The following is a 72089-nucleotide window of genomic DNA, read 5'->3' on the forward strand; positions in this document are numbered from 1 at the left end:
TGAACCTCTGAAGTTGCAAGGTCGAAGTTGTGAAGCTGTGAATTTGTTAGGTTGAAGTTATTGAAGCTACATCAAGGTAAAATATGTGAATCTTATAGGTCAAACTTGTTGAAGCTACTAGGTGAAAGTTGCAAAAATTGTTGTTAGGGTTGAAGTTGTTGGAGAAGTTGTTGGAAGGTCAAAGTTTGTTGTTGGAAGTTGTGTAATGAAATATCATTAAGAAAGAAGGATGAATTTGTCTTGGAGGGTCTTGGCCAAGGTTCATAGGTCTTTGAATTCGTCAATTGAAGTTTTATAAGAAGAGAAGGGTCCTGGTGGGTTTCCCTCTTAGTTGGAGAGGTTTTGGCCCTGGGTAGGTACGTATATCTTGTGTCCTGTCGTCTCATTGTTCTTTATGACCTGGTAGTTTTTTTATGATAGAAAAAACTATTAATAATAATGGAAAGAAGAAGTTAGTCAAGTAAAGTAAAAATACATCACAAGAAGTTATCAAAGTAAGAGAAATCACTTACACTTGTCACCCCCTAGATTTCTCAAGATGGTATCAGAGCTAAGGTGACTACATCAAGGAAGGGAAACACGAAGAAGGATACTTTAGGGATGAAGTATAAAGAGATCATATTGGAAACATTAAGAGCATCAATCATCAAGAAGGACTAACCGTCTCATCATATTGAAAGGAAATAATTAATAGCATCAAAGAAGGCCTCAAAATCATAGCTCAACCAAAGAAGGGTTCCACACTTGAAGCATTATTGGGAATCTCACACATTCTACAATCATTATCACGAGGAAGGAAGAATGAAGCACTTTTGGGTCTATTTTTTTGGGATATATTCTCCACATGTGTGAAGTATTAATACACCCTTCTGCAACAACAAGTATTGAATTGCAACCACCATCGAGGATCAAGTTTTGTGCCAAGAAAGGTCTCCTTTGCAAGCCAAAATAACAAGAAAAAGATTCAAGTCAAGTGAAGTAGAAAGGAGGAAAAATATTCCATCTTCTAGGCACACGTGTGAACTAGGGTTATTGCAGAAAGGCTAAATTTGCAAAAATGCTACAACAAGCTGAAGTTCTAAAGAAGGGACAAAAATTTGAGGTTGTGAAACAATTTTAACTAGTGTTTCCTTGAAGGAAGAAAACCAAGAAAAAGTGTTGTCATCATCATCAAGGATTCAATGTGATATCCTTTTGATCCAAGGATCACTTTTGAATAAATACATCTTCACCAAGAATGCATATTCTATTATATACATCATCATAAACATCAAGAATGCATCAAGCTAAAGATTTCATCATATAGGAGTATCTTCACTTTATAAGTAAGTATTTTTATATCTATATTTGAATATATTAAAATGAATTCATATTGCAAGGAGAGAAACAAATTGGTTGGGTCGTCAAACTTTCTTACATGGAAGAAGAGGATAGATTTGATCCTCATAAGTCGTTGGCCATGTTAAGGGTTTAATTGTCGAACTGTCAAAAGAAGAAGCTCAAGCTCTACAAGATGAAGATATCAAACGAATAAGGAATAGCCTCATACTTTATGAGGGTGTTGGAAATAAGAGACCAACTCCAAGTGTTGGGAGAAATAATGTCTGACAAACAAATGACTACCATAGTGCTCAATGCACTACTAGAGGAATGGAGCAACTTCACATCAAGCATCTATGGGAAGAAGGAAGCTACTCCATTCAATGAAATATGGTTATTGTGAAAAATCGAAGAAACCACATTAAAGGCAAAAAATTGATGTAGGGTTAAGCGAGCAAGCGTAAGCATTTTTTTTCCATGGCTAGAAGAAAAGGGAAGCTTGTTCCTCGTAAAAAGAAGAAGAACGTGTTGAAGGTTCAATGCTATGGTTGTCATGAATATTAACACTACAAGAGATATTGTCCAAATCTCAAGAAGGACAACAAAAAATGAAAGAGAAGAATCCCATATCCCTGAAGAAGTGGAAGAAGCTAAAAAGAAGAAATCCAAGAAGGAGAAAGTAAAAGATCTCTACTATGATTGAGATAGTCTTCCTCACCTAGTTATTTTCAAGTTTCTTTTTCATGTTTTCTATTGCAAAGTATAACTATCATGGTAGGAATAATTATAAGCATGATAGGATGAATCACATTAGGAGATGGCATCATAGAAGTATATGATTGAAAGTAAGAGCTCGCGATATCAACATAAAGAAGCATGAAAGATATATGAAATAGAAATCTATGGTTGTCACCTATAGAAGGATGTAGCTCTTGGTAACCTCATTAGAAGCATAAGTAGTACTTATGGGAAAAATAAATTCATCTGGTATATTTTTCATCATACATCATTCAAAAGGGAGCAGTTGCAGGATGAGGATGATCAAGATCCTCCATTGGAATCTTCATCGGAAGGTTCGCCTAATGGAAGAAGAAAGTGTCTCACCGAGAATTCCACCTTGTATGGGATTCATGGAATGATGGTATGATGTCAAAAGAAGTGAAGCAGGTCAAGGTGATTGAATTTATTTTAATCAAGGAAGTTGTTGAATGAAATCTAGATGACCAAAAGGAATATATGAGGTATGTATGTTTGTATTTGATAAAATTGAGTCATGTCATATAGTTGCAGATAGCATGTGTAAATGCTCTACCTCATGAGCATGATCAAGAGAAAGGGGTCTCCTACTTTGGAAGGATGCATAAAGGCATGTTTCACATATTGACTAGAGGAAATCAACATAATAAGTTCTCATATGGAATATCAATTGGTTGACAAAAATGAAGGAAATGTGAATGGAAGTTCCTAAGAAGCAATATGTGAAGAAAGTAAGGAGAGATCGTGAAAGATGAAACTAATGTCATATAGAAAAGGAAATCAACATATGATAACTAGAATAATTGAATATGACATCTCCTTGGAAAAGGTATGAATACTTTGAAGAAGTCTGGAAAGGAAGACGACCCTTGACATTTAATATAATTTTGGAGATGTGTCAATATGAATGCAAGATGTTGATACAACAATCAGATGTCATGATGAAAGGCCATAACAAAGGTAATTTGATGTTCATTTTTTATTTTTGAACAATATATGGATGGGCTAATGTAGGGCTACCAAAGAAAGAGTTATAGATGTCATCTACAATTGATACTTATTTGGTGGGATGATAATATCCTGAAGAAAACATGATGTGGAGAAGGTAATTGTATGAAGGAAAGCTAGATATGGATTAGTGAATAATTTTCTGATGAAATAAAGGATGACATGACTAACATGATTCATGAATGAAAGTGATGGATGGACGATGTCCTGCGAATAAATTCCAAAAGATAAAGGCTCCATAAAAAAGAATAAATTCATGACATAAAAAGAGGGAGTCCTACAAGCAGTTGGTTGTGCCATGATCTCCACCTAGAGAGTTGTTGGAATAAATTCCTTGGTTAAGAGGGAGCTTGGTCAAGTCCCTGGTTAATAGGGATCTTGGGTACATTCCTTTTATAGGAATGGGTACATTTATTCATTGGAATGGGTATATCCTCCCTGATTGACAGGGAGAGATAAACAGATCATTCTTTTCTCCACTTGGGAAGAAAGAATGGAGGATTGGGTAAGCATCTGGCATCTGATACTCTTTGATCTTGTGGAGAGATAGATTTGTTATTCAATGCCTTTCTATGTGACAATGTTGGATGATATGATTCTATACATATGCGTTACCAATCCAACTCTTCTTATGAGAACTATTCAAATTGACAAATGTTAAAGTACCTTGTATGGATTATGAATACCTACCTAATTAAGAGGGAGTGGTCAAATATGTAACTAGGTTCAATTTTCATAAGGGAAATGTAATCATGATTTTATTTATTTAATTAAAAGAGAAAAATAAATTTATTATTTTTGTCCTTGAGGCATGGGTTTCATGCTTAGGGGAAATTTATTTTTAGGTCAAGCACCCATTGAGTGATTCTAGGTTTGTCATAAAGTAAATTGAGTAATTGACATGTATTGAAGGCCCATTTGGGCATATTACATATTGTAAAGAAAATTTTATTGAGGAAAAATGGAGTCAAAAGACCCTCCAATACCTCGTCATGGCACAAAGATCAAATTGGCCTACATGAAGGGACAAGTCGGCCTCAAGATAGCAATTTGTACCCCTCACAAGCCTATAAACAAGAAGGAATTCAACCTCATTTACACACTCACTCAAGAAAGTCTGATATCCTCAAGATAGAACCTCGAAAAGAACGAATAAGAAGAAGAAGATCAAGATCGATGTTTTTGGGCCTCTCTCTCTCTCTTTCGTTAAGGTTTCTACAGTTTCTGGTCTAGATGAAATTCGAAAGCTACATCAAAGTTGTTAAGTTGCAAAGTAGAAATGATGAAGATGCAAGGTTGAAGCTGTGAATTTGTGAAGATTTTAAGTCAAAGTTATTGAAGTTGCATCAAGGTCAAAGTTTTGAAGCTGTTAGGTCAAAGTTGTTGAAGTTTCTAGGTCGAAGTTGCAGAAATTGTTGTTGGGGTAGAATTTGTTGGAGAAGTTGCTAGAAGGTCGAAATCTATTGCTAGAAGTTGTGTAAAGAAAGCTCATCAAGAAGGAAGGATGACTTGGCCTTAGAGGGTGTTGGTCAAGGGTCATAGGTCTTGGAATTCATCAACGAAATTTCTATAAGAAGAGAAGGATTCTAGTGGGTTTTCCTCTCAATTGGAGAGGTTTTGGCCCTGACTAATCGCCTATATATTGTGTCCTATTGTCTCATTGTTATTTATAAATTGGTATTTGTTTGATGATATAAAACACTAATAATAATAAAGGAAAGAAGAATTTAATCAAGTAAAGTAGAAATACATCACAAGTAGTTATCAAAGTAAGAGAAATCACCTACACTTGTTTCCTCCTATATTTCTCAACAAACTAGGGAGAGGGACCTTGACTCATCGAGCAAGTGGTAATGGATGTCTTAATGGGAACTTTGGGTGAATACCATGAAGTCCTAGTGACAAAAGCCAAGGGGACGTTATGATGTAAGGACAAATAAAATGCTAAAGGATAGAGGAAAAGGTTGAAGAAAAATAGTAACAAAGAGAAAGAAAATACCTAGTGCAGTGTTGCAAAGTGTAAGCTAACCAATATCTACTGCTACTCTAATCCAAGAAAAATCATCCTATAAATGAAAAATGAATCCTAGCCTAAAGGTTATCTATGCCTCAAACAAGTCCTAGTACTATGTTTCTGATGGCTTTCCAAACAACCTTTTACTTGTGGGATCTCAACTCTGCAAGCAGAGAAGTTGAGGGGAAGGTAGGGTAAAGGAATGGTTTTTGCTCACAACCACCACCTATAGGGTCTTTATCCTAATAATGGTCACTAAGTTACCTCTGTCCAATAAGGGAAAGTGAATATTCAGCTTTTGGGTAGTCATTGAAGGACCCAGATTCCCTACCAAGTGTTTGGTATCCTAAAGGGGAATCGCTAATATCCTTGACCTGAGCTTAACCCCCTCTTAAATAGGTTTCTACCTGAATTCAATTTTAGTTGTTGGATTGTGGAGTATTTTAATCTCCCTAATATGTAAACTTATGTGTCTCAATGTAAGTGATCGATGGGTGTTATTAATATGCATATCCCACCACCCTAACCTAACTAATAGATTCTTTGGCCCTAGTGCCCAAGTGGGCTTAAATCTATGTGCATTGTTAAGTTATTAGTGTGAATGTTTAAGAGTCTTGGCTTGGAGTTTTTGACCAAGCACTTGTTTGCTTAGGGTGTGTTATGTGTGTGTAAAATTGTGTTTCAATGGGTTACTTAAAGCATGTTTTAGATGTGATGTTTTGCTGGAAAATAAAGCATGAAACTGTAAACTATACTAAAAAATGAACAACAAGAAAAAAATTGAACTGGACATGCTATTTCCCACCAAAGAGGCTATGAAGACATCACAAAATACTATGAAAAGATAAACAACACAAAGGAAAAAAATGACCAAGAGACCTAAAACCAAGTGGGGCTAGGGTATAAGTTCAATGCTACTAGATTGATGTAGCAAACACCTTTGATAAGACTATCTAAATGGTGGAAAAGAACAACAAATAAATTGGATATAAGGGGACACCTAGAAAGACCCTAGAGAAATGGTGCAACACAAGGTTCAAAGGGAATCCAAAGTAATGCTACTAAGGCTTAAAAGGATTGAAAATAAATGGTTTAATATATAGTAAAAATAGTGGATATAGGATCTAAACACTAGACTACCCAACTCAGCAAACCCTTTATAAAGTGGCAGAGGAGTAATTCAAACCCAAAGGGGGTTTTTTCTTTCCTCCTAAAGAGGAGCAAACCAAGATTATCAAGGCCTAATATATTGGAGAATAACAATGGAAAAACCACCCAAACAGGTAACCAGAATCCAGACTTAGAAAGAGAACCAAAAAAAATTGCAAAAGGAAGACAAAGTGGATAACATAGAAAATTACTTGTTTCTTGTGTTATAACATAGGTTATGGCCTAAATCCTGCATTGGTCCAACGTAATAAATCCATAGAAAAGTGTGTTATGCTCCTGAGACTCTTGCTCTACAGATCTATAATGGAAATTGTCATCTACTACTTTGTTGGTATCTGTGACTTTCAAAAAAGAAGCGAAAGCACGGAAACACAAATATCTTTCCAAAAACCACTATAGATCTAAAATAGAAGGAAGGAAGCTATAAAAATCACCAAGGATTTGATTTAGCAAGGTGGAGTCCATTTTTTAGTATGGAAATTTCTGGAAGGTGTACCAAAAGTCTCCCCTTTAGCTACTGGTGATAGATAGCCCTAACAACAAAAAGAAAAGTGAAAGAAAGAGATATTTTGTAGTCTTCAGCTCACAACTTCAAATATACAAAAAATTAGTAAAGTAAACCCCTACAAAAAAGTGATCACAAAAATTGAAGTACAAGATAAAAACTAAAGAAATGTACCCAATGAAATGGCTAAATTTTTTATTAATAATAAATAATACACCTAATGGAGCAATACTAGTGAGACTTTGGGCCTGTACATCCTCCTCCATGGGAGGTTCCTTTATGTTCCCTTCGTTGTTGCAAACTAGTTTCTCTCTCCTCCTTTGCTAGCTGGAAAAAATGAAGAGAAGATATGAAATCAAAAGTGGGAGTTCGAAAGACTTGAGATGATAATGACGACAATGAAATGGTCATGTATGTATAGTGAGGGAAAAACCTCTCTACTTATAATAAAATATTAGGATATATCTAGATATAGTCAAATAATAAAATATTATTAGACAAAATCAAGATCTAACCGTTAGGAGTGTTTTATTATATTTGAAAGAGGAAAAGATTAATGAAACAGTCAAAAAATATTTATTTAGTGAACTAACTCAAAAAATAATGATTAATTGAGTTAATTAAGAAAAATGGTTAAAGCAGTTAATAAATAAAAATGATTTCTTAATTTCTTTGAGATATGGTCAAAGTGAGAAATTATTTCTAGATAATGATTTAATAATTATTTCATAGGAGGAATGTGTGATGATTAAGGAATAATAAATAAATAAATAATGACTTTTTTAATTATTCATGTGTAATGTGGTGTTGATGGTGCTGGAAACCCGTCAACCAAGGGGGTCTCCCCAATGTGAAGTCCCAATTAGACCTCACACCATTTGGAATAGGAACCGCATCTAGAGTATTGGCATGATTGTCATGTATTCTTATAAAGTTTCCCTGGATTAAATGTCAGCAAGAGAGAGAAGTGTGTATGTGCCTTTGCGAAAAGTGAGTAAATGTGTCTAGTGAATGTTTGGTTAGAGGTGTATCAAGGTCCTTCCAGTATGGAGGGAGAAAAGGTGAGCCTCTAAGTGAAAGGTAATACTACCACCCTAGTAGAGGCACACACAAGTGAAAAGAAAATCTCCTAACATCAATCAGAATAGTCCACAAAGATGTGGTGATTGTACAAGTTACAACCATTACAACAAATTTTGAATTAGATAAGCATTAAAATAACCAAAATAGTTAACCTACTTTAGTATGGGTGTTGTGGGGAAAAATGCCTATGCAGGACGATCCTATCCACCTAAGGTGTGACAGTGCCTTAGCAACAAACAGATACAGCTATTCTGATTCCTTCCTTTATGAAATGTGAAAGAAGATAGATAAATGGACTTACCAGTGTCTTCCATTTGTCCCTCGATCCGGTCTCTCTTCTCTTTGGGAGTTCACAGCTACTTGCCTTCTCGCTCGCCCAGCTTCAACAGATTCATGCAAGATCACAAGAGAACAGCTACTTGCCTTCTTGCTTATTCAGCTCCACCGGGTTCCTGCAAGATCACAAGAGAACAGCTACTTGCGACAAGAGAAGAACACTACACAAAGACAGATATTCACATTCATAACTAGTTTAGGACTAGCATTTGCACCACATGTTGCAAAGGAAACGCCGTAAGGCAATGATATAAAAAACAATAGCATAGAAGAAAGAAGTCAAAATTTTATGCAAATGACATAAGAAACAACAGCATAGAAGAAAGAAGTCAAATTTTTATGCAATTTTGTTTCTTTACCGGTGTTTATTTGTTATCATCAACAAATGGCTAGATCATCTATTCATATTACCAAGTGCTTTCAGTTCATAAGGTTTATCCTAAGGTCCTTGATGGATGCCAAAACTGTCTTCTGACATTGCTTGATGAACATTTGACAAAGGATGAGAACAATGATGTAATTGAAATTCAAAGATTATGAATAAATAAGGAAGACCTTTATATAAGGGAAATTAACTCAATATGTTCATTTTAAAGATATGCTATCACCAATATTAATATTCATTAGGTTGGGGACAAATAGAAAATTAGCATTAGGTTTCTAACATCCAAATGGTCTCACCATTGTTTGAATTAAGCACTCCTAGTGATAAAAAGAGTGAAAATATGTTAAAAATTGGATTCTATGAGCTTCTAGAGGCCATTATGTTGTCAAAGATTGCCCGAGGTGAGAATTAATCAAGTGTCGGATACCCAAAAAACCAGCCATTGGATTTAGTAAACTACAAGTAAAGCCTGTTCAAGGTGTAAGATCGAATTTACCATAATGAGCATAGACAAACTAATTAGTGGACAGGTAGTCAAACAAACTATGTGCTTCTAAAGGCATTATGTCGTCAAATATTGCAGATGCCCCAACATGAGAATTAAACAGGTGGATGATACTAGAATTAGGTGGATGATACTAGAATTTGAATGTGTAACATCAAAGTTCCAAATGGCTAGTTTATAAAGAGAAAATTAGTAAGAAAGGAGCAGGGTAATCTTATATAATTTCATTGGCTTCACATTTGAACATTATGTTGTTCTGAACCATGATACCCTTAATTCATATATTAATTCAATGGAGTTGCCCTCTGTCAGGCTTGCCTGGGCATGTATTTATTTATGTGAGGTTGTGGCTAGTATCACAGTCACATGTCTCTGCCTTTCGTTTGCATGGATCTATGCTGGGCCCTGGCCGACCAGTAGTCTGCTCTACTTTCCATTGGTGCAACAGTGAGACAGAGCCTTGAACAAAAGTTCAGTCTGGTAACGTAATAGAAAAGGCATATGTTCTTGACTTAAAGGGATGACCGGCTGGTGATCTCATATGTCGTTTTCCCATTTTCTGAGCATTCACATCCACCACTTCTTTAAGTATCGCTTGTGTTACAAGCGAAAGTTAGATTGCTTCTCTGTGTTGAATGATCCACTCAGGAGATTAATTTGGGTGTTAGGATGTTTAGCCAGTTTATAATTGAAATCGTGTAGAAAATTAATGAGAATTTGAAATCACTATTTTATTTCTGAAACGAAAAAACGATTTAAACACATTAATTTTTTTCACCATATTCCGATGAGAACTGGGCCGTCGGGGCAAAATTGTAGTTTCAATAGATAATGCATCTCCTCAATCGCGTAGTCTAAACAAATCACAATTTTGCTCGAAAAAAAAATAGAAATTCTAATATGATTTTGAGAAAATTTCACAGAATTTTTTGAGAATCTCGGATACCACTGTCAAGCTTCAGGATTTTGGGGTGCCCTCCTCTGTTTTCAAAGTCTTAATTTATATTGGAGAAGGGAATGACCAATGTCTTTTTATTTGCATTTTTGTTATACACTAAAAGAACTACTAGTACCCTTTTATCCACAATTTCTCTATACAAGGAGCATAGATTTAAATTTCCCAAAAAAAAATAACCTGTTACAATTTTACAAAATGTTAAAAGACACAACAGCATGAATACAGGGTATGCCAGCTTCCTTTTAAAAGCTTTGCACATGAAATCGAGCTCGAAACCAGATCTGCATAATCTTATATAATGTGACCATGATCTTGCAACTGATGCATGAACTCCCTCTCCTGGGTAACAAATCTGGCTAAAGCAAACTTCCCAGCACTTTTATAGGCATCTATAACTGCCTTGAACATGAATTCGTTTGGCTGAAAACCCTTCTGTTTCATTTTGTAAAACATTCTCCTAACACCGTCTACCAACCCTAGCTTCCCATAGCTAATTGTCATACTTGCATAAGTAATTGTATCTGGTTCAAGACCTTTGGCTTGCATGATCATGAACATGTTGTAAGCTTCATTAATCCTCCCAGCACTACCAAGTGCATATATAACAGCATTGTAAGAAGACACATCAAAATCCAACCCAGAAGCTCTCAGTTCATCACAAGCTTCCAAAGCTTCAGCATGCATCCCCACTGCAGAAAAGATTGTCATTCTCAAGGCCTGAATACCATGTGGAAGCTATACAAGGAGCATAGATTTAAATTTCCCAAAAAAAAATAACCTGTTACAATTTTACAAAATGTTAAAAGACACAACAGCATGAATACAGGGTATGCCAGCTTCCTTTTAAAAGTTGTGCACAAGAAATCGAGCTCGAAACCAGATCTGCATAATCTTATATAATGTGACCATGATCTTGCAACTGATGCATGAACTCCCTCTCCTGGGTAACAAATCTGGCTAAAGCAAACTTCCCAGCACTTTTATAGGCATCTATAACTGCCTTGAACATGAATTCGTTTGGCTGAAAACCCTTATGTTTCATTTTGTAAAACATTCTCCTAACACCGTCTACCAACCCTAGCTTCCCATAGCTAATTGTCATACTTGCATAAGTAATTGTATCTGGTTCAAGACCTTTGGCTTGCATGATCATGAACATGTTGTAAGCTTCATTAATCCTCCCAGCACTACCAAGTGCATATATAACAACATTGTAAGAAGACACATCAAAATCCAACCCAGAAGCTCTCAGTTCATCACAAGCTTCCAAAGCTTCAGCATGCATCCCCACTGCAGAAAAGATTGTCATTCTCAAGGCCTGAATACCATGTGGAAGCTATACAAGGAGCATAGATTTAAATTTCCCAAAAAAAAAATAACCTGTTACAATTTTACAAAATGTTAAAAGACACAACAGCATGAATACAGGGTATGCCAGCTTCCTTTTAAAAGTTGTGCACATGAAATCGAGCTCGAAACCAGATCTGCATAATCTTATATAATGTGACCATGATCTTGCAACTGATGCATGAACTCCCTCTCCTGGGTAACAAATCTGGCTAAAGCAAACTTCCCAGCACTTTTATAGGCATCTATAACTGCCTTGAACATGAATTTGTTTGACTGTCTGTTTCATTTTGTAAAACATTCTCCTAACACCGTCTACCAACCCTAGCTTCCCATAGCTAATTGTCATACTTGCATAAGTAATTGTATCTGGTTCAAGACCTTTGGCTTGCATGATCATGAACATGTTGTAAGCTTCATTAATCCTCCCAGTACTACCAAGTGCATATATAACAGCATTGTAAGAAGACACATCAAAATCCAACCCAGAAGCTCTCAGTTCATCACAAGCTTCCAAAGCTTCAGCATGCATCCCCACTGCAGAAAAGATTGTCATTCTCAAGGCCTGAATACCATGTGGAAGCCCACTTTTACGTGCAACATCGAGCTGCTCTACTGTATCCCTTGGAATGCCTCCTCTCTTCAGAAGAATGCCCAGTGTTTTGTATGTATTCTCATTGGGTGAAGCCTTTAGTTTTAACATTTGATGAAAAACTTCAGCAGCCTCTCTCAATCTTCCATCTGCAATGAACAGGCTAATGACGCTATTAAAAGAAAGAACGTTAGTAAGAAATCCCGATTCTAACATTTCCTTTGCAATTTCAGTGGCTTCATTAAGCCTTCCATTCTTTTTGTATAAGGACAACATCATGGAAAAAGAAAATTCATTTGCCTGTTGCTTTTCCTTCAAGACTTTGAATACTTCTTGTGCTTCAGTCACCATATCAGTGCGAGCATAAAGGTCAAGCATACAGCCTGATAAAAAGGCATCTGGTTCAACACCCAATTTCTGTATGCGTTTGTACGTTTCTTGTGCTTCCTTCAAAAAACCACGTTTACTATAAACCTTAATCAAAGAACTATACACCACAGAGTTCCCTGCAAAACCAGCGTTTTGCATTATTTGAAAGTAACGTACAGCTTCTTCCACACATCCAGCTTCAGCAAATGCATTTATCAAGGCACCATAAACAAAAACATCTAGCTCCACACCTGCGTTAACCATCTTTTCAAACATCTTCTCTGCCTCTGCAGCTCGACCCAATCTTCCATAGGCGGCAATAACAGCACAAAATGATGAACCCTGGAGGTTGGGAGTGGATCATAAGCTCCCGGAAGAAACTTGGAAACTGAGGAGGCCAGGCTATAATGACACTGGGTAGCAGACCCCGCAATTACAAAGGAAAAGAACATACAGTAGGTAATGTTAAACGTATGTAACTGGTAAACAAGCTGCAATTATTAAACGGAGATCAGGTTGGCCGATACCACATATCCAAATCGAAGATTTATAACTCTTTATAACGTAGACAACTCCTTGAAATATGTAAACGATATAACATACGGGCAAACACGAGTAAGCAAGGAATTGAGTATACATCACATTATTTTCTGAAGATATAACCGAAGACGCAAACCCCGAACTGGGTATACATATTTAGCAAAGATTCAAAAACAAATTTAAGCAAATGGTGCCGTCGACTGCTGGCCATGGTAGCCATATCAAACCGCAGAATAATTAACCGGCACAGCTCTATAAACCTTCATCGTCACAAAAGAGAATAACAGGAAACTACATAATTTCAGAGCAGAATAAGCTCTGGGTAATATCTGAAATGATAATCACATTGTCATAGCAAAATTTATTTACATTTGGGAAAAAACCCATTAAAAGCTCTAACCCTCTTCTAAATTGAGCTTTTTGGCTACGAAACAGGCATCCCATAGATGCAGAGAGCCATAGCCACGCTTTAAGTTTCCCCTCCAACCAGGGCAAGTTCTTACCCATAACTGGAAACTCCGCCACTGTAGACACGTCGCCCTACCAAGCAGGTTGAGCCAGCTCCGGGTCCCAACGTCCTGCGTTGCATTTCAAATACAGGAAAACTGATTAGGGTATCTGATAGGGCTTGAACGCCTACAGTCACGAAGAACAAGGAAATAAGAGCAGAACAAGGAAATAAGAGCAGAGAACCAGCTGAAAGATAAAACCAAAGCTTTTACCTGTAAACATTTCTGATCCACCGCCAGACCATCAAACAGGACCCAAACAGAGTTACCGACCACCGAAACAGCACTGCGGAAAATGGCCGCATCAGAGCAACCTTCGCGGGTGGAATGCAAAACAAATGAAGTCATTCTCTCCACAGTTGGAGATGAGGAAACTCTGGCAAAAGCTCCACCGTTGGGTCGCATTGGAGCCACGCTTTAAATTTCCCCTCAAACTATGGCAAGTTCTTACCCGTAAGGAAACTCCGCCACTGTAGACACGTCGCCCTACCAAGCAGGTTGAGCCAGCTCGGGGTCCCAACGTCCTGCGTTGCATTTCAAATACAGGAAAACTGATTAGGGTATCTGATAGGGCTTGAACGCCTACAGTCACGAAGAACAAAGAAATAAGAGCGGAGAACCAGCTGAAAGATAAAACTAAAGCTTTTTACCTGTAAACATTTCTGATCTACCGCCAGACCATCAAACAGGACCCAAACAGAGTTACCGACCACCGAAACAGCACTGCGGAAAATGGCCGCATCAGAGCAAACTTCGCGGGTGGAATGCAAAACAAATGAAGTCATTCTCTCCACAGTTGGAGGATCTGAATCTGGCATCTTCGTTCATAATCCAGTCCGTCCTCTGTCTGTAAGGGGATTTTCCTTCATAAAACGCGGGAAATTTCTTCTGATCGATGCAGGATTTCTCTTCCGATGGAGGAAATTTGAAGCCCTGAAGATCCATTGAAAACTTTGCCTGCAAAACCCTCACTGGAGATAAAAGCTCATCAAGCTCCAAGCTCCTAGAGTCGGATGCCCAGAGACGCTGCCTGCTCAGGGAGATTTGAAGCAGCGAAAAAAACTGTGCGGCGATTTGAAGCAGCGAGAAAAACTGTGCCGAAAAAATATAAAAAACTAACCTAAACTACATCCAACGGTCTGGAACGTTTCAATCGTCTAACATCTAATCTGATGGCTCAAACAAGGACACGGTGGCAATTGGGGGAGTTGATTTCAGAGAGAAACGCCTTACGGCGTAAAAATGTGTATCACAAAAAAATTAATTATTTCATTATTTAATCAATTTATCTAATAAAAAGACTCAAAATTCATTACAACCCTAAATTCTAAAATAAATTTGGACTTACCTCTCAATGTTACCTCAAACCCCAAATTCTCAGATAAGATTAATTTGTTTCTCAATCCCCAAATTCTCAGATAGGATTAATTTGTTTTTCAATTCTTCTTCAAACTTTCGATAAAAAAACTCAATTATATGGAATAGTGCTAGAAAAAGGGAATAATGTTAGGAAGAGGTAAAACTAATAATTCATGTGCCTCAAAAGGTTAGTGTGAAATAAACATGCTTATTTTGATTCATTAACTTTGAGGTAAATAATACTTATTTGTTTTGATTCATTAACTCTGAGATGAATATTTCTGAAAATTACTCCAATGCAATTCTTTCCCGTACTTCCCTTTGAAAATACCTAATAAAATATATCGGGTACTTTTTATAACGTCTAAAAGTTTAAATTATTTTACCACAAAATCAACCCTGGTATCGAGTTATATGGTGGTGATAACCAGATGAACAGGGGTTTTTCAAAATATATCTTTGGATCCAAGATACTGTTCCAGCGCTTACTGGCATTTATACATGTAAGGGGGAGTGGATTTGGAGTTGATAAAGTGAGTACCCTTTCCGTTTACAAGAACGGATCTACGAGCGCTGAGAGGATTGAAAATTTTTATTTGAGCCATCCTTCTTGATGACCATCAAATGAGGGTGGAGCCGAGTAGGGCAAATCGATTTCACTGCGTGTATAACGAACATGATCATAGATGGCCGTATGGTATACATTACCAATCAAATGAACTCTGAGATGTTGGACGCCAGTGTTTTTTTATGTTTGTACACGACACTTCCAACCGGGTATGAGTTTTTCTCCACTTTTTAAACATTTCCAAGTTCGGAGTTCCCTGGTGCATAGAAACCAATGAAAGCAATTCAATTAAAACTCCATACAAGACTTCCGCACAGTATTTATTACAACACCCACCTCAACAACAAATTTTACTCCACAAGTGCAGTAAGTGAAACCCTATCTAAAAATGAATCCCAAGTGGACATGGGCAACATTCCAGATTCAGAATTCATTCAAAATGTCTTCAAAGTGGTTATGGAGGGGACATGGAACTGTTTGTCCAAAGCCCAAATCGCCTCCAGGCTAAATCCCTGCATTATGAGCGAGATCCTTCTGCAGATTGGCAGGCATGATGGAAACCTGGCATGGAGATTCTTCAAGTGGGTTGCCTACTTGCCACACTACCAGCACGCCACCCGCCCTTACTGGACCATAATCCATATTCTCACTAAGAGCAATAAGTTCAAAACTGCTCAGTCATTGTTACAATCCATTTCCCATAAAGGTTTCCTACCTTCTCCAGTAGTCTTAGATGTTATGATAAATGATTATAGCAATTTGGGCACCAATTCTGCAGTTCTGAGTATGCTGATCAATTCATATGCGCAATCCGGAATGACCCAAGATGCAATCCAAGTATTTTATCAGTTGGGTTCTTATGGAATCAACCCCACCGTACACTCTTGTAATATCCTTCTAAACAGTCTAGTCAAGGCCAAATTGCCAACTATGGCCTGGAAAATCTATAGGGAAATGTTGTGTAGAGGGATCGAGGCTGATTCTCGGACTTTCAATGTCATGATCCATGCCTGCTGCAAACAAGGTGATCTGCAAAATGCCGAAGAACTTGTAAATCAGATGAAGAAGCATGGATTCAATCCAGATTTGTTCACATATAATAGTCTTATTTCCCTTCTTTCCAAGAAAGGAATGCATTATGAAGCTTTAAGCATCCAAGACACGATGTTAGAGAAGGGCATTCAACCCGATATTGTAACATATAACACTCTAATACACGGGTTTTGCAAAGAGGGCAGATTGAGGGATGCATTGAAGATTTTGAACGAAATGGGTGATCTGGTTCCAAATAATGTAACATATACTACCCTGATTGATGGTTATTGCAGAGAAAATAATCTGACTGAGGCTTTCAGACTGCGGGATGAAATGATAAGGAAAGGGCTGGTGCCAGGAACGGTGACATACAATGTCCTCCTCCATAAGCTCTGCGAGGAAGGGAAATTGGAAGAAGCAAATGATCTCTTGAATGAAATGGCGGAAAAGGGTCTTGAACCTGATCACTTTACATGCAATACCTTGATCAATTCGCAGTGCAAGAGAGGTAACATGGCTGATGCCTGGAAACTTCGCAACAAGATGTTACAAACCGGGCTAGTTTTTGATGTGTATACTTACAAGGCTCTTATTCATGGCTTTTGCAAGTCTGGGAAAATAGATGAAGCAAAGGATGTCCTGTTTGAAATGATTATTGCAGGTTTGTAATTTCCAACAAGATTTTATAATTAAAGAATTTTACTTCCTCTTATAATCCTGATTTTTACCCGCAACTATAGGTCTGGGTTTTTTTCATGTACAGTGACCAACTTCACCAATAGGATTTGTTATGGTATCAGAGCCAAGTTGTAGATCCTAACTCACTAATCTGTAGACAGAATTCTATTGAAAGCCAGCTAGCCTTTGAAAGGTCACTCTGTTGATCATTGGACCGAGTAGATAAAAGCTTTCATTAGTCTATTTCTGTTATAGATTAAATATGGCCAATCTGTTGCGATCATTCTCATCCATAGACAGAAAAGTCATTACTGAAGTCTCGTCACGGTCGACTGAGTCCGAGTCTGTTGAAAACGAAAATCATGAATTAGTTGAAGACCCTGAACATTGGACTCCTCCTGCTCTAAATTCTACTGATATCTATAAGCTACCTATGACTTTCCTGTTCAAGAAGAAAAACTTTCTGAAAGAGGTAGAAATCACTATTAAGATATCTGGACCTTCTGTGCAAATCCTTGCTTTGAATTTATTCTCTGATGATGAAATTAAGAAATTTCGGCAGTATGTAAAAGATGGAAAGTATTTCTATCTTCATTTTGGGGGGATAAGGATTGGATTAGCTCCACTGTTTCGTCATGGAATTAATACTCCCTGTATTGCTGAACTGTTTGATACCCGTCATCAAAATTATGAACATGCTAGGATTGGTACTATTCAAGGAAACCTTGCTACTGGTTGTCAATATGGAACCATTTATCCTGACTATGTTATTAGTCTGAATGATGTCCATCTGAAAGATTGTTGGAAATTATTGTCTGGTGTCCAAGGGTTAACCATGGCTGAAGAAAGTGAATACCTGTCTATAATTGGACAAGCTTCTTTTCAATTGACTAATACAGCACATCCTAAACTTAAACAGCCTGTCTTAAAGGATTGTGTTACAGTTGGTTTGTCTAATGCTCAAGTTGAAGGTGTTCTATATGATCCTACTGAGTTACCTGGAAACTGGTATTTCCAATACAAGTCAATAGTTGATACTAAACAACCTCAATCCAAATTGAAAAGAGTAACTATTGATAATGGACAAGTCAAGTTGATTCCTCCAAGACCAGTAATTCCTCGACCTGTCTCTAAGCCAAAGAGATATGTGTTTCCTATGATTCCAAATGAAGTTCCTTCAAGTAGTCAAGTTCCTGCTACTATTCCCGAAGAAGAAAGTTTAGGTGAACCTTCTCTGTCACCTAATGAGTTGTATATACCTGAGTATAAACCATTTCTACCCACTGTAAATAAAATGCATCGTATGCGTACTTCTTTTGCTCCTGTTGAAGAATGGCAATATGCCAATCATAGATTTGTTAAAGGTGGCAAATGGCCTCCTCGAACAAAGTTCTGTACTACTTCCTCCTCTTCTAGACAGCCACCAACCCGAGCAGATTGTGCTCCTTTGATAGAACACAATTCTCAGAATACAAATGATCTAGATCAAACTTATCAGATTGGGAATTATCTAACTACTTGGTGCGCACATGCTGAAGAAGTCTTAGATGATTTGGGTTCTCAAAGTGATTTGATTTTAGCCAATCTTAAACTTCTTCATGATGAACAGTCCGCTGAACAGCAGCGTAGAGAAGAGAAAGAGAAAAGAAGAAGACAGAAGAAGAAAAGAGAAGAACAGCCTCCAAAGTTTGTAAAAACAATGGAAATTCCACCTAAATGGGAAACCAGTGATTCCCATGAAGAAGCAGCAGATTTTGCTGAATCTAGTAATAGCCAATTAAGTACTAAAACTGCAATTCCAAAATTTTCCAGTTTGTATAAAAACAAAGGTGAATTGGCTACAATAGAAAATGCTGCAACTCTATTTCCATCGTTTATTATGCCATCCCTGCAGAAAGCAAATCTGCATAAAGACCCTAAATATCCTAGAGTTGAAGAAGATCTCTTTCATACTAATTCCTCTGGATATGTTTTAGATTTAGATAAGTCATCTAATCCAGCAGAATCTATCCGGATTTGGATAGGTGCACTATATCAAATGCAAGTTGTGTCAAAATTGGATAATTTTTCCATTTTCTTGCTGGCGGAGAAACGAATGGCCGGAATTGTTTGGGATTGGTGGATGGGCGCTTCTCAAGAATAAAGAAACAATGTGGCAGCTTTAGGCTTAGCCACTTTAGAAGTTCTCTTGTTAACTCAATTTGTTCCCGAGCCTCAAGATGAAAAGAAAACAATCATTACAGATTTAACCCGCATGCAATTAACAGATTTAAAAGATTTAGATCAGTTTGGATCTGAATTTATGGGTAAAATCTATAAAGCAAATCTTGTTAATGATCATACTCAGAAGATTGCTTTTCTTTCTAAATTACCGGGAAATATAGGGGATATGATAATGAAAGATATTGAAGTCCAAGGCAAAAAGATAGAACAAATCTATTGGATCGATCTCCTATTCAGAAGCCAAGAGAAAGTAAAATATTTGTGCTGGCAGAAACAGGTTCATGATATTTCTCCTAATTTGAATGTGTGTCGTTCTGTTTTACCCTGGACTCCTTTCCGGAAAAGGAAATCAAAAAGATATGGTAAATACAGACCTAAGAGAGTTATCAATCCTAAACGACCATTCCGTAAATTTAGGTATGTGAAAAAGAGGAAACAACAAAAGAAGGATAATGCTTGCTTTATCTGTAAGCAAGAAGGACACTTTGCACGCAAATGTCCCAAGAGTTCCTCTAACAAACTAAAAGCCTGTTTTGATATTGAAGAATTTGCAGATGACTGGTCAGTTGTTGATTCTGATGATGAAGTTTCAGATGTATATATTTTGACTGATGCTTCTCTTTCTGATACTGAGTCTCTGCCTGATATTAGTAATAAAATGAATCTTGCTTATCAAGATTCTGATTTTGATTCCGATGTTTATGAGGATCACTTAAGTGATGATAGTGATTCTGTTGTTTTTGAAGAAGATGATACAGAAGAGTATTCTGATACCTCTGTCACAACTACTACAACTGTTGACACCAAGAATTCTTTGCCAAACTTCTTATCCGTTAAACCTCAGTCCGTTCAGAATTCTTTATGTCCTTATCCGAAGACAGTTGCATCATCTTCCTCTCTCCTCCCTAAACCTAGTTCTGTTGATGAACAAGCCTTTATGAAAAAGATTGTCAGAACTAGTGATCTGTTGTATATTCCTGTTGAAGTTCAAGTACGTGGTGAATGGATTTCTGTTGATGCTTTTATTGATACCGGTGGCTCCAATAATCTTGCTAGACCGTCACTGTTTAAAGGATTATGGAAGCCCTTACAGAATATCCTTAGATCTGAAACCATTGGTGGTTCTGTTAATCTGACTCATTATGTTGATAACATTTCAATGAAACTTGGGGGGAATATAATTAAGATTTCAGCTATTCAGCATTATGATAACTCAGCAAGTTTATTTCTGGGAATGCCGTTCATTAATTCAGTGTTGCCTGTTACGATCAGTAATGATAAAATCATTTGTAACATCAAGAAGAAAGCAGTCTCAGTCCCCAGGTTAACTATGGCTAATTCTGAAGCCCGAAAAGATCAGAGTCAGAAAAAGGTAGGTTTAAAAAGGCAACCCAAATAGAGAAAAGAATCTCATGATTGGGAAGAAGTGTTAAAGATTTATGAAGCCAAAGCTCAACCTACCCAAAAGGCCAATAGGGATCCTAATTGGTCTCCTGAACAAATTCAGATATTTGAGGAATTGCTAAAATGTTGTTCTACTAATCCTCAAGCTTTTTGGACAACTCAGAGCCCGAAACAAGAAATTATCACTCTGCATGACAATGGAGTGACTGGCAAATTGATACCCTGTACTCCTGATGAAGAAAAAGAAATGCGCAAACAGATTCAAGAATTGCTAGATCTTAATTTGATTGAAGTAAGTGAATCTCATTATTCCTGTTCTGCATTTCTAGTTCGCAATCATTCTGAGATTGTTCGTGGTAAAGATAGGATGGTGATTAATTATAAGCCTTTAAATGCTATAACTAAGAGCTTTAATTATCCCATGCCTCGACAAGAAACAATCATGCAGAAAATTCATGGCAGTAAGATATTCATCAAATTTGATATGAAATCAGGATATTATCAGATTCAAATTGCAGAAGAAGATCGTCCAAAAACTGCATTTACATGTCCTGCCGGGTTCTTTCAATGGCGAGTTGTGCCATTTGGTCTCAAAAATGCTCCTGCATTCTTTCAGCGTCGAATGGATCATATTTTTGGTTCATACGATTTTATTGTTGTATATATTGATGATATCCTTGTATTTAGTCCAGATCTCGCCTCTCATTTGAAGCATCTCCAAATATTTCTTGACGAAGCCCGTAATCATGGTTTAGTCTTATCTGAGAAGAAAATGGTTTTATTTCAAGACAGTATTGATTTTCTCGGCATCACCGTTCGCCAAGGTAAAATTCAGATGCAGCCTCATGTTTTACAGAAATTATCTGAATTTCCTGATCAATTACAAGATAAGCCAATGATTCAGCGATTTTTGGGAATTCTCAATTATGTTCATAAATATATTCCCAATCTTTCTGAAAAGACTTCTCCTATTCGAGAATTTATTAATGGTGGTTGGTCTGATGAAGCTACTCAAGCGGTTCAATTATTGAAACAAGAAAGCCAAACATTACCTACTTTAAAACCGCCTGGTACTGGTTTTCTCATCTTACAGACTGATGCTTCCGACAATTTTTGGGCGGCTACTCTTTTTGAGAGAAGGCAAGAAGGAGAAAATGTTGAAGAAGTTCTATGTGCCTATGCTTCAGGTGAATTCTCTAAACATCAGAAAGGTTATTTTCCTGCTGAAAAAGAAACCCTTGCAATATTCAATGGAATTCAAAAGTTCGAAATTTATTTGGCACCTTCAAAATTCTTGATTCGAACTGACTCAATGAATGTCAAGTATTTCTTGAATGCCAAGATATCTCAGCAATTAGCTCGTGGGCGATTATTAGCATGGCAAATGTGGTTTCAGATGTATGAATTTGATGTTGAATGGATTCCTGGAAATTCTAATTATTTACCTGATGCCTTAACCAGAGAAATGAACAAGGTACATGTACATAGTGAAAGTCTTTTCACCATTGCAGGAACCAGTCCTGCTGATGATTCTTTTGAAACTTTTGTACAGCGTTTTAAGATTTTAGAATATTTGTTATCCGATGTCACTGATCAAATCAAGAAGATAATTGGTCTCCGACTAAGAAGAAATCAGTGGATACAAAGATGTCAAGCTTGGCAACATAAAAATGTTGGCGTTTTTCTAAATCTCAATGAAGAATTGGTAAAGGTTTATCCTCTACCAAATTTACAGGTTAAGCTCTATTTTCAACAGCTCGATGACACTTGGCTCAGTCATTATACTCCAGATATGATTCAAACTCTGAAAACTCTGAATTATTATCAGATTATTGGTGCAATTGAGTTTTCTATTTCTATGTATATTTCTTCTAAAATGTTAGAACTGGAGGAGGTAAATATGAATGGTCTTGTTGAACGCTTTTTGAAATCTCTCAAAATTCCAGATTTATTTGAAGAGATTGAAGCAGCATATCTCCAACAAAATACTGAAGCTTTTGTTAATACTGATTCTTTCCCTCAATTTGAGATGTTTCAGTCTTTTGCTGATTGGGAGATAAGAGATGGTAAGTGTCAGAAGAAACTCCAAGTCAGAGCTTCTCAATGTGTATTAAGGACCTTGCAGTATTTAAGAACATTTACAGAACCTTGGGATTATCAGAATATGGAATTCCGTAATGCTATTGAACCAAATCCTTTTTCACAGCTTTACGGAAAGGATAGTATTATGAAATCTACATTAGCTGAAGATCCAGATCAGATTAAAAAGATTTCATTATGGCTTCAAGATTTTCATTCGTTAAAACTACCGGAGAAACTATCACTGATAAAAACCCTCGAACTTCTGCAAGGAAAACAACGAGTATTTCGATTAATAGTTAATCAGAAGGTTGTTATTACTATTAATGTATATTCTTGTTCATGGTCCGAAGATGCGGTTTGCTTGATCAATCTACTTCTCTCTAATCGTGTCTGTTCTTCAATGGTGTTTGAAATAGGATGGCAAGAACAAGGAAATCTTAGTCATCAATGTAAATTATGGGTTCAATCGAGTATTGAACAATCTGTAAGTATGTTTCAGATTTTTAAATGGGAGTTATTAGATGGGGTTGAACTGGCTGTACAGTCTTTGCCAGATTTCAGAAATAGCAAGAAAGATAATTTCCTTGGAATTGAAATCGATCCCTTTGCATATGTGAACCGATGGAATAAAGATGATTATCTCTTTCCATCTAAAAGTTTAAAGAAGTCTGCAGATTCGATCAGATTTACTTATGACACAGGTCAGAGTTCACATGCTCCACAAAAAGAAGATTCCTCCATTACAATCCACGATCCAAAAGGAAAAGCTAAAGTGAATAGCGAAAAAGAAACCGTATATGTGGATATTTATCAAGATGCTCAAGAACAAAATGACCCTACCTGGGAAAAAGAATATCTATCATGGCTTACATCTTCCTGGAAAGATCCTCAAGATACTTTATCTCATTTATCGTACCATTGGGATAGAGTCAAGACTCCGTCAGATTCCGAGATGGGATATGATAGCGATAGAAGCCCGAAAGGTTCTTGGTAACGAATCTCTTTGTCAGCAATGTGACACTGTTGGTCACATGTTGTGACGAATCTTTGTACAAAAGAAAAAGTTGAGTAGACACCGTCAGTGGAATAAGATACTGACAAGACCCTCAATTATTTCTACTTTTATGTCATGCATTAGGTCAGCTAGATTCGTTTGTTAGGTTATTTAAGAGAGAACTCTCTCATAGTTTAGGCATCGTGAGTTGTGAGTGCTTAGTGAGTTTGTGAGTGTGTGTGTGTAATCAGAGCTCATATCTTTGAGTTTCTATGGTGTGTAATTTTACTTTGAATTAATACTGAAGCCTGCTGGGCCGCCAGTCTGAGGACTGTTTCTTTTAAGAGCATCGTGTGAGAGATAGTAAGGCACGTTTGAGAAGCGACAGGAGTTCGCAAAAGTCCGTGCAAATCTCTGGTTGATGTGTTGAAGAAATTTGCAGAAGGCGTTCGCTTCAGTTGTTCCAAGTAAGTTCCTAGACCATACATCGTTTTATGGCATCAGAGCCAAGTTGTAGATCCTAACTCACTAATCTGTAGACAGAATTCTATTGAAAGCCAGCTAGCCTTTGAAAGGTCACTCTGTTGATCATTGGACCGAGTAGATAAAAGCTTTCATTAGTCTATTTCTGTTATAGATTAAATATGGCCAATCTGTTGCGATCATTCTCATCCATAGACAGAAAAGTCATTACTGAAGTCTCGTCACGGTCGACTGAGTCCGAGTCTGTTGAAAACGAAAATCATGAAGAAGTTTAAGATTGGCTAAAATCAAATCACTTTGAGAACCCAAATCATCTAAGACTTCTTCAGCATGTGCGCACCAAGTAGTTAGATAATTCCCAATCTGATAAGTTTGATCTAGATCATTTGTATTCTGAGAATTGTGTTCTATCAAAGGAGCACAATCTGCTCGGTTTGGTGGCTGTCTAGAAGAGGAGGAAGTAGTACAGAACTTTGTTCGAGGAGGCCATTTGCCACCTTTAACAAATCTATGATTGGCATATTGCCATTCTTCAACAGGAGCAAAAGAAGTACGCATATGATGCATTTTATTTACAGTGGGTAGAAATGGTTTATACTCAGGTATATACAACTCATTAGGTGACAGAGAAGGTTCACCTAAACTTTCTTCTTCGGGAATAGTAGCAGGAACTTGACTACTTGAAGGAACTTCATTTGGAATCATAGGAAACACATATCTCTTTGGCTTAGAGACAGGTCGAGGAATTACTGGTCTTGGAGGAATCAACTTGACTTGTCCATTATCAATAGTTACTCTTTTCAATTTGGATTGAGGTTGTTTAGTATCAACTATTGACTTGTATTGGAAATACCAGTTTCCAGGTAACTCAGTAGGATCATATAGAACACCTTCAACTTGAGCATTAGACAAACCAACTGTAACACAATCCTTTAAGACAGGCTGTTTAAGTTTAGGATGTGCTGTATTAGTCAATTGAAAAGAAGCTTGTCCAATTATAGACAGGTATTCACTTTCTTCAGCCATGGTTAACCCTTGGACACCAGACAATAATTTCCAACAATCTTTCAGATGGACATCATTCAGATTAATAGCATAGTCAGGATAAATGGTTCCATATTGACAACCAGTAGCAAGGTTTCCTTGAATAGTACCAATCCTAGCATGTTCATAATTTTGATGACGGGTATCAAACAGTTCAGCAATACAGGGAGTATTAATTCCATGACGAAACAGTGGAGCTAATCCAATCCTTATCCCCCCAAAATGAAGATAGAAATACTTTCCATCTTTTACATACTGCCGAAATTTCTTAATTTCATCATCAGAGAATAAATTCAAAGCAAGGATTTGCACAGAAGGTCCAGATATCTTAATAGTGATTTCTACCTCTTTCAGAAAGTTTTTCTTCTTGAACAGGAAAGTCATAGGTAGCTTATAGATATCAGTAGAATTTAGAGCAGGAGGAGTCCAATGTTCAGGGTCTTTATGCCATCCCTGCAGAAAGCAAATCTGCATAAAGACCCTAAATATCCTAGAGTTGAAGAAGATCTCTTTCATACTAATTCCTCTGGATATGTTTTAGATTTAGATAAGTCATCTAATCCAGCAGAATCTATCCGGATTTGGATAGGTGCACTATATCAAATGCAAGTTGTGTCAAAATTGGATAATTTTTCCATTTTCTTGCTGGCGGAGAAACGAATGGCCGGAATTGTTTGGGATTGGTGGATGGGCGCTTCTCAAGAAGAAAGAAACAATGTGGCAGCTTTAGGCTTAGCCACTTTAGAAGTTCTCTTGTTAACTCAATTTGTTCCCGAGCCTCAAGATGAAAAGAAAACAATCATTACAGATTTAACCCGCATGCAATTAACAGATTTAAAAGATTTAGATCAGTTTGGATCTGAATTTATGGGTAAAATCTATAAAGCAAATCTTGTTAATGATCATACTCAGAAGATTGCTTTTCTTTCTAAATTACCGGGAAATATAGGGGATATGATAATGAAAGATATTGAAGTCCAAGGCAAAAAGATAGAACAAATCTATTGGATCGATCTCCTATTCAGAAGCCAAGAGAAAGTAAAATATTTGTGCTGGCAGAAACAGGTTCATGATATTTCTCCTAATTTGAATGTGTGTCGTTCTGTTTTACCCTGGACTCCTTTCCGGAAAAGGAAATAAAAAAGATATGGTAAATACAGACCTAAGAGAGTTATCAATCCTAAACGACCATTCCGTAAATTTAGGTATGTGAAAAAGAGGAAACAACAAAAGAAGGATAATGCTTGCTTTATCTGTAAGCAAGAAGGACACTTTGCACGCAAATGTCCCAAGAGTTCCTCTAACAAACTAAAAGCCTGTTTTGATATTGAAGAATTTGCAGATGACTGGTCAGTTGTTGATTCTGATGATGAAGTTTCAGATGTATATATTTTGACTGATGCTTCTCTTTCTGATACTGAGTCTCTGCCTGATATTAGTAATAAAATGAATCTTGCTTATCAAGATTCTGATTTTGATTCCGATGTTTATGAGGATCACTTAAGTGATGATAGTGATTCTGTTGTTTTTGAAGAAGATGATACAGAAGAGTATTCTGATACCTCTGTCACAACTACTACAACTGTTGACACCAAGAATTCTTTGCCAAACTTCTTATCCGTTAAACCTCAGTCCGTTCAGAATTCTTTATGTCCTTATCCGAAGACAGTTGCATCATCTTCCTCTCTCCTCCCTAAACCTAGTTCTGTTGATGAACAAGCCTTTATGAAAAAGATTGTCAGAACTAGTGATCTGTTGTATATTCCTGTTGAAGTTCAAGTACGTGGTGAATGGATTTCTGTTGATGCTTTTATTGATACCGGTGGCTCCAATAATCTTGCTAGACCGTCACTGTTTAAAGGATTATGGAAGCCCTTACAGAATATCCTTAGATCTGAAACCATTGGTGGTTCTGTTAATCTGACTCATTATGTTGATAACATTTCAATGAAACTTGGGGGGAATATAATTAAGATTTCAGCTATTCAGCATTATGATAACTCAGCAAGTTTATTTCTGGGAATGCCGTTCATTAATTCAGTGTTGCCTGTTACGATCAGTAATGATAAAATCATTTGTAACATCAAGAAGAAAGCAGTCTCAGTCCCCAGGTTAACTATGGCTAATTCTGAAGCCCGAAAAGATCAGAGTCAGAAAAAGGTAGGTTTAAAAAGGCAACCCAAACAGAGAAAAGAATCTCATGATTGGGAAGAAGTGTTAAAGATTTATGAAGCCAAAGCTCAACCTACCCAAAAGGCCAATAGGGATCCTAATTGGTCTCCTGAACAAATTCAGATATTTGAGGAATTGCTAAAATGTTGTTCTACTAATCCTCAAGCTTTTTGGACAACTCAGAGCCCGAAACAAGAAATTATCACTCTGCATGACAATGGAGTGACTGGCAAATTGATACCCTGTACTCCTGATGAAGAAAAAGAAATGCGCAAACAGATTCAAGAATTGCTAGATCTTAATTTGATTGAAGTAAGTGAATCTCATTATTCCTGTTCTGCATTTCTAGTTCGCAATCATTCTGAGATTGTTCGTGGTAAAGATAGGATGGTGATTAATTATAAGCCTTTAAATGCTATAACTAAGAGCTTTAATTATCCCATGCCTCGACAAGAAACAATCATGCAGAAAATTCATGGCAGTAAGATATTCAGCAAATTTGATATGAAATCAGGATATTATCAGATTCAAATTGCAGAAGAAGATCGTCCAGAAACTGCATTTACATGTCCTGCCGGGTTCTTTCAATGGCGAGTTGTGCCATTTGGTCTCAAAAATGCTCCTGCATTCTTTCAGCGTCGAATGGATCATATTTTTGGTTCATACGATTTTATTGTTGTATATATTGATGATATCCTTGTATTTAGTCCAGATCTCGCCTCTCATTTGAAGCATCTCCAAATATTTCTTGACGAAGCCCGTAATCATGGTTTAGTCTTATCTGAGAAGAAAATGGTTTTATTTCAAGACAGTATTGATTTTCTCGGCATCACCGTTCGCCAAGGTAAAATTCAGATGCAGCCTCATGTTTTACAGAAATTATCTGAATTTCCTGATCAATTACAAGATAAGCCAATGATTCAGCGATTTTTGGGAATTCTCAATTATGTTCATAAATATATTCCCAATCTTTCTGAAAAGACTTCTCCTATTCGAGAATTTATTAATGGTGGTTGGTCTGATGAAGCTACTCAAGCGGTTCAATTATTGAAACAAGAATGCCAAACATTACCTACTTTAAAACCGCCTGGTACTGGTTTTCTCATCTTACAGACTGATGCTTCCGACAATTTTTGGGCGGCTACTCTTTTTGAGAGAAGGCAAGAAGGAGAAAATGTTGAAGAAGTTCTATGTGCCTATGCTTCAGGTGAATTCTCTAAACATCAGAAAGGTTATTTTCCTGCTGAAAAAGAAACCCTTGCAATATTCAATGGAATTCAAAAGTTCGAAATTTATTTGGCACCTTCAAAATTCTTGATTCGAACTGACTCAATGAATTTCAAGTATTTCTTGAATGCCAAGATATCTCAGCAATTAGCTCATGGGCGATTATTAGCATGGCAAATGTGGTTTCAGATGTATGAATTTGATGTTGAATGGATTCCTGGAAATTCTAATTATTTACCTGATGCCTTAACCAGAGAAATGAACAAGGTACATGTACATAGTGAAAGTCTTTTCACCATTGCAGGAACCAGTCCTGCTGATGATTCTTTTGAAACTTTTGTACAGCGTTTTAAGATTTTAGAATATTTGTTATCCGATGTCACTGATCAAATCAAGAAGATAATTGGTCTCCGACTAAGAAGAAATCAGTGGATACAAAGATGTCAAGCTTGGCAACATAAAAATGTTGGCGTTTTTCTAAATCTCAATGAAGAATTGGTAAAGGTTTATCCTCTACCAAATTTACAGGTTAAGCTCTATTTTCAACAGCTCGATGACACTTGGCTCAGTCATTATACTCCAGATATGATTCAAACTCTGAAAACTCTGAATTATTATCAGATTATTGGTGCAATTGAGTTTTCTATTTCTATGTATATTTCTTCTAAAATGTTAGAACTGGAGGAGGTAAATATGAATGGTCTTGTTGAACACTTTTTGAAATCTCTCAAAATTCCAGATTTATTTGAAGAGATTGAAGCAGCATATCTCCAACAAAATACTGAAGCTTTTGTTAATACTGATTCTTTCCCTCAATTTGAGATGTTTCAGTCTTTTGCTGATTGGGAGATAAGAGATGGTAAGTGTCAGAAGAAACTCCAAGTCAGAGCTTCTCAATGTGTATTAAGGACCTTGCAGTATTTAAGAACATTTACAGAACCTTGGGATTATCAGAATATGGAATTCCGTAATGCTATTGAACCAAATCCTTTTTCACAGCTTTACGGAAAGGATAGTATTATGAAATCTACATTAGCTGAAGATCCAGATCAGATTAAAAAGATTTCATTATGGCTTCAAGATTTTCATTCGTTAAAACTACCGGAGAAACTATCACTGATAAAAACCCTCGAACTTCTGCAAGGAAAACAACGAGTATTTCGATTAATAGTTAATCAGAAGGCTGTTATTACTATTAATGTATATTCTTGTTCATGGTCCGAAGATGCGGTTTGCTTGATCAATCTACTTCTCTCTAATCGTGTCTGTTCTTCAATGGTGTTTGAAATAGGATGGCAAGAACAAGGAAATCTTAGTCATCAATGTAAATTATGGGTTCAATCGAGTATTGAACAATCTGTAAGTATGTTTCAGATTTTTAAATGGGAGTTATTAGATGGGGTTGAACTGGCTGTACAGTCTTTGCCAGATTTCAGAAATAGCAAGAAAGATAATTTCCTTGGAATTGAAATCGATCCCTTTGCATATGTGAACCGATGGAATAAAGATGATTATCTCTTTCCATCTAAAAGTTTAAAGAAGTCTGCAGATTCGATCAGATTTACTTATGACACAGGTCAGAGTTCACATGCTCCACAAAAAGAAGATTCCTCCATTACAATCCACGATCCAAAAGGAAAAGCTAAAGTGAATAGCGAAAAAGAAACCGTATATGTGGATATTTATCAAGATGCTCAAGAACAAAATGACCCTACCTGGGAAAAAAAATATCTATCATGGCTTACATCTTCCTGGAAAGATCCTCAAGATACTTTATCTCATTTATCGTACCATTGGGATAGAGTCAAGACTCCGTCAGATTCCGAGATGGGATATGATAGCGATAGAAGCCCGAAAGGTTCTTGGTAACGAATCTCTTTGTCAGCAATGTGACACTGTTGGTCACATGTTGTGACGAATCTTTGTACAAAAGAAAAAGTTGAGTAGACACCGTCAGTGGAATAAGATACTGACAGGACCCTCAATTATTTCTACTTTTATGTCATGCATTAGGTCAGCTAGATTCGTTTGTTAGGTTATTTAAGAGAGAACTCTCTCATAGTTTAGGCATCGTGAGTTGTGAGTGCTTAGTGAGTTTGTGAGTGTGTGTGTGTAATCAGAGCTCATATCTTTGAAACTCTCTGGTTGATGTGTTGAAGAAATTTGCAGAAGGCGTTCGCTTCAGTTGTTCCAAGTAAGTATCCATTTCCGTTTGTGAGAAATGGGCCTGTTGCAATACTGAACATTGTATATTAATAAATCAGTTTGTTGTCTGTTGAGTGCAGGTTTTATGCCTAATTTTAGTGTGTACTCATGGCTAATTGATGGTTATTGTGTCCAACACAATGAAGAGGAAGCCCTGAAGCTGCCTGATGAATTTGTCAAAAGAGGTTTATCTGAAGATGTTTTTCTCTATAGTAGCATCATTCGAGGTTTGTGCAGGAAAGCCAAGCTGAGAAGTGCCGAAAAAGCATTCAATAAAATGTCTAGGAGGGGTCTTGTTGGTGATGCCCTTGTTTATACTACTCTTATTTATGCATACTTGGGAGCAGGTGAGCTAAATAAAGCTTCAGAACTTTGCGAAGAAATGGCTTCAAAAAGGATTCTGATCAATCTTAAAACATTTTATGTATTTGATAAGTATTCTCTAGAGATGGATGGCAGACCTGAGGTGTTCTGGAATGGGATGATAGAGAGAGGCTTAGTTGTGAAAAGTGTTGCTCAGAAAGTGAAAACTATTGCACAAGCTTCCACTTCCAGTATGCTATTTTGATATGTAACATTAAGGCTCTATGACCTCTTTTGAGTAAAATATTTGAGGTCCAATAGCTTGGGATGCCTCTCTGGAATTTTCTGAATGGTGTTTCCAACACAGAAGGAAAGTGCTTGAATATTGTTGAAAAAAAAGAAAGTGGTTTAATGATTCCAGAAGGGAATTGTAACTAATGTTGCACGCTTAGGCACTTTAAAGAACGAGATACATGAACTTGGGCTTCCGAAGAATATTAAAATAAGTCCGTGCCATCCACATCCATTTATCAGCATTTGACATGGGGCACTTAGTTTGCCCTATTTTTGGTTAGCCCTGTTTTTCTGGTGAGTCTCATTTCTGCACATTCTGATCATGTTTTCAGAAATCCGACGTTCTGGGTGATGAGATCTAATGGTTAAAATTTTTTGAATCCTCTAACAATTGATCAAAGGGTGCTAAAGGTGACAGAGTGGCATTTCGGGGGAGTGTTCTCAGAGGGAAACGCACGCTCGGTGAAGTCGGAGCTACACGGGTTTATGCCATGGCACATTTTGGAACCACTTAGTTGCCCATTAAACAAAACCCTTGTTCAATCAAAATAACAAAAGTCAGACTAAGTCTAGCTTGAAGCCTCGACTTAAATTTACATTTCCACCCAGAAAAACCAGAATCCCATTCGATAGAATGATTACAAACATAGACACCTTGTTCCCGAAAGCATTCAAGCAAGATAGACCGCCCTAAAGTTTGGTAATGAGACCAACCTAGAAATCAGAAAGTGGCAACCCTGAGTAAGAGGACTCATCCAAACCCAGCACAACCATAAGGAAAGGACTTCTGCAAAGTCTGATACCTGTAGATGCATGAAGAATGAGTTAAAAGAAAATAAAAACTCTTTAATGATGAGCCTATGTATTACTCACAATATTTTCAAGATTACTCGAGATAAATAAGCTCTCGAATGTCGAAGACTGTCTGTACCAGAAACCCATGCATCAAGTTATTAGTGGCTCGAATCAGGTGAGATGGAATAACCCAAAATCAAATCCTGTCCTGACAAATATTACCTCTTCAAACTCGATGGCCACCAGCATCATCCTCTTTTGGGCAAGTAGGCCAGCAGTAACCCGTACTCTCAGCACAGTGAACTGGATGGGCAGAGAAGCGTTTGCGTTTAAACGCAAACGGGCTGCATCGATTGGGATGCTTTTCATAGATGAAGCAGTTGGAGCGGTGATGAGATCTAATGGTTAAAATTTTTTGAATCGTCTAAAAATTGATCAAAGGGTGCTAAAGGTGACAGAGTGGCATTTCGGGGGAGTGTTCTCAGAGGGAAACGCCTTACGGCGTAATTAGAAATAAACCAAATACACTAATGCAATCATACATCAAGAATACATCAGCATATAGGAGAAACCAAGATAGCTTTATTGATGAATAACAAGGTTCAGGAAGAGATACAACCCAGAGGGCTCCAATCCAGCATCTCCTTCCCAGCAAATGGAATTCCTATCTTCACCCCCTTCAAAGCATTAAGCACCCAATGATTCCAATCTCAAACCAACAGCAATTCTTTGCAATAACAAAATTCCAGCCTCTAGATCTCATGGAGGAGAGATCCATATATAGATGTTTGGAGAGAGGATGAGTCAGCTTGAGATCTAACTAGTGTCCTCTCCCTCTGTCAGTTCTTGATTCCACTTGGAGGTTCTTGCTTCCCCTTGGAGATTTGGAACCTCTTACTCATCACCAGTCGAATTCCCTGAGGCAAGTGTCATTTTGGAAGCTTCCTGAGTTTTGACACCTTGAGAAATGAGCTTGCCACATGTCCACTCTCGTTCAGCGCAGGTAGCCAGTGTTCCATTTGACATTCAACGCAGGTAGCCAGTGTTGGCTTTGACATTCAGCGCAAATAGCTAGTGTAGCCACTGAAATGATCCTGATTTGACTTGTTTTGAGCAGTTTTTTGGTGGAGAACTTCTGTGAATTGTTGTGGTTTGTTAGCCTTGTTCCTCTAGGGGTAGGAACAACATGTTTAGGGACTTTGGATCCCTTAGATTATGGACATTTCATGCTCAATGCTGTAAGGCACAAAAATGTCTATAACAGTTGACCCCTAAAGTATGAGGCTGTTTATCGGGTGAAATGCTTTATCAGGGGGATCCGAAGTTCATCCAATGCTGGGAGGAGACCTGTAATAAGATACAATACAATACATTATTTTTCATACTGCTTTCATGATCTAGCTGAGGCGGGCATTCCCATGCTTAGCTTTATAAATTCATTTTTCTGTACATAGAACAGACAATCGTCTGATGGTAGACTGATAATTTTTTATGAAACTATCATCCTTTTCGTAGGATGATTATCTGCTGCAATGATGTACATGTCAATTTCTTTATCTTTCCTGAATATATATCGCAGCCCGGATGGATGAAACTAGATCCGGGGTCTTCAAACTCGTTCGATCTTCACTCTAAGTACAAGTCGATCCATGTGAGAAATGTTCTGAAGTCGAACATGGAAAGACATCGCTTGATTACCGGTCAATGATGTAAACCGTTAACAAGCGCGAGAGGAATCATCGATAATGATAATGACCCTCAAGGTACTGCAGTACAATTCACGTGGTGTGAATAAAGGACTTGGCGTCGAACACCACGCAAAATCTTTCGGTCGAAGGTCATTGACGTATACCTGTCGCCGGAAGTGAGAAACTTGCCATTGAGGCATGCAAGCTTCAAAGTACTGAAGGGATTGTTCCTAGATCAACTTCTTGGATAATGAGCTGATGTCGACAAGAAGTGATCCGTCAAAGGAGGGCCTTAATGAATCCCACATCAGTGACACGGAACGGAGTTAATGATTTTAATGGAGGTGAAAACGATCTGTGACATATGATTCAGGGTGGCGGTCATGAAAGGATGAAGGATAATGTATGGCAGTGGATGGGACATGGTTGACTTTTCTGAACGACTTCTCTTGAACATATGGCGACACGGATGCGATGGATTGGTAGCATTACCCCAAATATGGATGGTGTGGCGAGACCATGGATGTGACCGGTGAATGAAACAACCCAACCCGATTGTGGTACGGAGGAAAAGTGTCATGTTCAAGAGCGACTTGCTACCATCAAAGTTTTCTTTAGTTTCTCCCAATTTTTCCCCAGTCATTGCTGACCAGTACCTCTTTATTTTTGTCAAGCTTGAGGAGGATAACATATGCTTGTTCTATAACCTGCCCTTCGGGCAAGCCCATCGCTATGTTTTAACGAGCCTAGCGATAGTGAAACTCGTTCTCGTCTAAAGACAAGTTTGTCGCTATTTAATGATTTTAACGAGTCTAACGACAAGGATAACTCGATCCTTTTCGTTTTTAGAGAGTCTGAAAAGGTACATAAAGTTAACTCCAAAAGTCCTTTTTCGTCATCTAATCCCTTAAGTCCGAAAAAGTATAAAACAATACAGAAGGGATGAGTTTTCGATAGTTTTAATGAGCCGAATAAAACAAGCGCTCGATATTTTTGTGCAATAATCCCTCAGGTCCAAAAAGATTAAAATCGAGAGGAGGGATAGCACTTCCTGTCCCTTTAACGAGCTAGAAGGCCAAGGACTCGACAATCTTTTCATTTTTTACGAGTCAGATGAAAAGAGCTTAAAGGAGACTCGTCTTTTGAGGAACGAGTGATAAACAGGGTTAGCAGTTGATTCCAGGTACAGGTTGGAATTTTCCAATCACGGCAGTGTCACAAGGATGGCTAGGTGAAATCATTCTTCGCAGTTGTTCCTCAAAATGGGTAAACAATCATATGGAGGTGAATGATCGGCCAAATGAAAAGTGGAGGTGATGGTGCAAACACGACTAAGGCTTTGATGGCTGATGATATTACATTCACTGGGGTTATTTACCGGGTAGTTCATTTTTTAACGAGCTTAAACGCGGGTGGAAACATTTGCTCGGTCTTATGTTTATTTTTTAACGAGCATGAACTATGTGCTAAAACTGCTCGGATCTTGCGTTTATTTTTTAACGAGCATGAACTATGTGCTAAAACTGCTCGAATCTTGCGTTTATTTTTTAACGAGCATGAACTGTGTGCTAAAACTGCTCGAATCTTGCATTTATTTTTTAACGAGCATGAACTGTGTACTAAAACTGCTCGATATTATATGGTCAAATTTTTTATTTTTTACCATGACTAGCTTTGCCCTTTTCAAAGATAGTACTGTATCCTCAATTACTGCATCAAACTAGTTAGAAATGAATAACATTTGCTCAAAAATGAGATTAGAACCCTAATATTTCACTTTGAACTACGTAAAAAGCAATTAAAAGGTGTTTTTACCTCTCATTTTACCATTTCATTTGAACTTGGTTTGTTGGAGCTTTGGAGGTGCCTCTTCCCCCTTGATTTTCATCAGCTGATTCCAGGAGATTCTGCGGACGATTTTCGGCGCCGTCTGGACCAGGTAGGAGCTAAACCTTAGCTCTTTCTTTTCATGGTTTCCTTTTTCCATTCTGTGCCCGTTTTCCTGCTCCCCTGAGCCCCTGGGGTTTTGTTAGGGCGCTCTGCCATCAGCGCAGGTAGTCCATTCGAAACCTGCGTCGAATGTCAAGCTGCATGAAGGCAGTTTGACCTTCAACGCAGGTGGGACACTAGCCAGTTGCGTTGGGCATAGAAAACAGTTCAGTTGCACAGTTTTTGATGAAAATTTTGCCAGTTTCTCATCAAATTCAGGATCTTACTCTTTCTCTTGTTTGTTTTGCAGGGACTTTTGAGCAAAATGACCCTTACATGGCGAGAACGAGAACATGAAGAAGAGGACATGATTGCCCTCCATGACCCGGTCACGGTGAATGCGCTGCGGAACTGTGGCCTGCTGAAGTTCTTCTGTATATCTAGTATGAGAGCACAAATCTCCTTACTGCAGTATATGCTTGATGCTTGGGATCCTATCAACCAAGTATTTCAGATAAGGGGCAAATCTATCCCCCTGACCGTAGTAGACATTTACTTCTTGTATGGCTTGTCGAGGCGGGGTGCCCCCATTTCTTTGTCAGGTTCGGCCCGAGGGAATGACTCCGTGAGAGATTATGTCCGCCAGTATTGCAGGGAAGGATCCCAGCCGAGCAGAGATGGCAAGGTCATTATCCATGAGATTGCTGACAGGTCTCTCAAGTCCATTCTATATACTATTGGTAGGATGGCCAGTAGCGCATCCCTTCATGTTGCCAACAGGTCCTATGTGCAGCACGCCTTGGAGTGTCTCCAACCGAAAATATTCAACTGGTGTGATGCAGTACTTCTTTAGATGAAAAGTCAGTTGAACAAGGTAAAGGATGGGAAGCTGAAGAACTTTGGATTTGGTTCTATTCTGACTGCCTTTGCCTTGGAGAAAATACCACTGATGTAGCCTCAGTATATCACACTCGAGTTGCCTTCTCCTACCAAGCCACGCATGCAGAGATGGGTTGATCACATGTCTAGGCATGCTGGTCAATCTCAGATTTCTTTCACTGATACCTTCTTCAGGTGGTTCGAGCGTCAAGAGATGGTCTATTCCGAGTATCCATACGTTGGTATGGATTTCCGAGGTGATCCGGACATGGTACTGCCAGATGGCGAACAGTGGGGCGCTATTGGTAAAATCTTCGACCATATTACTGTTTACTATTCTTATTTATAATGTCCTTGTGCTTTATTTTATCAAGACTTTAATCAAACTCATGTGTGCATGCAGATGTTGGTCCTGTTCGTCCAGCAGTTCGCCCGAGAGCGCCAGTCGCTGCCCCGCAGGGGAGACTGCTGGGAGGGTTATTCTCCGCGACATTGACGTGGCCGAGACCCTTACAACTGTGCAGGAGCAGGTTGAGAGCCTTACTCTCGGCATTCCCGATGTGAGGATTGATGAGTTACCTTTACAGTTGCAGCGGCATACTACTGGTGTGCCTAGACGATGGACTCGTCTCTTACGCATGATTGCACAGGCCGTGACGTGCTATCATGAGCATCACTAGACTAGGGTGCCCCCTAGCATTTTTGAGTTTTTGGGTCATGCGACCGATTTTTGTCTTGGTTACAGAACATTATGTATAAACGATAAACAGCTATATATATATATATATATATATATATATATATATTGATTTTCGGGGTTTATTTTGGTTGAGTTATATGGTCCATATGTACAACATTGATGATGTGTCTCTTTTTATAAATGTCGCAAATGTCTATCTAACACATAGTTGGCTAATGAGTCGGTTAATGTGTTTAAGTTTCTGGAAATATGCTGGTATTGAATTAAATCAAATTGTCTTTCCAAAATCTTAACCCTTAGGAACCTGCGATAAATAGCTGGGTTGCAGACGGAATATATACCATTGAGTTGTAGTATTACGAGTTGTGAGTCTAGCCTGACGATTAGTCGGCGTATACCATGGGTGATGGCATCAGAGAGTAGTTCTATCAACGCGCTATACTCAACGATGTTATTCGTTGATTGCCCAATACATACACCTCTGAAACTTACTAACTCGCCGCTTGGGTCAAAAATGGCCCAGGCTGCGGAGGATAGGTTCCACGAACTATGACTCGCTCCGTCGGCATATCCAACCCATGTCTCCAGAAGGTTTGACATCTGCAATAAATGTAAAAAGGTGGATTACTCGACCAAAACAAACACTTTAGCGAAAACAAAATACAACAAAAGCATACAGGTTACTATTTAAGCATAGTAACGCTTGAGGTACAACCCATTACGGGGTTGCGCCAGTGGAATTCCGTCATAATCCATTAACTCGTAGGATCCTTTTGCTAACACTCGTTTAACAATATAGGGGCCCATCCATAAAGATTTAAATTTACCTACTCCCAATTTATCGGATTCTTGGTCATAAAGCAAGACCAAGTCACCTTCTGAGAAGACACGGGGTTTGACATTTTTGTCGAACTGCACCTTGACTCGTTTCTTATGGGCTTCGTTAGCCAAAGCGGCGTCACGACAGGTTTCATCCAATTGGATTAATTCTAAGAAACGAGCCTCTTCTTCCGAAGTTCCAGGGAGGAGATCAATTGCGAGTTTAAGAGAAGAGATTTCACACTGGATTGGCAAGACTGCTTCCAGGCCATACACCAATTGAAAAGGTGTGAACCCGGTCGCATTCTTTACCGAGGTTCGGTAAGCCCACAAGGCTAAGTACAGGATTAGGTGCCACCTTCTTTTGTGAACCCCGATCATCCTTTGCAACATACGCTTCAGGACCTTGTTGATTGCTTCAACTTGTCCGTTGGCTTGCGGATAATACAGGGTAGAGCTGTCGTGAGATAGCCCTAGCTTGGCAGCTAATTCAACCATCATGTGATTGCGAAAATGTGACCCATGATCTGTAACTATAGCCTGTGGTATGCCGAACCTGGCGACTACATGATTGAAAAGGAAAAGGGCAGCTGTTTCACCAGTGTTATCTAATGTAGGCATCGCCTCGGCCCATTTGGTAAAATAGTCAACAACGACTATAATATACCCATGCCCCCCGGTCGAGGTGGGGTTACATGTCATGAAATCGATGCCCCATTTGGCGAAAGGCCCAACAACAACTATTGGCTGTAAAGGTGTGGTTGGTCTTCTGGTTTTGCTATCAAAAACTTGACAAGCATGGCAACTTCTGACTGCGGTTATGCAATCTTTGAACATTGTTGGCCAGAAGTATCCTGCTCGTAAGATTTTCTGTGCTGTAGCATATCCAGATTGATGTCCCCCACACGCGCCTGAATGACACTCATTCAGGGATTTTTCGGCCTCCTCATGGGTTAGGCACCTCCTCAGAACTGTGTCGATACCACGGCGGTAAAGCGTATCACCGACGATCATGTAGTCTTTCGCTTGGTATCGTATACGTTTCTGTTCTGAGTGAGAGGTGTCGAGCCTGAATTTTTGGGTTTGGAGATAAATTATTATATCTTCATACCACTCATTTCTTGCAGATATCAGAAACAAACTTTCGTCCACGATTGATTCTTCGGATGTTTCATCGTTGGACGACGATGGGAGATCGCACAATAATTCTGCGAAAACTAAAGCTTTCTTTGATTTGGATTTTACAAATTCCATATCAAACTCTTGAAGGATCGCTATCCATTTTGAATATTTTCCCCCCAGCAACTGTCGCGACAATATATAGGTCATGGGGTTGCAATCTGATAAAATGGTAGTTTTCCGAAAGAGGACATAATGTCGAAATCTTTGTATCGCTTGAACAGCAGCAAGTGCTAGCTTTTCAACGTAAGAATATTTTCTTTCTGTATCATTCAAGTTTTTAGTTAAATAATATATAGGATGTTCAATTCCATCGACTTCTTGAACTAAAACCATCGCAATGGTCGTATCTGCTGGAGCCAGATACAGGTTAAAATCTCTTTGATAGTCCGGGGCATACATTAATGATGCTTTTACTAGAGAATCTTTCAGAGCATCAAAGGAAGCTTGCGCCACCTGATCCCAGACAAAAGGTACATCCTTTTTCAAAAGACGAGTATAACCTTTAGCAAGTTCTGCGTAATTTGGAATGAACCTCCTCAGAAAGTTTGCTTTCCCTTGGAGTTTCTGAATCTGAAGCAAATTTGAAGGTGGAGGAAAATTAATGATTGCCTGAACCTTGCAAGGGTCGAGACGAATCCCATCCTTAGAGACTACAAAGCCAAGTAAACGACCAAAACCGATGCAAAACACACATTTGTGTGGATTGAGTCTTATCTTGTAGTGTCAGCAACGTAGAAATATCGCTCTTAAATGCTGCGGATGATCAGTCCGCTTTCGCGAATGAGCCGGAAGGTCGTCGAGATATGGTTGAACGATGTTCTTGATGTCATGGAAGGCATAATTCATTTCCCTCTGAAACGTCGCCCCTGCGTTCTTTAAACCAAAGGGTAATTTTCGATAAGCGAATGTGCCCCACGGACAGATGAATGCAGTCTTTAACTGGTCCTGTGGGCGGATATTTATTTGATTATACCCGGAAAATCCATCCATGAATGAAAAGATTTCACATCCGGCGCATTCATCAATTATCTGGTCGATGAAGGGTGTAGGGTAGTTGTCCTTCGGACAAGCTTGGTTTACATCCCTATAATCGACACACACTCTAATTATCCCTTGTTTCTTCATAACAGGGACAATATTCGATACCCAATCGGTTAGAGGAACCGGGTAGATGAAACTAGCATGGAGGAGTTTTTCAACTTCTGCTTTAATGGCAGCGGCTTTCTTGGGGTGCACCTGCCGAAGCCGTTGTCTTACTAGTTTGACATTAGGATACATCTTAATTTAATGTTCAACGATACTCGAGTCAATGCCTGGCATTTCATCATATGACCAAGCAAAGACATCTCTGATTTCGCGAAAAAGAGCGTTATATATTTCCAGTTCTGAAGGAGAACATCCTTTTCCGACATAAATATTCTCTACAACATTTGTTTTAGTTGAGATATTTATGGCTATAGTCTCTTCAATATTGGATAAGTTTCGCTCGGAATCCACCGTATTTACAGTATTTGATAGGAATTCAAAAACTGAAGGGTGATAAAGGTCATGCTGAGTATCTTCTTCATATTCCGGAAGAAGGGAACGATGGTGGCAATCATTCCATGGTGCCCCCTCAATCAACATTGATTGTAGAATTCCTTCGTCAGTCCCATGTACTTTCGACCAAGGATCCAACGGGGTACCATATTCTCTAGATCTATCTACCCAAACGCTTGATGAGCGTTGATTTGGGTTCGCCTCCCATGCTCGAAACATTGATTGCTACAATATTTCTATTGGGCTTGGGGGCAAAACCATTGCACGATCCATGGCGACATTGTCTTCTGAGATCTTTGTGGAAGATATCATGTTGCAGGCTCTTACCAATGCTACTTCTCCTATATAGATTGGAGGTGGAAGTGCGAAAGTTCCCATTAATGTGGGGTCTTTCAGTAGGCCTACTCCGATGTCTTGAAGCGAATGGTTGCTTCCATGGATCATGGGAATGCTTCCTGTAACTTGTGAACCATTAGGGAGGAAGTCTTGTTGGTCGACGATCGTAATCCCTCCTTGAAAAGGGAATGCGATCTTCCTAAAATAAGTCGACACAACAGCTGCCATGGCATAGATCCATGGTCTTCCTAGTAGGATGTTGTAGTCAAGATTCCCATCGATGACTTAAACATCTATTTCTATTGTTTTTCCTCCTAGTTCAACTTTCAAGTTATTAAGGATACCGCACGGGGTATAAGTCCTTCCGTCGAATGCTTTCAATGTCGTCGAAGATCGCGACAAGGTCGGAGACCCTAAAGTTTTCCAACAACTCATCGACATAATACATGTGGATGCCCCCTCATCGATAATTGTTCGGTGAACAGTTTTGTTGAGGGCTTTCACTTGAATAAGGAAATCTAGTTGAGCTGGTAACTGAGGATCGTATCCTTTGTGGTTGAAGGATACAAGATTGGAATCCTTAGGATCAACCCCACCAATAGCCGATAACAAAGCCTGCCTTTGGGATGGGCAATTTTGTAGTACTTCAAGAGTCGACATAGCAGATGGTGATTGGGCCAAATCTTCCACTATGTTATAATGCTGCGCCGCTCTGGCGCGAGGATTAAATGTCGACTTGTGTACTAATCCCTTTGGCGGTTTTATCGTTAATTCAGGAATGATGGGCGGTACAACTTCTGTCGAAGTTGTTGTCGAACTACTTGGTTGATCTTTACCTTTGTCGTTCGACGGCTGCAGATTCCTGTAATCTTTGTTCCTTGTCGAAATAAAAGCATCATTCTGCTATTTTGAGACCGACAACATGAGCACTTGCGACGGGGAAGCATTTCCACTATCAACCAGATTTTGACCTGGATTGGGAAACGGATCAGTTAACACAGCTGAGGTTTGCGAACTTTTGAAGAACCTTTTAAGCTCAGCTTTGTATGGACATTCGTTTGTCCAATGACGTTCGTCACATATCTGACACCCTGTGGTAGGGGGTTTCCTATTTCCAGGAGGGTTCGAAGAAGTTTTTCCAGGGGATGACTCACCCTGTTTCTTCTTTTTCCCTTTGTTTTGCTTCTTCTTGCTTCCTGGTTGATTGGTTTCTTTGCCTTTATCCGCTGATACGGCATTTACTTCCGAAGCAAGAATTTCATCTTTTGCATTTTGATCCGAATTCTTACGGGCTTTCTTAGACGAAGCCTTTATCGATTTCGCATTCGCCGTGCCAATCACACCATCGCCGGCATGAGAGTCACTATTTGATTTAGGAGGCGGAGGAATTGAAAATTCCGGTCTAGGGGCGTCAGGTATTTTGTCGTAGAGCATGCCAGACTGAGTATAAACTAAGTCTAGATATTGTGCGCGAGCAATAACTTGCTCCTCTGTTACGACTCCCCCCTTTGCCACATCTTCCGTTATAACCGGAAGTCACGACTTTATAAACCATTCAGCTAACAGCTGATCGGGAATGTATGTTTTCACCATTCTACGACGACGATGCCACTCATGTATATGATCGGATATATGAGTGGCCGTTGTCTGCTTGAAGTTGGTTAAGATTTATGTTCCTGTTTCATACCTTATCGGTAATTGAAAATGGGTTAAGAAAGTCGTGGCTAGGGAGCTGAAATTGTCGAACGAGGCTCTAGGTAATTCAATATACCATTTCGCCGCTGGACCCGTTAACGTCCTTTGGAAAAGGCGAAGCCTTATCGAATCATCATTTAGGGTGTTTGATGAACACCACAGATGAAAATTCATCACGTGATTCAATGGGTCTTCACCTGGATTTCCATTGAATTTAGGAATGTCAGATGGAAGTTTGTGAGGAATCGTTGGCCACCAAGGGGCGTAAGCAATCGGATCGTTGGTTAACCAGTGTAAATCGGGTAACTCTAAAGTTGCCACGAATGGTAACTGTTGATTCAGGTTAGGTGAAGCATACCTAGGGTACGATGGAATCGCTTGAGTAGTGGGCCTTTGCATACCAGCATAATGTAATTGATGTTGGTATGACTGATACGGTTGGTGGACTTGACCACTGTAAAGCGGTTGGTTTTGACCATTTTGAATATACGGTTGTCCACTGTTCGCAAAGATCTGCTGCTCAGAACCTTGGTACACTTGCTGGAATTGTGGTTGTTGGTATTGCACCAGCCATGGTTGTGAAGCCATGTTCTGTTGTGCTATACTAACTGTTGGACCGAGGTGTGGGGTAATTGTACCCGTTTGGACCTGTGTCGCCCCACCAGTTGGCGATTGTGGTTGTGTCACAGGGTCAAGGGGCTGTTGCATTACAACCTGAGAAATCTTAGGTTGACATACAACAGGCAACGTTTGAACTTGCGACACTGTCACAATAGCCGGTGTGGTCGGGATGTTCGACATAAGTACACATTGTTGCATAGAATATACAACCCTCGGTTGTTGAGGTAGCATAGGTACCCAACCACTTGATGTAATTCCAGTATAACCTGAATACTGTTGTGAACTCCCGTATGGATACCCTCCCGGAGGGGGTAATGAAAGGGCATACTGCCCCCCATACGGTAGCAATCTGGAACTCAAGGGAATTGTTTGTCCTTGGGGACTGGATTGCCCAAATTGACCTCCAAATGGATCAATCTGGCGAGTCTCAACATAAGAGTTGCCGGATATTATTCCGGATGAACAAACTGGAACGGACCACACTGTCGAAATAGTCCCTTGGTGGACTCCTTCTAGCGGTTGTGAGCTAGTCGGGACAGATGGTATGCCGACAAACATTGTCGGAGTGACGGCAGGGGCTTCTGCTGTCGCTGTGTCGTTCGACACAGTCCTAGATGTTGACGGTTGTTCAGACATTTTGAGTCTATCCAATAGATTGCCTAGCGATTCTACAGGAACTTCCACTTGTGGTGGACTAACTTCTGATGAAGGAAATAGAGTGACCCCGACTCCAAAATGGGTTGGAGTGCTTGCTTGCGGATCCTCTACAATTTCCTCTATCGCAATCAAACCAGGTGGAAGAGGAAGACCATCAGGTCATAAAATATTTCTGGTGCCGAAGAAGGGGTTGAATCGACAGCGACAGTTGTTTGAGGAGCAAGACTCTCTGAACCGGTCACAGATGGAACTGGTTCAATAACGCAAGTAGTTGCCCTCAGACTAGGATCAGTGTTACTGTCCCTCTGTGGCTGTTGAACTTCTTCTATAGAGGCAGGGTTTCCAGAAATGTTTGGAGTAACCGGAATCTCAGATGTTGTTGGAACACTTGTTCTAACTTTGATAGGAGATTTCGAACCAGTTAAACGAGTTCGCTTTGTCCGTACTGTTTTCAATTCCGGAGACAAAGACGGTTGACTTGTAAGCCTCCGCGAACGACAGGGTTTCAATTGACTTTCTTCCACGATTGCGGATTACTCGATCAACCAAAATACAAAAGGGGAAAATGTGTTTCTGAATTAAATGAAATTTTTTTTAGACGCTTTTAGACACAACTTGCTTTTTCACTTTTAAAGAGTCGAGAAAAAGCTAAAGATGACTCTAGTCTCCTTCGATGTTTTAACGATCCCGAAGTGACAAATGCTCGGATGGACTTTTTCCATTATAGAGTCTGAAAAAGGCTAAAAGGAACTGCTCTGGAGTTCTAGGCAGAGGGTGTGCCAAACTTTTCGCAAAACCACAGAATAATTTTTAGGGTACGGGCGGTCGATCTTCCTGAATGTTGTGTTCAGTGCATTGCGATCAGTAGGGCGGCCAACACGGCTTCCTAAGGATAAAGGTTTTATGCCTATAGGGGTCTCCCAATATATACGCGACGGTACGTGGGAGCACAATCCGTATTGGCGCTATCGTCCCTCAGGAGGAATCACCCACCATCCACGAGATCGACAGTCACCAGGCATAACGACGCCGGAACACGTCTCTAGCCTAGACCTCTATGTTGTGCGTTATGTTGCAAAGCGTTGTTAAGTTCATTCAATTTATTTTAGGTTGATCTTTTTAAAGTTTGCCTTTCAAGGTTCACCACGAGATGTATGATATAAATTCCTAAATGCAGTCTAAAGATGATAAGCAAGCTTTATATCTTTTCAACTTTGAAAATCCTAGCTACTAAGGGAAAAGAAAGACACCATCTTTTCTCAAAGAGCAATCAGCACACTCTAATGCACTTTTCCTAAATCAAACATGCAAACTATCAAGATGCAAATGCACAATGCAGGTGTTTGTTTTCCTCTTTCTTAGTATTGATGCCTACAAAGAAAGCTTTTTGCACAACTTTGAATTTGCTTTTAAATGACCAATACAAACAAGTTTACTTTTTCGAAATCAAAGAGGGTAGAAGAGATTACAACACTTAACGATTTTCGAAATGAATACTTGTTTCGACACTTAAAAGAGACAAACTCAAACCAATAAGCAAAAGCAAATGTATAATCAACTGCAAACAGCCAATGAACTCTCTCCTAAGATCACAATCAACAGATCTGAATCAAGGGCTACAGGATGACTATTTCACTCATGCAAAGGAAGACTGCAAATGATGCCACAAACACATAAAAACACTCACAGTCTTTTTGTACAAAAGGAGGCAGAATTTAAGCAGATAAAAGGAGTTATCAGACTGGTACCTATGCTAGTTACAGGCTGCAAAAATCAGAGATCAAAACAAGGCAAAACATAGCAGAGAACCCCAACTGCACATAGGCAAACTGGTTCAGTGCAACCTCAACACAGGGGTTTTGACATTCAGCGCAGGTAGCCTTCACGGGACCTGCGTTGAAATGCAGAATCCCTTCACTGGGTTTGCGCTGAAGGAGAAACTCTCGTTTCCCACAGGTTCTGGGTCACAGATTGCTATTTAATTCACTGTTTCAGGCCAAATAAAAGCAACAAGCAAGGTACAATCAAAGGGATGCTTTGAGGGAGTACTAAGATCTATCACAAAGGATCATCAAATCATTTGTGAGTCCATTTTTCAGACCATAGACAAGTCCAGTGATTGGATCAAGGCAGCAACTATCTACTTTGCATCCGAGAATAGCAGATGCAGTTCGATTGTTGCTGTCAAGTCTATGAAACAAACAATGATAGAAACACAAGTAAAATGACTAAATAGATCTCCCCAGTGGAGTCGCCAATTTGTTGTGGGGAAAAATGCCTATGCAGGACGATCCTATCCACCTAAGGTGTGACAGTGCCTTAGCAACAAACAGATATAGCTATTCTGATTCCTTCCTTTATGAAATGTGAAAGAAGAGAGATAAATGGACTTACCGGTGTCTTCCGTTTGTCCCTCGATCCGGTCTCTCTTCTCTTTGGGAGTTCACAGCTACTTTCCTTCTCGCTTGCCCAACTTCAACAGATTCATGCAAGATCACAAGAGAACAGCTACTTGCCTTCTTGCTTATTCAGCTCCACCGGGTTCCTGCAAGATCACAAGAGAACAGCTACTTGCGACAAGAGAAGAACACTACACAAAGACAGATATTCACATTCATAACTAGTTTAGGATTAGAAATAAACCAAATACACTAATGCAATCATACATCAAGAATACATCAGCATATAGGAGAAACCAAGATAGCTTTATTGATGAATAACAAGGTTCAGGAAGAGATACAACCCAGAGGGCTCCAATCCAGCATCTCCTTCCCAGCAAATGGAATTCCTATCTTCACCCCCTTCAAAGCATTAAGCACCCAATGATTCCAATCTCAAACCAACAGCAATTCTTTGCAATAACAAAATTCCAGCCTCTAGATCTCATGGAGGAGAGATCCATATATAGATGTTTGAGAGAGGATGAGTCAGCTTGAGATCTGACTAGTGTCCTCTCCCTCTGTCAGTTCTTGATTCCACTTGGAGGTTCTTGCTTCCACTTGGAGATTTGGAACCTCTTACTCATCACCAGTCGAATTCCCTGAGGCAAGTGTCATTTTGGAAGCTTCCTGGGTTTTGACACCTTGAGAAATGAGCTTGCCACATGTCCACTCTCATTCAACGCAGGTAGCCAGTGTTGGCTTTGACATTTAGCGCAAACAGCTAGTGTAGCCACTGAAATGATCCTGATTTGACTTGTTTTGAGCAGTTTTTTGGTGGAGAACTTCTGTGAATTGTTGTGGTTTGTTAGCCTTGTTCCTCTAGGGGTAGGAACAACATGTTTAGGGACTTTGGATCCCTTATATTATGGACAGTTCATGCTCAATGCTGTAAGGCACAAAAATGTCTATAACAATGGGTGAAAACATACATGAGTCATAAACATTCACATAACAGTCTTATGAACATTCATAATCCATGCATGAAGAACGTGTTGGCCATCAGGCTTCATATATTATGTAAAAGTCTCAAGACACATGTATACATTGAACACCACTAGCTCCAAGAGTGGAGTGTTGGAGCCACCACTTGCTCCTCAAAATAACTAGCTTGTCTCTCTAATGCCTTGCGAGAGGAGCCAAGGTGAAAAGTCCCTTTTCTGATATAATGAGGGTGTATATATAACAAATGAGTTGACCATTCGCCTCCCTTGTGACTCTTGGACTACCCTCATGACTGTTCGACTTCTTCTGTTGGAAATATTGAGGGGGTGTGAATTAGTATTCCTTAGCAATTAGCACTTTTAAATATTTTTAGAGCATTAGTTAATATTCAATTATTATTAATGATTATGCAGTAATAAAAGTAAATAATAGAACATAGTAGGCACAATAATTTTAGGTGGAAAACCCCCTCCGAATCAAAAACAACCGAGCGATTTTTCTAATAAATTCTTTAATCTTCAGCCCCAACTGAAATGAAAGCAACAACTTCCTAGAATTCTAGAAAAGCATTCTTCTCCAGCTCCCACTGGAAGGACGCTCCAATGCCCTGGTTTCTTTAGTAATCAACTGAATGGATGCCCCAACACCCAAGCGAGCCACAACTCGCCTTAGCACCACCCTACCACCCTAAAGTGTTCATAGGCCCCAACTTGTAGGCGACTTCATACACCTGCCTAGCACCTCCCTGCCACCCTATAATGATTGAAAATATGACAAGACTATGGATTCCCAAACCAGGGACAACAATCCATGATACAATAAGATGTACAATGATTTTCGTGTACTTGACCAAATACCCAATCACTCTATGACCTGCAACCCAACCATGACATCAATCCAACATTGACTCCTATACCTCCCAACACTTCCTCTTCGACTCTAGGTAGAATGACTCTTTCACAAATGACTCTTTTACAATCTTTACAATGATGACTCTTTTACAACTTTACAATGATGACTCTTTTACAAATGACTCGTTTTCAATGATGACTCTTTTATAAATGACTCTTTTACAGCTTTACAATATGACTCTTGGCCTTAAAAAATACTTCATGACATCTGGATGGTTGTCGTGTCTTCAAGGATGTACCAGTGGAATGCTTCCTTTGATTTGATACTTCTTCTCTTGAATTCTTACTTGATATTCTACTTGAATCTTCTTCTACTTGCATGCAAAATTTTCCCGGTGAAACAAATCCCAAAACAAAACAAAATACCCTTCAACTTATCTATGCCTACAAAACACATGTAAGTGCATAATAATGGATAATGCAAATTAAAATTACAATGCATACATGAAGTGTGCTTGTCACTTTTTTTATTGACTTGTTGCAGAAGTAGAAAAAGACTCACACTCTTGATATGGGCATGGACTCTATGCAAGACTATATCCAAAACTGACCTAAAGATATATATAATAAAAATTGATGACAGACCCTAGGCTTGTGATGGACCAAGTTCTAAGTACAACAACAGAGACCATTCAATCAACTATGACAAGACAAATAACATGAACTTACAACATCATATAGATTTAGAAGACTTGGTGTAGCATCAAGAATATGTAGCATCAATTGTGTAGTATCAAGTATAGGACATCCAAAATGTGGTATCAAAACTAACTGTGACATATAGAGACATAAAGATATAACCGAGACCCTGTATATACTTACGATGTCCTACAAAAACATATGTCAAAGATGATACTCAAAATTAAAATTTAAACACTAATCATACATACCTTGTTGTAGGAGACTTACCCTTGACTGTTGATGTGTGGTCCTTAATGTAGTTATCCTTGAATGCATGATTTTTCTTGCATTCTGGAGCTCCATATTGAATCTATTGTACCTATGTAATTTAGGATTTCCATGGTCTGAAAATTCATCTTGTGGTAGCCCTATGAGTCCTCTTTCCAACCCCATGGGTCTGATTAATATTGGATTCTTCAAGAATGAGTTATGCCCAAGCGCCCATGATGACCTGATTATAGACTGGTTCAGTGGAGCAAACTTGTACGACGTATCATTGTTGCGACCTTCAGCACTGACAATAATACCCAACAAACTACAGTCCAACCTCTTTCTGTCACTATTTACGAAATTTGAATCCAATGCTCAGAGAGAAAGTTATGATGATTTTCCAAACGTCATGTGTTTGACATGGAATTCGGGAGCCTGCAAAATCCCTAACATCCTCAGATCATGTATCTAAAAATATAGTGAACCAAGATTTGAAATTAGGACACGAGGTTCATCAAGTTTTCTGCTCAAATGTTTTTTAATTTCATCTTCTAAAGCTTCACAGAAACAAAGTTATAGCGAAAATTCCACAATGACCTGTTTGAAGCCACAAGCTCCCTACTAGGGGAGGATATGCGGGTCATTATTTATATGAATTTATTGAGTTGAGAGGGTCCTATACAAGTGAATGTTGGAGGGATTTTAGGAGAAAAAAAATTATTAATTATTGGCTATTCAATGACCACAACCAATTATGAGTTCCATGCCACAACCCCATAGGGTTTTAGCCCACTAAATGGGGTTACTAGCTTCAAACATGAATATCTCTCAAACCGTGAAGCATTATGTGGCGTGCCATTTATCAACGAAAACATCTCAATGAGTAGAATCCATATAGAAGATCCTTTACATAATATAGTAATTTGTCAAGTCAAAGTTCCCATGCAAGATCGAGGTAACCCCTAGTGCTGCTTAGGTTGACATCAATGACAACCACTGATCAATGATCTCCCCCTTTGGCATTGATGCAAAAACAAGTACTCCCCCTATGATCATGAAACCTCTTCCTACTACCTTCTCTCCCCCTTTTCATCAATGGTAAAGGGTAACTCCCCCTAACAAACTGTCATCCTGCGGACCTATACACACCTCCACTCCCCCTTTCTACTTAGTTAGATAAGAGAAAGATTCTAGTGAGCACTTGGGAGAACCCCAAACTTTTGGAGAAGATACTCAAATTCTTCATGAGGTAATGGTTTGGTAAAGATGTTGGTGATTTGTTCCTTTGTGCCAACATATTCAAGCTTGATATTCTTTTTGGTGACCTACTCTCTAACAAAATGATATTTTATCAGAATGTGCTTTGTTTTGGAATGCATCACAGGATTTTTGGAGATACTGATGGCACTGGTGTTATCACAGAATATGGGAATAGGCTCATCAAACTTAACTTGAATAACTTCCAAAGTTTTCTTCATCCAGACAACTTGAGTACAACAAGCTATTGCTACAATGTATTCTACTTCTGTTGTGCATAACGAGATTTAAGATTGTTTTTGCTTAATCATGACAAAAGGGAACAACCTAGGTAGAATGTTGCTCCATTGGTACTCTTACGATCATCAACACTTCCTGCCGAATTTGCATCCGTATAAGCTTGGATGACCATATCATTTCCTTTTGGATACCAGAGACCATATTCCACTGTACCCTTAAGATATCGAAGAATTATTTTGACAACAATGATATGAGATTCTTTTGGTGCTGCTTGGAATCATGCTACTTGTCCAACTACCTACATCACATCTGTCCGAGAGGCTGTCACATATAGGAGACTACCAATCATGGATCTATACAAACTTTGGTACACATCCTTTGATGAGTCTTATAAGCTTAACTTGCAACCTGTTACCATGGGGGCAAGGACTGGCATGCAGTCTTCCATTTGAAATTTCTTGAACATTTCCTTGATGTACTTGATTTGATATATGAATATCTCTTTATCCTACTGAGATATCTCGATAATCGTTAGATTGTCTTGATCCACTTTCAGATAGAGATTACTTGTCAGTTCTTCCTTTCTTGAATCTGTAATACTTCAACTATTCTTCTCCCCCTGAACATGTAATGAAACTACCATCTTGTTCAAACTACATGTCTGTCAATCATAGACTTGTGTGATATACTCTTTCATAGACTCCTCATCTTCAAATTTCTAGGAGTCGATAGGATGAATTTTTCATAATAGTGTGTCATTTAATGGACCGTCTTGACTCGAGTCATTAGCCAGAGCAGTTTTTGATTCCTCACAATCCGTTACGAATCGTGAAATCATAACTGTTGGGACCTTATTGCCTTCTTGATTTTCTTTCTCATCTTGTACATGTTTTCCTTTCCAAACCTTCTTATTCTCATCGTCAAGATTTTCATTCATGATTGATTCCATCTTGTACCTGTTGTTATGATCTATGTGTCCATAGTTATGACATTTCTAACATTAGATGTTATTCATAGAAGATTTTGTTTGGTGTTTATCTCGTGATCCTACAAATTTTCTTCTAGGGTTTTGCCGATAATAGTTGCACCTATTTGTAACTTCAAAATCCCTAGCCATATGTCCAAAATTTTTACATTTGTAACATTCGACATTATCTCTCAAATGATCAAATTTGTTGATATTATGTTGAGTTCTAGAATATCCATTTTTTAAGTATCTCCTAGAATTATATTCATTCCAAACATACATGCGACATTCTGCAACTCTATGTCCAAACCTTCTACATGAATAACAATGACCATAAAAGATAGGTTGGTACCTGGGAGGAAATCTTCTTCGAGGAATTTTGTTCTAAGGTTCTTCCTGCGGGTCTTGATCTCTTGATTTAGCTGAGAGATCTATCTGCTTGGTATATTTTGCATATCCATCTTCTTTAATTTTCATATAAGGACTCGACTTCTTTTCGAATTTTTCTTTGTAACCAAGACCAGTCTTGTTGTTGTATGATCGTTGGTTGCTAATGATTTTGTCCAAATTCTTTGAACTATTGGCATATTTTTGAAAAGTTTTTCCAGTTTTACTTCCTTTTGTAGAGAAACCATTTCATCTTCCAATTCTTCTCTTTCCTTGTTGTTTTCCTTTAATTCTTTCCTGAGAGATTCTTAAATTCACCTGTATTCTTCAACCTTTATTTTAAGATTAAGGACCTATTCTCTTTTTGTCTTCAATTTGACTTCAAGAGTGTTGACATGTTTCTTCTCGGCTTTGAGCTCTTTGATAACCCTGATCACTTCATTTTGAAATTTAACCTCAACCATTTCTTCTTCTTCATCTCCTTCTTCGTCAAGTGCCTCTTGCTTATTGTACTTGGCCATAAACAATACTCTTCCATTGAATTCTTCTTTGTTATGACTGTCTTCTTCAGATGAGGAAATATCTTCTTTGGTAAAGAAACTTTTCTTAAACCATTTCTTCTTGCCTTGTGTTACACAGTAATTTGTCACCATCCCTATTACTCCTCTTGTCGTACCTTAGGGGACTCATTCCGGGAGTTATAAGAAGTGACAAGGGCTAAAAACACTTGCATTATGTTCCCCTGAGTATGTACTCCATGTTCCCTAGAGACACCTTCTGCAGATCATCCCTAAAAAGTGCTCTTTTTCCATTGGCGCAAGTCCACAGTATCCTACCCGCGCCAATGATGGAGATCCTCAAAAGAGGGCGCGACCATTGGTGCTCTATCTTAGAGCAACAGTCACGCCAACCAAATTTAGTCGTGCTTTTTGCCTTAATGCACGTCCGACTGTTGTTTCCTTCATTACATGGAGCTTTTCTGAGGATAGAAAATCAGTTTTTTGTCGAGCTTTATCCATCTTTATGGCTTTTGCTAATTCCACGAAAGGTGTCCCGGTTCATCGCATCCTCCTCCCTTCTTCATCTATATAAGCTTGTCATTATGCATTGGGGGAGAGGGAGAGAGTGTTGGTGTTAGTGTTATGCTAGTGATTTGGTGATTGAGTGATAGTAGTGATGATTATTGGTCATGGAGTGTTAGATGTTGAGTTTATGGAGGAATGCTAGTGAGTGCTAGAGAGGTCATGCTGCCGGAGAAGAGATGCATGTCAAGACACATATAGTTACTCGCCCAGCCAGGAGAAGGGTCGACGTCAGAACAATGGTTGTAACTTTTCCTGTTTATTAATTGATGAGCGACTGCTATTATAGTTCCAATCTCATTATCTATCATGGTGATATGTTGATTTATTTCCTTTCTGACTGAAATATAGTTGTGCCTTGGTAGTTTTTATGTTGGTATCTGTCTCTTCCTTTGCATGTGCAGGTATTCGTCATGATCTGTTGGAGCAAGGGAGCGAGGATATCAACTATGCTTCAATCATAGCGTTGGACTCCAGGTTAGTCTTCTTGATTCACCTTTGATGCATAACTAGGAACTTGCGTAGCAGCGTGGTTTGTTTGTGGCTAGTTCTGTGATAGGCTAGTGGGATCGCCTCTGTCCGCAGAGGGGATTTACCTTACCAACAAATTGGCGACTCCACTGGGGAGTAACTCTTTGATTTCTGTCTTGCATGTTAATTTTCTTCTGCTTGCTTGAGTGCATGAGCTTCCTGAGTCAGTTTTGAGTTGATTCTTTACTGTTTGACCCATCTGAGCACTGTCAACCCGACCTGAGGTCGTATCTTTTATCTTTTTAGTTGGCAAGCTTAATTGGCGCGGTTATTTCTCTGACAGTCGCGCCAGTTGGCGCACGTTGCTCAAAAGCAACTCGCGCCAATTCTGTGGCAGCGCAAGTTGCAGGCTGACAGTCGCGCCAGCTCTGTAAATTTTGCCTGTGTGTGGGTGGAAAGCTCATTCAGTCTCTTTATATATCTCTTTCAGCCTCTGGAACTGTGTTGAACCTCTGCTTGACTGGTTTTAGCCTGTATCCCTCAGCTGTTTGCTTATTTCCAGTGACTTTGCATGTCTAGCCTTCTGTGGGAAGTTTCGGTCTCTTGATCATCCAGTCAGCTTGTTGATTGTTCTACACCTATCCAGTGCTTTGTTAAAGCTTGATCTTCTATACTCTGAATACTTCACTTCTAGCCTCTTTGAAGTTCACTAGTTTTTGTGTTTTTCCTTGCTTGCATGGTTCATTTTGTGTTTTAGAATTGGTTCTATTTCATTGACTGAACTTGGATTGTGCATATCTCTTAGAATTTGTTTTCATGCATCATGCCATCTTAAAGGAAAGAAAAACAAAAAATCTCTTGCATTATAGTAGTTAGCATTTATTGTTATTTGTTGCTATTGAAAAGAAAAAAGACAAAATTTCGTTTCTTGTTATTAGCTGCATTAGGATCTTTGTTCTTTGTTGAAGTGATCATTTCGTTTGTGAAAAAGATCTCAACCCTCCTGTAGATAGAATTCATAGAATCAAATGATTTAATTTCGGCATATAGTTTGCATGTAAGAAGTGTTCGAGATATCACATACGGTAGGACCAAAAAACTGAAACATAATCAAAGATAAACTTTAAAATGAACTCAATGAACATAACAACGCATTGGAACATAATGCAAACACTCTAGAGGTCTAGGTTAGAGACGTGTTCCGGCGTCGTTAAACCTGGTAGTTTATCGTCGAGTGGTTGGGTGATTCCTCCACGGTGAAACGGTAGCTGCCAATATGGACTGTGCTCCCACGTACCGTCGAGTATATATTGGGAGACCCCTATAGGAATAAAGCCTTTATCCATAGGAAGCCGTGTCAGCTGCCCTACGATTCGCAATGCAGTGAACACAGCATTCACGAAGATCGACCACCTGTACCCTAAAAAGTATTCTGTGGTTTTGCGAAAAGTTTGGCACACCCTCTACCTAGAATTCCAGAGCAGTCACTTTTGATCCTTTTCGGACTCCCTAAACGAAAAGGTGCCTATGAGCGTCTTGTCACTTCGTGCTCATTAAATATTCGAAGGAGACTAGAGTCATCTTTTACCCTTTTCTCGACTCTCAAAAAATGAAAAGGTCAAGTTCAGTGTCTTAAAATTTATTGGCCACGATAACATCTACCCAATTAGATTTTGTTTGCGTTAGCTTGAGTAGGGTTATTCCTCGTTCAATGGCAACCTTTCCGGTGCCCACCGGCCAAGGTGTTCCTCCTGATGGGTACCCTCGCCCATTTCCTTCTGTTGGAAATGTTGGTGTTCAGTATATCGCAACATTGTCTTTGCCTGGGTTGACCATTGGTTTACCCGTATGGTTGTTTTCAAACTCAGTGGTCTCAAGTGTGATGACTCCTGTCCCACCACCACCTCCTCCACCCGAACAACACCATGTTGATTCTAAGGTGGACCCCTTCCCTTCTTCGCCTATTGCTGCGTCCTCATCTTCTACTTCGCCTGGTGAAACCTTGGATTTCACTAACCAGGTGGCTAAGAAGAAGAAGAAGAAGACCAAAAAGAAGAAGTCTCCTAAGGGAAAGGTCGTATCTACCACGAAGCTATCAGAAGTGGAACCACCTTCTGCTCCTCTGCGGAAGCTCCGGTCTCCTTGTCGATTATGCAAAGGGGACCATTTTCTTTCTGATTGTCCTGGCATTCCCAAGATCCTAGATATATGGTCCCGTGACCCGACTCGCCCCTTGCTGTCGCAATTTGACGATACCTTACTAGTTGGTAACAGAAAAGGGAAGGTTCGTTTCCCTTGTCGACTTTGTGAAGGTAATCATCTCCTTCGCCTTTGTCCACTGATGGATGAAGCTTCCCGTCTTTTGGCAAGTCTGTCAGATTCCTTACCTCAACTACCCGCTGGATATCAGCGTCTTGTTACACCTGCAGAGCGTCTCTCCACTAACCAAGTGATCAAACATGATTCCTCTTTGGTCCAGCTTTCTCTTCCTGAACCTACCTGTGCTCCGCCTGCTCCAGACCAGTCCCTGGTCGGAACAAGTGATTTATATTCATCATCTACGCACTACTTGATCATCAAAGATGAACCACCTGAGTCCAAACCAACCGAAAGTCCACAGTTCCAGCTTACAAGTAACCCGGTCTTTCAAAAGGTCCAGCTTACAAGTGACCCGGTTTTGCCTACAGAAGTTCCATCTTTAGCTGCTCTTACATCTGAATCCAAACCAGACAACAGTCAAACGGTCCGGATTACAAGTGACCCGGTTTTGCTTTCAGAACTTCCACCCCTAGATGATCCTACATCTGAATCCAAACCAGACAACAGTCAAACGGTCCGGATTACAAGTGACCCGGTTTCGCCTTCAGAAGTTACCTCCTCAGATGATGTTATCACTGCCAAGAATGACGAACCCACCGTCCAAATTATATTCATTGACATAGACGTTAATGATCAAGTGAGCATCCCTCTCATTTCTTCACAACAGGAAGAAAGCCCATTAGAGGCATATCCGGCTGTCTATCCAGTCCCACCTCCGAGCAACCTAGTTATTTCCTTTAATTGGGATCAACTAGTCAATCCTCGGTTACCAGCCTCCATACCATTTCGAATTATAGTTCAAGTCTATCGCATGGTCATGGCTGGTACAATTATTGATGAAGAATCTCCTGTTAGTATCCTTTCTTCAACAGCTTGGGAAGCACTTGGTTCCCCACTGCTTCTGCCTGAGATGAGAAGCCTTGTAGGTTTCCATCGAGAAATCACTCGACCTTTAGGCATTCTTCCCAATGTACCTATCACGTTAGAAGGGAAGACTATCCAAATGGGTCTCATGGTAGTCCAAGGTCCGTTAGATTACAATTTACTCCTTGGACGAGACTATATTTATCGCATACGTGATATTGTGTCCTCACTCTTCAGAGTGATGTGTTTTCCGCATGAAGGAAGAACGATCAAAGTCGTAGACCAACTTTCATTCCCCAGTTCACACTTCACATATAGCCATTTGCCATTCCTAAATGGTCTTATTTCCACAGGAAATGCCCCAGCACCCACCCCGTCATTCTGATGACGGCAGCTCACCCGAGCGCGTGACTGAAGCCTGGGGGCATCCTCCAATCGAGTCTTTCCAAGTAAACCTTCATTCCATCCACTCCGTGAATGCCATGAAGCTTGGGGGGCATGTACCTCGATTGGTATAATCATGCTGGGGGCATGCAACAATTTTTTTTTTTTTTAACAAGCAAAGTTCTCCATGGTTCAAGCTTGTGTAAAAATGAACCCATTTACATCCCGTGATTGCCTTTTATCCGCTAAAATTCTGCTAGATGAGCCCTGGTTGTTTCATTCCATCGCTACTATCTTTTTGGCCGATCATATGCTTTCACTTGGTTGTTTCTCCTTTCCTGAGGAACCGCAGCGATGAGTGGTCTTATTAGCCAGCCTCTTAACCTTTACGTGTTTCAAGTAAAGTTCCACCATTACCGGAACCAGTTGCTATCCCTTATACCACTCGTTCCTTTAGGACGAGTCGCCTTTACGCTCTTTTCTGACTCGTAAAATATGAAAAGATTGCTGAGTATTTTTCCCTTTTTGACTCGTTAAAGAAAATAAAAATGGAGGTCCGCTTTCAGCTCTTTTCTGACCATTTAAAGAGGAAAAGATTGCCGAGTCGCTCCTCTTGACTCGTTAAATGGTGATAAGGGGCGGTCGTGTTAAGTTCTTTTTGTCGACCGTTAAAACATAAAAAGATTACCGGGTTTTTGTCGTTTCAAACTCGTTAGTGGTTACGAAACGACGTGGTTTTGACCGCTTTTTTACTTTTTTAGTTCGAAGTCACTAATCATGAAAAGTACTCCTCGATCGTAATGATCGGGCGGTTCTTTCGGGTATTATTTTATACTTTTTTGGGCCCGAGAGACACAACTGTACGAAAAAGGACATCCCTGGAGTTTCCTTTTCTGCTGTCTTTTCAAACTCTCTAAACAAGAAAAGACGCCGAGTTCTTCCTTTGTCAGACTCGTTAAAACTTAATGACATCGGATTTTGTCACAACACAAGCATATGCTATCCCCATCAAGCTTGTTAAAAATAACTGGGGTACTCGCCAGAAATGGTGGGGGAAAATAAAATTTTTGAACCATAATTGTTACCGTAACGGCAGTATGTCGCTCTTGAACATGGCACTTTTTGCTTTCGTGTCCAGGGTGGGGATATTTCATCTCATATCTTTCACTTGCTTCCATGGATTTGGGTACCCTATTTGACCTCTCATTCACTCATTGCCTCGTCATAATGACCTTTGATACATTGATGTCAAATACTGCCAATTCCGTTAATGTGCCGCCGATATGTTCAAGAGAAGTTGACCTCTGCAAATAAACAACCTCCCTCTGATAGTTCGCACAATCTTGATTCATGACATTATCTCTCTGTCTCGTGTCGATGATGTGGGAAACATTATGGCCCACCTTCGATCAAGGTCACTCCCTGTCGACTTCAGATCGTTATCCAGGAAGTTGACCTAGAGACTCCCTTCTGGTGCCTTGGAGCCTGCATGCCTCAATGGCAGGTTCTTCGTGTTCGACGTGAGGTTTTCATCATTGGCCTCCGATCGAATGATTCTACGGGTGTTCGACTTCAGCTCATTAATTCACACGCCATAGATTGTACCTATAGTACCTTGAGGGCCATTGTCATTATTGGTGGTACCTCTCGCGTCTGTTAACAGTTTCCATTATTGACTGGTAATCAGGCGATGTTCATGCATGTTCGACTTCAGCTCATATATTCACATGCTTGGACTTGTACTCTTGTTCAGGTCGAGATGGAGCGCAAGACCCTGGATTGTGTCTGTCGTAATCCAGGCGTGATTCTTGGTACTTGACTCATTCACTGGATGGCTGCGACCATACCTGAGTCAGTTCATTGATCCTAACCAGATGGCTGCGTCCATACTATGGATCCAGATTATTTATGTACTCTCTTATGGATGGCTGCGACCATGCCACGTACATCATGTAATTGAACTATCAGTCATGTCTCTTAATACAGCTCCTCGGCGGCAATAACTATATGTGCTCTTGTGTGCTCTTATGTGCGTTCTAGTAAAGCATTTCACTCCTCTCCACCTCTCGGACTTCATGCTTTAGGGGGCATCTGTTACACAGTAATTTGTCACCATCCCTGTTACTCCTCTTGTCGTACCTTAGAGGACTCATTTTGGGAGTTATAAGAAGTGACAAGGGCTAAAAACACTTGCATTATGTTCCCCTGAGTATGTACTCCATGTTCCCTGGAGACACCTTCTGCAGATCATCCCTAAAAAGTGCTCTTTTTCCATTGGCGCAAGTCCACAGTATCCTACCCGCGCCAATGATGGAGATCTTCAAAAGAGGGCGTGACCATTGGCGCTCTATCTTAGAGCAACAGTCGCGCCAACCAAATTTAGTCGTGCTTTTTGCCTTAATGCACATCCGACTGTTGTTTCCTTCATTACATGGAGCTTTTCTGAGGATAGAAAATCAGTTTTTTGTCGAGCTTTATCCATCTTTATGGCTTTTGCTAATTCCACGAAAGGTGTCCCGGTTCATCGCATCCTCCTCCCTTCTTCATCTATATAAGCTTGTCATTATGCATTGGGGGAGAGGGAGAGAGTGTTGGTGTTAGTGTTATGCTAGTGATTTGGTGATTGAGTGATAGTAGTGATGATTATTGGTCATGGAGTGTTAGATGTTGAGTTTATGGAGGAATGCTAGTGAGTGCTAGAGAGGTTATGCTGCCGGAGAAGAGATGCATGTCAAGACACATATAGTTACTCGCCCAGCCAGGAGAAGGGTCGACGTCAGAACAATGGTTGTAACTTTTCCTGTTTATTAATTGATGAGCGACTGCTATTATAGTTCCAATCTCATTATCTATCATGGTGATATGTTGATTTATTTCCTTTCTGACTGAAATATAGTTGTGCCTTGGTAGTTTTTATGTTGGTATCTGTCTCTTCCTTTGCATGTGCAGGTATTCGTCATGATCTGTTGGAGCAAGGGAGCGAGGATATCAACTCTGCTTCAATCATAGCGTTGGACTCCAGGTTAGTCTTCTTGATTCACCTTTGATGCATAACTAGGAACTTGCGTAGCAGCGTGGTTTGTTTGTGGCTAGTTCTGTGATAGGCTAGTGGGATCGCCTCTGTCCGCAGAGGGGATTTACCTTACCAACACCTTGCTTGTTGAACTTCCTAGGGCCTTTCTTTCCATTCATAACAGCCTCATTTTTGTGAGGACATTTGGCTGCAAAATTCCCAACCTCACCATAGTCAAAACATATTAATGAAATTTTACCTTTGAATTTTCCCGTACCTATTCTCATTTTCCGCATGAGGTAGGAAAATTCTTTATCTGAGAGTTCTTCTTCCTCTTCTTACTTTTCTTCATCCTTACAACTACAAGATTTTTCTTTATGAGTCTACTTGTCCTTATCATTATTCTTGGATGTGGAAAATGTTGTTTCTAAGTGATATGTGTCATCCTCTTCTTCAATCCTCATTTCATATGTCGTAATATTTCCATGCAATTCATCTATGCTGAGATTGGTTAGATTTGATCTATCTTCCAAGACAGATACATCAGGTTTAAATCTTGCGGTAAGGTTTTGAGGATCTTTCAGACAACAATTTTCATTTCAACAAGTTCTCCCAAACCTTCCAATGTATTTGTTGTTTCATCAACACACTGAAAGTATGTGTCAATACCTTCATCTTCCCTCATTTTGAGTTGCTCAAATTTTTCCCTGAAAATTTGAAGCTTTGCTTCTTTCACCTTTGAGTCACATGCATATATATTTTCAAGATTGCCCCATACCTCTTTAGCAATTTTTCAAATCAATACCTTAAGATACACAGATTCTGTAAGCCCACTAATAATAAGATATTTATCATTTCCATCATATACCATATTTTTCTTACCTTGTTCATCTTAGGTCGGCGTGAAGCCTTTGTCAACGATTTCCCATACTTCGTATCCTTGTGCCAACAAATGAACCTGCATTCTTCCGCTCCAAAGTGCATAGTTATTTCCATTGAACAAAGGAACTTTATTCTTAGTATACTCCATGATCTCTTTCCATCTGTTAGACTGCTATTGAAGGAACCAAGATCTAAAACCAATTGCTGGAAATACTGAGACAGGGAGTGAACCAGTATTCCTTAGAAATTAGCACTTTTAAATATTTTCAAAGCATTAATTAATCTTCAATTATTACTAATGTTTATGCATTAATAACAGTAAATAAAAGAACAAAGTAGGCATAAGAATTTTAGGTGGAAAACCCCCTCCGGGTCAAAAAACACCGAACGCTTTTTATAATAAATTCTTTAATCTTGAGCCCCAACTGAAATGAAAGCAAAAACTTCCTAGAATTCTAGAAAAGAATTCTTCTCCAGCTCCCACTAGAAGGATGCCCCAATGCCCTGGTTTCTTCTGTAATCAACTGAATGGATGCCCCAACACTTGTTATGCTCTTAACCTACAAAAAGATACCCAAATACAGAATATGCAAAGAAAGATACCCAGAACATAGAATAGTGAGAGACAACAACAGATATTTTATTATTCAGAAAGCAATGTTCACTGGCCTCTTCGAGGGGGCAACCTCCAATAGAGCAGAGCTCGATACAAAATAAGACACGGTTCTCCTCGCAGGGAGTCTCTATCCTTTATATATGACTCATACATGCAATACCATGGATCAATACCATGGGTTTTATTAATACCATCTATCTAATACTACGGCCCATTCGCAACTAACTGTGGTCCCGTCATTAATTGCGGGTTAACCACTTACAATTATTAATATGGGTTTTATTGACTCTTGACTATGACTCGATCCCATTACATAAATAAGGGGGTTAGGGTGGGACCCTAACATGCCCTCCCCCTTAAGACTAGCCTTTTCCTCAAGGCTGAAACTGTGGAAAATATTGAAGAATAGCAGTCGGTTCCCAAGTTGCATCTTCCGAAGAGGTGTCTTTCCACTTGACAAGGACTTCCCTAATCATGCGGCCCCGCAAGTGCCTGTCTCGTGTGTCTAGCACCTGTTCAGGTTGGACCCAAATTGACCCTTCTTCGTCCAATTCAGGTAGACTGATTTGAATTCTGCAGTTGTTCCCAATCACTTTCCTGAGGCATGAGACATGGAAAACTGGATGGATTTTTGTAGTAGGTGGCAAATCCAACTTGTAAGCCACTTCTCCAATGCGCTGAAGTAATTGATATGGTCCGTATAATTTTGGGGATAGTTTGTGACAACCCTTGTCTTTGAGTGATGTTTGCTTATATGGTTGCAGCCTCAAAAAGACCTGATCCCCTTCTTGAAATTAGCACTCTGAGTGATGTTGGTCTACCTGTTGCTTCATGCGGTTTTGAGCTTGATGAAGATTCTCTCTAAGATGGGCAAGCATGGTTGCGCGGTGTTGTAGGATTTGATCCACTGCTTGTACTTTTGAGCACCCCTTGATATAAGAAGTAGGGGAAGGAGGGAGTTGACCATATACTGCTTCATAGGGAGCCATTTTGGTGGTGGCATGATTGTTGGTGTTATACCACCATTCAGGAAAAGGTAACCATTGTACCCAAAGATGTTGCTTTTCTGAAGTGAAACACCTAAGGTAGGTTTCCAGACATTTGTTGACCGCTTCAGTTTGACCATCCGTTTGCGGATGATAGGAAGTACTGATTTTTAGTTGAGTGCCTTGTATCCTGAAGAGTTCCTGCCAAAAATTACTGGTGAAGATCGGGTTGCGATTGGACACAATAGAAGTGGGCATGCCATGCAATTTGAAGATCTGATCCATGAAAGATTGAGCGACCAAAGTTGGTGTAAACGGGTGGGGTAGGGTGCAGAAATGAGCATACTTCGAAAGTATGTCCACAACCACCATGATGACTAACTTGTTTCTTGACTTTGGAAGACATGTAATGAAATCCATAGAAACCTCCGTCCAAATTGATGTCGGGATGGGCAACGGTTGTAATGTGCCTGGTGTGTTGACGGTCTCCCCTTTGTGGCATTGACAGAATTCGCATTCTTCTACGAAAGTAAGGATGTCCTTTTTCATGCCTGTCCAAAAAAATGATCTTCTGGTGCGAGCATATGTCTTCTAAAAGCCTAAATGTCCTGCAATGGGGGATGAGTGCAATTCTGCCAAAATGTAACTTTTGAGGGTGGATGTTGGTTCTATTACGACTCTATCCCTGTAGCGAAGAATCTCATCCTGCCACGAGTAGCCCTTGGTGGAATTTGGATCTACCTGCAATTGAGAAATGAGTTGGGAGAGCCTGGGATGTGAAAACCATTCCCTGCGAGCCTCTTCAATCCATTCTGGAATGGGGAGGGAAATTGCTAGCAGAGTACTTTCCTCCTCAAATTGGCGAGATAATGCATCTGCTACACTATTGTCTTTCCCTTCCTTGTAAATGATCTCATAATCATATCCCAGCATTTTGGCGAGCCATTTATTTTGTTGTGGGGAGGATAGGCGTTGCTCCAAAAAATATTTAAGACTGTGATGATCTGTGCGGATTTGGAAACGTCGCCCCAATAAGTAAGGTCGCCAGGTCTCTACTGCATGTAAGATGGCCATCATTTCCTTCTCGTAGGTAGATTGGCCCAGATTCTTCCCACTTAGTTGTTGGCTTGTGAAGGCCAAAGGTCGACCGTCTTGCATTAAGACTGCCCCAATACCTGTACCCGAAGCATCACATTCAATGACAAAAGATTTGGTGAAGTCAGGTAGTGCAAAGATTGGAGTGGAACACATGGCATTTTTGAGAGCTGTAAATGCCTGTTGTGCTTCCTCATTCCAGAAGAATGAATTTTTCTTCAGGAGTTCAGTGAGGGGCTTCGCTATGCAACCATAATTGCAGACAAATTTACAATAATAGCCTGTGAGACCCAAAAATCCTCTCAAGCTCTTCAAGGTCTTAGGTTGAGGCCAATCCTGCATTGCCTGGATCTTTTTGGGGTCCACCTTGACACCTTCACGCCCCATAATGTGGCCCAAATACTCAACTTCTTCCATGCCAAATGAACACTTGGACATCTTGACAAATAATTTATGCTTGTGGAGCAGCTGCAAGAGTAGATCTACATGCTGAAGATGTGCGGCCCAAGTGCAACTATAGATGAGGATGTCATCGAAGAAGACAAGGACAAATTTCCTGAGATATGGTTTGAGAATGTGGTTCATAAGGCTCTAAAAAGTAGAGGGGGCATTACAAAGACCGAATGGCATGACCAGGAACTCATAATGGCCTTCATGAGTTCTGAAAGCAGTCTTTGGAATGTCAACTTCCTTCATGTGAATTTGGTGGTAGCCCGAGCGAATATCCAGCTTAGTGAAGAATTGAGCCCCATTGAGTTCATCCAGCAAATCGTCAACCACCGGAATGGGATATTTATTTTTGACTATCAACTTATTGAGGGCCCTGAAGTCTGGACACATCCGCCACTCCCCATCTTTCTTGAGCACCATGACCACCAGTGATGAATAAGGACTAATGCTGGGACGAATGACACCTGCTTCCAAAAGTTCCTTGATTATTTTTTCTATTTCATTCTTTTGGGTGAACGGATATCTGTATGGCCGCACATTTGGGGGTTGGACCCCTGGAACCAAGGTGATGCTATGATCATGTTCCCCTCTCGAGGGTGGAAGCTCATGAGGCTTGTCAAAGACCGGCAGATGGTTATTTAAAATCTGTTGCATCTCAGGATGAATCGGCAGAGACTTGGTTTCAACTGCCTGGATGGCATTAAATTGAACTATAACTCCATGATGGCCCTTTTTTAGCAATTTTTCCATCCTATGCGAGCTGATGATAGAGGGAGCTCCCGCCTGGAGTCCACAGAGGGTATTTGTGGAGTTGTTCTGCTTAAAACTCATATATAACTCCTGGAAATCCATTGTGATTGGCCCAAGAGTGCGGAGCCATTCAGCGCCGAGGACAATGTCGCATCCTCCCATGTGTATGGCAAACATGTGGGTTTTCAACTGATAATCCCCCATTTGAAGTTTGACATTTTCAGAGCGGCCTTCACATTTCATTGTGCCCCCATCCGCAATTTGGACTTGGAAGTTAGAAACTGCTCGTACAAAACAATGCACTGCTTCTGTGACTTTTTAATGGATGAAATTATGTGTACTTCCACTATCAATCAAGACTACTACTGGGCGATGTTTAATAAAACCTATGATTTTGAGAGTTTGAGGTGAATAAATCCCTGCCAAAGCATGCATCGAAATAACTGGTTCGTTAGAGACATTGTCCTTTTGGTTGTCCTCTTCTAGCACCTCATGTTCCTCAAGTGGTGGATCTTCCTCTGATGAGCTGTAGTCAGTGGCATCAATTTGAAAAAATTTGGGCTCCTTACATTTTTGACTTGGGGAGTATTTTTCATCATAGTAGTAACATAATCCTTGCTTTCTTCTTTCGTCCATTTCTGCAAGTGACACCTTTTGGACCTTAAGTGTTTGAGTCGTGTTGGGAGCTTGTGGGGGGCGATCTTTAGCGGAGAAATTTGGGTGACTATACTAGGTTGCTAATGCACGTTCCACATTACAAGCTACCTTGCAAGCCTCCGTCCATGTGGGAGGGTGGTGCAGTAGGACTTGGGCTTTTATGGCTTCTTTAAGACCGCTGATAAAACATTCTGTGTAGAACACATCTGAGAGACCCCAAGTGCAGAAGGCTAAGGCTTCAAAGGTTGTAATATATTCATCCACTGTGCCAGTCTGTCAGAGCTTAGTAAGACGACCCAAAAAGGAAGATTCCTGGTCAAAGCGGTCTGTAAGAGCTTTTTTGAATTTGGTCCAAGCCCGAAAAGGTCCATTGCAACGTTGATGCCATTCCCACCATTGCCACCTTTCATTGTCCAAGTACATGCTCCCCACCATAAGCCGAGTCTCATCATCTAAGATGTTATTCAGATTGAAATATTGCTCCATTTGTGCTATCCATGCTGCCGGGTGAGAACTGTCAAATTTATGCATATCCAACTTGGGAGGTCACTAATGGGATTGTTGGTGGGTGCGCAAGATGTGAGGAGAGTGGCTAGACTCACCCTCATTGTGTCCATTTCCATTATACTCCTCCTCGTGGGCTTCCTCCTTGCCCTTCGGGATTATGCTCTGGATCATGCTATTTAGTCGGTCAAGCTAAATTCGGAGGGATTGCAAGGATTCTTCAAGTTTTTCGATCCTTTCATTGGCCATAGCTTGAGCTCTAGTTTCTACCATGCACCGACCTGATGTTCTTGAAAATTAGGACCACCTAAAAAAAAATCACTAAGAATTGAATGGTACCACCGTGCTCAGCTTGTCGTCCTGATTCTGATGGGCTAGATCACCAATAAGCGCCCTGGGAGAAATGGAAATCCCACTGGCCCTGGAAAGTGCTCTGATGCCACTTGTTATGCTCTTAACTTGCAAAAATATACCCAAATACAGAATATGCGAAGAAAGATACCCAGAACATAGAATAGTGAGATACAACAACAAATATTTTATTATTCAGAAAGCAATGTTCACTGGCCTCTTCGAGGGGGCAACCTCCAATAGAGCAGAGCTCGATACAAAATAAGACATGATGCTCCTTGCAAGGAGTCTCTATCCTTTATATATGACTCATACATGCAATACCATGGATCAATACCATGGGTTTTATTAATACCATCTATCTAATACTATGGCCCATTTGCAACTAACTGTGGTCCCGTCATTAAATGCGGGTTAACCACTTACAATTATTAATATGGGCTTTATTTACTCTTGACTATGACTCGATCCCATTACATAAATAAGGGGGTTAGGGTGGGACCCTAACAACACCCTAGCGAGAGACAACTCGCCCTAGCACCACCTTACCACCTTGAAATGTTCACAGGCCCTAACCTGTAGGCGACCTCATGCACCTGCCTAGCACCTCCCTGCCACCCTATAATGACTGAAAATAAGACAATATTGTGGATTCCCAAACCAAGGACAACAATCCATGATATAATAAGATGTACAATGATTTTTCATGTACTTGACCAAATACCCAATCACTCTATGACCTGCAACGCAACCATGACATCATCCCAATAGTGACTCCTATACCTCCCAACACTTCCTCTTCGACTCTACGCAGAATGACATTTTCACAAATGTCTCTTTTAAGATCTTTACAATGATGAATCTTTTACAAATGGCTCTTTTATAACTTTACAATGATGACTCTTTTACAAATGAATCTTTTACAATGATGACTCTTTAATAAATGACTCTTTTACAAATTTACAATGATGACTCTTGGCCTTAAGAATACTTCACGATATCTAGATGGTTGTCACATTTTCAAGGATGTCCCATTGCAATGCTTCCTTTGATTTGATACTTCTGCTCTTGAATTCTTGCTTGATGTTGTACTTGAATCTTCTTCCACTTGCATGCAAAATTTTCCCAGTGAAACCAATCCAAAAACAAAACAAGATACCCTTCAACTTACCTATGTCTGCAAAACACATGTAAGTGCATAATAATGAATAAATTAAAATTAAAATTACAATGCTTACCTGAAGTGTGCTTGTCACTTTTGTTGTTGACTTGTTGCAGTAGTAGAAAAAGACTCCCACTCTTGATATGGACCTGGACTATGAAATACTATATCCAAAACTGACCTAAAGATATATACATTAAAAATTGATGATAGACCCTAGACTTGTGATGGACCAAGTTCTAAGTACAACAACAGAGACCATTCGATCAACTATTACAAGACAAGTAACATTAACTTCCAACATCATATAGATGTAGCAGACTTGGTGTAGCATCAAGAATATGTAGTGTCAATTGTGTAGTATCAAGAATAGGACATCTGAAATGTGGTATCAAAACTAACTGTGACATATAGAGACATAGAGATATAACTGAGACCCTGTATATACTTACGTTGTCCTGCAAAAACATATATCAGAGATGATACTCAAAATTCAAATGTAAACACTAATCATACATACCTTGTTGTAGGAGACTTACCCTTGACTATTGATGTGTGGTCCTTACTGTAGTGATCCTTGAATACATGATTTTTCTTGCCTTCTAGGAGCTTGATATTGAATTTGTTGTATCTATGTAATTTCGGATTTCCAGGGTCTGAAATTTCATCGTGTGGCAACCTGTTGTGCTCTACAACAACCCCCCATTTCATAACATTTTCATTCACACATAAAATTAATATATGGAATGGGTCCCTTTTAAAATTTAATTGGCATCAATGCTTTTGTGTTCAAAAAGGTATGATAATCAAATGAGTTTATGTATTTAAACCTTTTTGAATAATAGTGTTCCAATAATAAAGTAATCTTTTATTATTGCGATAGAACGATCGCAAGATCGCATATCGCAATGACATGAGAAATACATTCAAACGGCACCTTGTTCTCCGCCGATGCGATATCGCTGTCGGCGATCGGCGATATTCCATGCACACCTAATAAAGGCACATAACTCATGCCCCGACGCAACGCGATATCGGCGATCGGCTATCGGCGCTGCCTCATGTGGGAGAAAAACACTTTAAGTTATTCACCCCGACCCGATGCGATATCGCTATCGGCCATCGGCAGGATCTCATGCACTTTGATAAGACCCTCGGGTCTTACCCCCGATGCGATGCAATGTCGCAATCGGCACTCGGCATCCTCAAAAAATTCATCACCTGAAGCCTTAAAGTTATATCGCCATCCGGTTGATAAAGCGCAAATTTCAAAATGCCGTTAAATGCAGGGATAAGGTAATGCATGTGTATTTAAAACTTTGCCCCTTCGATTAACGAACACTTGCGTTTAACCGCCAAAATATCTGTTGCACGCTTAAGGGGGTCATTCAGCCGGATAACGGCGTGATACTCATTTAATGGGTAGCAGGCCTTAAATCACCATTAATGCATCTGCAATATCTTCCCAGTGATTGGATCCGCAACCACTTTTGAGAATTAATATCACCACGCTTCAAATGATATATCTTTCCCTTTATGGATTGTCATTGTTATTTCCTTGTTACGATTTCTCTTGCCTTTGTGTAGAATTCATCTGTTGAGAGAAGTCTGAGCATGATGGGGAAGAAATCCAAGAGGACCGCGGGCTCCGCTGCTGCATCTGTTGCAGGACAAGCTGCCGCGGATAAGAAGAAAGGCCTAATTTCAGACACTACGTGCACTGGTCTCAATAGGACTTCATGGCAGGGCACATATAACCTATTAGAAACTGAGCAACCTGAAGTGACAGTGACAGAGGCTAGTGTGGATGTACTAAAGAAGTCCGATGCTACTCTCAAAGACTTGGCCGATTCCTTCCTGCACAGGATAGCAGCCAGAGAACAGGTCCTTCCCTACACTGATGTAGTGCACTGGGCAATCGAGGAAATTCCAATCATTGATAGAACGTTCCACACAAGAGATGGAAGGATTTTCGGGTCGTTCAAGCCAGAGCACCTAAGGCAAATGTATCATTTGCCCGAGCCGGAGAAAATCTATAACAAAGCCTTCGTGGAGAAATTTGCAGCCGAGAATGAAGTACAATCTGAACCCATCCGGGATTGGAGGAAGAATCCGGCCAAACACAAGCACGAAAGCTCGGGTAAGTACTCCGTCGATTCTTTTGCTTCTCCCTATTGCTATGTGGGGATTATGATGTGTAGGCTATGGGGATTACATGACTCTGCTAATTTCGACATAGAAATGGTTCCTCTGATGGAAGCAGCTGTTAATAGTATACTCATGGATTGGGCCACCATTCTTTCTGATAAGTTGGCCGTAGATGTTCGTGACTTTAGAGCCAAATCCAGAGTTTCCGAAAGGAAAATCCCACCATTTTATTATAGCGCTTACATTATGGACACTTTATGTTTCAATTCTGAATTTCCTATCCTCGGTTGGAGGTGGACCACCCAAGACCCCTCACCCATTCATTTGTATCATCAGAAATTGTGGAAGTCCTCTTACAAGGACCATTTGTATCAAATTTGCAATGGTTTTATGGTTCCCATTCATTATTCCATTTTTGATCGACCTATTCCCAAAATTTCCTATCACGCTTCCTTCGACTTACCAGCTGTAGCAAGTTGGTTTGGAGAAGAGCATTTTACCTATATTAGGGTTTATGGGAGCCAGGCCAAGCCGCATGTTCTCCCTTTATATGTTACAGACAAATTGTTGGCCCGAGAAATCTCCTACCAGATTATGGCCGAGAGTGTCACACAAACTCTCAAGAAAGAAAAGAAGAGGGGCTGGCCCTCTTTTCCCTTGAGAATTGGTGTTTATACTCTGAATGATCTCAAGCATGTAGAAAAAGAGGCAACAAAGATGCAAGCTTTATCCCTGGCCACTCTCCCAAGCAGACTCTATGATCCACATAAAATTGTCTACACTGCCCTAGAACAGGCCAAATTAACAAAAGTTGACCATCAAGAGGATATGTTTGATGACCTGTTCCTCACCGCCGATTCAATCGGTCAGGCCAAAGAGCTTGCTAGAATGAGATATAATGATGAGACGTTAACTGAGTTCAATAAACTTAGAGAGCAGAGGTTGCAAACTCTGCCTCTAGATTTATTGACAACAACCCCAACGTCTTCCTCAAGTGAGCCTGGTCGGCAACAGACAAGCCAACATCCTGTTACAACTAATGATCAAAAGAAACAACAGGAGGAAAGGCAAAAGAAGCTGCAAGCAGAAAAGCAAAGAAAAGAGCAAGCTGAGAGGCAGAAGAAGGAGCAGATAGAAAAACAGCAAAAGGCGCAGAAGGATCAAGAACAGAGAAAGCAGAAAGAGATAGAGGAACAGAGGAAGAAAGAAGAAGAGGAGAAACAAAAGAAAGAACTGGCAGATAGGCAGAAAAAGGAATTGGCAGATAGGCAGAAAAGGGAGCAAGAAGAGAGACAAAGAGAGTTAGAAGAGCAGCAGCGAAAAGAATTAGAGGAGTAGCAGAGGTTAGAACAAGAAAAAGAGCGGAGCAAATCCCAGACAGAGCAACATAAACAGACCTCCATTGATCCTGAATTGCTCAAACAATGGAACCAATTTGATTCCATTATCAGTGGAAAGGAAGGCTCCAAAGATACAGACACCTCTAAAACAAGCAATGCGCCAGAAACCACTTCTTCTCAGGTTCTAAGCGGAACCAGCGGCCCACCCATTTCAAAGGATGTTGAGGTAATTACTATAGATCCTTCCGATCAAATTGTTCTCCAGGTGGAAGATATTCCTCCCCTGGATGTTTTCTATAGCCCAAAGTATAAAGTTGTTGTTAAGCGCTCAAGGAAGAGACGAAGGCTTGATCAACCTTCTATCTTTCCTGAGCAAACAGTCACGGGCAATGTAGTGTGGAAGGAGGAATTGGATCCCTCCGATGATCTAACAAAGCTGTCGCAGTATGCGGGAGCTTATTCTGCAGCGACTATTGACAAAGCATCAGAGGTAAGTCTTCTGTTGAAGACTAAGGACCAGGAAATTTGTACATTACAGGCAGAAGTAACCGAGGCGAAAAACAAGGCAGCACAGGTGGAAGAGCAGTTGCTGGCACAACAGCAAGAAAACAATATATTAACCCAGCAACTGCAGATTGAAAGACAGAGAATCGACCAGAGCGCAATCCAGA

General features: G+C 39.7%; 1 protein-coding gene and 2 long non-coding RNA genes across 3 annotated transcripts; 1 reads left to right on the forward strand and 2 right to left on the reverse strand.

The window, feature by feature from the left end:
* Window positions 1–12845: 12845 nt before the first annotated feature.
* On the reverse strand, window positions 12846–14506 carry LOC149142480 (uncharacterized). The gene is made up of 2 exons (XR_016264809.1): window positions 13611–14506; window positions 12846–13466 (listed from the first exon to the last, which is right to left on the reverse strand). It is a non-coding gene; the product is annotated as an uncharacterized LOC149142480 (long non-coding RNA).
* A 655-nt stretch (window positions 14507–15161) lies between these two features.
* Window positions 15162–31518, forward strand: LOC149142481 (uncharacterized). The gene is made up of 2 exons (XM_089448866.1): window positions 15162–17020; window positions 30952–31518. Exons 1-2 carry the CDS (start codon window positions 15598–15600, stop codon window positions 31437–31439), a joined length of 1911 nt encoding a protein of 636 aa, XP_089304992.1. The 5' UTR covers window positions 15162–15597; the 3' UTR covers window positions 31440–31518.
* Window positions 31519–31899: 381 nt separating this feature from the next.
* On the reverse strand, window positions 31900–32569 carry LOC149142482 (uncharacterized). The gene is made up of 3 exons (XR_016264006.1): window positions 32486–32569; window positions 32342–32393; window positions 31900–32271 (listed from the first exon to the last, which is right to left on the reverse strand). It is a non-coding gene; the product is annotated as an uncharacterized LOC149142482 (long non-coding RNA).
* Between the last annotated feature and the right edge of the window lie 39520 nt (window positions 32570–72089).

The sequence above is a fragment of the Pinus tabuliformis genome, chromosome X (genome assembly GCF_031772625.1).
Source record: "Pinus tabuliformis cultivar Carrire ecotype Pingquan chromosome X, CPIR1, whole genome shotgun sequence".
In the NCBI taxonomy this organism is placed as follows: domain Eukaryota; kingdom Viridiplantae; phylum Streptophyta; class Pinopsida; order Pinales; family Pinaceae; genus Pinus; species Pinus tabuliformis.

Coding starts and splice junctions, on each gene's coding strand:
- LOC149142481 (XM_089448866.1), top strand. CDS start 15,598: ATGAAAGCAATTCAATTAAAACTCCATACAAGACTTCCGCACAGTATT. Junction 17,021..30,951: donor GTTTGAAATGATTATTGCAG/GTTTGTAATTTC, acceptor TGTTGAGTGCAG/GTTTTATGCCTAATTTTAGT.